At 33.1% G+C, this 72,089-nt stretch overlaps 5 protein-coding genes across 5 annotated transcripts in view; 1 reads left to right on the top strand and 4 right to left on the bottom strand.

The window, feature by feature from the left end:
* Window positions 1-9,223: 9,223 nt before the first annotated feature.
* Window positions 9,224-13,731, bottom strand: LOC116012669 (shikimate O-hydroxycinnamoyltransferase-like). Its single transcript, XM_031252301.1, has 2 exons — window positions 13,153-13,731; window positions 9,224-10,384 (listed from the first exon to the last, which is right to left on the bottom strand). Exons 1-2 carry the CDS (start codon window positions 13,573-13,575, stop codon window positions 9,518-9,520), a joined length of 1,290 nt encoding a protein of 429 aa, XP_031108161.1. The 5' UTR covers window positions 13,576-13,731; the 3' UTR covers window positions 9,224-9,517.
* A 26,820-nt stretch (window positions 13,732-40,551) lies between these two features.
* Window positions 40,552-41,496, bottom strand: LOC116014169. Its single transcript, XM_031254170.1, has 2 exons — window positions 41,328-41,496; window positions 40,552-40,867 (listed from the first exon to the last, which is right to left on the bottom strand). Exons 1-2 carry the CDS (start codon window positions 41,461-41,463, stop codon window positions 40,635-40,637), a joined length of 369 nt encoding a protein of 122 aa, XP_031110030.1. The 5' UTR covers window positions 41,464-41,496; the 3' UTR covers window positions 40,552-40,634.
* Window positions 41,497-46,516: 5,020 nt separating this feature from the next.
* On the top strand, window positions 46,517-49,332 carry LOC116012395 (psbP domain-containing protein 1, chloroplastic). The gene is made up of 4 exons (XM_031251926.1): window positions 46,517-46,653; window positions 47,104-47,216; window positions 47,867-48,292; window positions 48,944-49,332. Exons 1-4 carry the CDS (start codon window positions 46,521-46,523, stop codon window positions 49,163-49,165), a joined length of 894 nt encoding a protein of 297 aa, XP_031107786.1. The 5' UTR covers window positions 46,517-46,520; the 3' UTR covers window positions 49,166-49,332.
* Window positions 49,333-55,517: 6,185 nt separating this feature from the next.
* Window positions 55,518-59,408, bottom strand: LOC116013190 (protein MULTIPOLAR SPINDLE 1). The gene is made up of 10 exons (XM_031252838.1): window positions 59,235-59,408; window positions 59,099-59,156; window positions 58,774-58,917; window positions 58,615-58,677; window positions 58,200-58,285; window positions 57,982-58,036; window positions 57,475-57,596; window positions 56,635-56,816; window positions 55,877-55,947; window positions 55,518-55,710 (listed from the first exon to the last, which is right to left on the bottom strand). Exons 1-10 carry the CDS (start codon window positions 59,406-59,408, stop codon window positions 55,526-55,528), a joined length of 1,140 nt encoding a protein of 379 aa, XP_031108698.1. The 3' UTR covers window positions 55,518-55,525.
* An 8,461-nt stretch (window positions 59,409-67,869) lies between these two features.
* Window positions 67,870-72,089, bottom strand: part of LOC116013189 (cytochrome P450 85A1-like) — a 4,266-nt gene continuing 46 nt past the window's right edge. Inside the window, exons 1-9 of the mRNA XM_031252837.1 lie at window positions 71,956-72,089; window positions 71,516-71,842; window positions 71,072-71,194; window positions 70,242-70,487; window positions 69,514-69,600; window positions 69,039-69,117; window positions 68,701-68,810; window positions 68,235-68,359; window positions 67,870-67,957 (exon numbers count right to left, since the gene is read on the bottom strand). The exon at window positions 71,956-72,089 is cut by the window's right edge and continues 46 nt beyond it. Of these exons, the coding sequence (XP_031108697.1) occupies window positions 67,870-67,957; window positions 68,235-68,359; window positions 68,701-68,810; window positions 69,039-69,117; window positions 69,514-69,600; window positions 70,242-70,487; window positions 71,072-71,194; window positions 71,516-71,842; window positions 71,956-72,089 (1,319 nt within the window). The remainder of the gene's footprint in view (window positions 67,958-68,234; window positions 68,360-68,700; window positions 68,811-69,038; window positions 69,118-69,513; window positions 69,601-70,241; window positions 70,488-71,071; window positions 71,195-71,515; window positions 71,843-71,955) is intronic.

The following is a 72,089-nucleotide window of genomic DNA, read 5'->3' as shown; positions in this document are numbered from 1 at the left end:
ACAAACAAACATAGCATAAAGCCAAAACTATCAGACTGCGAAATCACAAAGAGCCCTAAATGAAGTTCCCGCTGTGATTCCTTCAAACTTACTTCAAAATATGCATTTCTATTTTCTAAGTAACTAGTACTTCTCAAAAAACATAGATTTGCAGAAAGCCTAAACAAGAAAATCATTTATACATCCTCAAAATAAAAAGAAGAAAATCATTTAATTCTGACATGAACTCTTCAAACATCAATTAGACCTGCAATAACTTATGACAGTACAAAACCTAAGAGGGTAAAAGTAGCCATTTAACAAAAATCCCATAAATAATAAAACAGATAGTTCAGTCTCAAGTTACATGCTCTTATATGAAACCCAAATCCCAGTCTGCCAATCAACACAACCACCACTGCAACGACAAATTAAATCGAAAGACCAATTGACTAAACAAATACACCACAACAGATATTAAAAGATGGACTCAACTGCAATGCATCGGGACTAAATTCAGTACATTGTTGAAGTATAGATGTGGATATATTATATATACTGACACAGAGAATTCAGAAAAGAATAATCGAGTATAAAGGCCTGCTAGGCAAGAGAGTAGTAATGATCAAAGCGGTCCCGATCGACGAAGACGATAGCATAGAGAGCATAGATGACGCCCGGGATGTAGCCCAGGAGAGTCAACACCAAGCATATGAAGAACTCCACCTGAAAGATGGCCACAAAATTTAAATAATCATCGGAGAAGGGTACACAAATTTGGGGATTAAGATACATACTATCATGTGAATATAAAGAATTTAAAATCAAATCTTACGGTGCAGCAACCGTGACGGAGGCAGACGCCGAGTGGAGGAAGAAAGATTGCGAGTAGGATTTCGCAGAGAAGTTCACACCTGCTTCCCATTCTCGTTGATTGGATCTGGGTTATTCCGTGTGAGAGTAGGAAATCAGAGGTATGTAGTGATGTAGCGTTGAAGAGATAAAATATTTAGTTATCTTAAAAAAAAAACAGATAAATTATTTAGTCTTTATATGGATATATTCTTAGTCCATCTTTATATTGTGGATGCTGATTCAATATACAATTTTTGACTTCATAAGATACAAAATTAATGTTTATAATGCACAAAATTATATAGCTGAGGATACGCCAAAGACCTTGTGGTCTAGTGGCACCCGGTGTATGTCATATATTATATATATCTCTTACTTATATAAATAAATACATTTAAGTATATATATAAATATAATAATAAAATTAACAAGGCCAACTCGGCCGAGTTAGACGCTAGGCAGGCTCCTAGGCGGACGCTTAGAGAGCAATTCGCATCGGTCTAGAAGCGCCTAGGCGCGGATTTTTGCAACACTGCATAATACACATACTCTATATGTTGCTTATTTTAAAATATTGTTTTTATGTATATGTGTATTATGTTAAGTGTTTATGTGTCATCAATAATATAATTATGTACATTATGAACATGAATTTTGAAAATTATGATTTATTACATAGTAAGGTAAATCAAATTAAAAAGATTTATTTCAATAACCTTAACATTAAGAATAGTATTACTATATTTTTAGTTATCTATACTATTATTACTGAGTAATATATCTAAAAACATAATAAATGTGAATGAAGGTTATATCCTTCATTTATGTCTATTTTTTCTGTTAAGCTTTTTTTGTACATTATGCTATAAAATTTGTACTACATAATACTTTGGACAAATATACCCCTATCGTTATAACTTCCGTTATCATTTCCACTATTGTTACTATGCACATGCATCCACCATATATTTTCTTATCTTCTTCAATAATAATAATAATATATACACATTAAATATTAGAGTTATATGTTAATTATTTTTTAAAATATAAATATCTAATTTATAAAAATATTTTACACTATTATTATTATTGTTACTAGTATTTTCACCCGTGCGATGCACGAAATGGATTTGTAATAATGTATTAAGAATATTTGGATCGATATATAATTATATAAATTATAACATCAAATATTATATAGTACAATTGAAAATACGTTTTGGATCGATTATATTTTCTGATGCTATCATTGTTTGAAGTCCAGCAAATAATTGCTTAATTAATAGCTAATGTGTAGATGTACGCATGCAGTGCTAGAATTTTAGAGATTTTATATATCATTGTTTAGGATTTTTATAAATTGGGCAAATATGCTCGTTCTATAGTAACTCAGTTATAGAAATCAGTTGCTATTCTAACTCATATATATGGAAGATATATTGTTGTGTAGATATATAACAATTTTTCCATCTTAAAAAAAAACATAACATCACCGGTTGTATTTACACATTATTGAAAATCTCTTTGTAGACAATATTGGTAGTAGCAACACAATCTTGTTCATTCTCGTCTAGAACTAATTAACACTTTCAGGATATCAGGATGGGTGACTCGGGAGAAAGCCATGTACAATTGGCCGTGATTAAAACTGTTTTTTTCAGCAATAACCCAACGTGAGTTAGTGTTCGGACCTAGCTTTTGTTGATAATCATGGCATATGCAAGCATCAATGTGAATTATTTATGTTGGAACTTGAAGGCCAATCTCGTATCAGAAAGAGTGAGAGACATCCAAGGGATAATAACTTTGGTTCCTTCATGTGTCTCATTAACTATTCTTGTTTCAAAAATGTGATCTGTCAATCTTGTGATGAAGAGTCGCATACCGTTATAAAGACCAAGAGAATGGTATATCTTCCGCAATAACATAACAGGTGCACCGACTTTTAATTAATGTCAATGAATAATTAAAAAAATTATACAATCTAAAACTATTTAAGAATTTAAGAGTGTGTAATTCTAATATATTTTCACCCTCCCGTTCAGCCTTACACAAAGAATTACAACTTAAATATGTTCGTCCTTATGCAATATTCATGTCGCACATGTACTAATTAATTTAATCAACGACATCTAACTGGAGTAATAGGATATTCAGTTTAGTGATTGTTGGTGGACCGTAGAGCGTTGATATTCTCTGGACAAATAACTGTTGAAAAAAATCGCATAAAATGGCATTTTAGTGGCGGGAAGTTAAAGTTGAAGATATTGTTTTTATTAATAGTATACATTGCATTGCAGGGAAATATATGTATTGTATTATTACGATTAGTAATTTTAATCTGGAATTGTATTAGGAATAGGAACGTAGGGAAAAATATATTTTATTAGGAATTGTATTACCATATTTTAATGTACAATTGTATTACGAATAGGAATTCTATTACCATATTTAACAGTATTACGCAAACCTTAGTAGTGTATGAGTGTTTTGGGCGGGAAGTTAGAGTTGAGGATATTGTTTTTATTAATAGTATAGATTAATAGTATAGATTGCATTGCAGGAAATATATATACTGCATTATTACGATTAGTAATTTTAATATAGAATTGTATTACGAATAGAAACGTAGCAAATAATATATTTTATTAAGAATTATATTACCATATTTTAATGTATAATTGTATTACAAATAAGAATTGTATTACCATATTTTACAATATTACGCAATCCTTAATAGTATAGGAGTGTTTTGGCCAGGAAGTTAAAGTTGAGGATATTGTTTTTATTAATAGTATAGATATATATGTACTACATTATTACGATTAGTAATTTTAATCTAGAATTGTATTACAAATAGGAACGTAGCAAATAATATATTTTATTAAGAATTCTATTACCATAATTTAATGTGCAATTGTATTACGAATAGGAATTGTATTACCATATTTTACAATATTACGCAATCTTTAATAGTATAGGAGTGTTTTAGGCGTGAAGTTAAAGTTGAGGATATTATTTTTATTAATAGTATAGATTTATTATTTTATTAATTATCCATATTTATATTTATTAATAATGTAATGCCATTATCCGTATTCATTAAAGAGTTAATGCCCAAAATGGTCCTCCGACTATGGCATTTTCTTAATTTAGTGCCTTGACTTTTAATTGCACCCAAAGTGGTCCCCACACTATTCAATTTTAAGCCAATTTGGTCTCCGTTAGTTTTGGCGTGAATACGCCGTTAAGTAGAAGGGCAAAACAGACAATTTATATTGTTTGTGGTTTTAACCTTTGACCGTAAGTATATATGTATATTTTCATATCGTTTGCGTCTCTTTCCCCTTGTTCGTAGAAACCAACGCCCTCTGTCTCTCGTTTTCATCTCTCGACTACAAGAGACCGGCGACCATGGTGCTGCTACGGTGAAGTTCTCGTTCCGGTGGCTTGAAGCATGGGACCTAGAGGAAAGGAGAAGGAGAAAGCTGTATCAACTACAAGGTTTTATAATATTTATCTGTATATGTATATGCCAACTCGTTGATTTTCACAATTGTTTAATTGGCATGTAATATATATATATATGTCTGGTTATCTGCATATGTTAACCCTTTGAATATTCCTGTTCTGGTAGCTTGAAAACTACCAACGCGGTTGATGTTCTGGATTCTGCGGTTCTCACTCGTCTCATTGATATCTTGAAGACATCATCCCCGGATGTGCAGAGAAAAGTTGCTTCCATCCTCGAGTTTGTTTCAGTTGTTGAACCGTGCACTGAAAAGATAATCTCTATTGACATAGAATCCGGTTTAGATGTTGTTTTTAAGTAGGAATCCTTGAAAGGTATGAGATACTTGTGCATGACTTTCGATCATCAGAGAATGCTTTCATCATTTCTGTTTCTCAATTTTTCGTGACCTGAAAAACTTCTTGAGAATAGAAGTTTTTTGATAGAACTATTAGCTTAATGCATATGAAGTTTATCTCGTCTTCTGCTTTTATTAGCAGAGGCAGATTTTGATGGCCAGAAACCGGAACTACATGCCCTCGAAATTGAAGAAGCTGGTTATGCTATATCTGCAGCATCTCGCCTTCTAACGAAACTACTGGACTTTGAGCATTTTCGGCGTACAATAGACGCATACCACTTCACTAAACTGCTGTGAGGGGTCCTCAAGTCCGACATCCCTCTTTACCACAAAGATTGGGTCGCTGCATGCCTTGTCAAACTCAGCTCTCTATTCGGCCCGACTTCGAGAACCCGATCAACATAGAGCTGAGGTGACTCTCTACGAGACGATCCCGAGGCTGGTAGAACAGATGAAAACCTCGTTTTCACCCAAGGTACAGGAGGCTGCAGTCGTGGAACTGAACAGGATTATATCCAAAGGAGTGGTGGACTCCACCCGGGTCGTCTCTGCCGAAGAGGGAATCTTCCCGCTGGTGAAGCTCATAGAGAACGGGACCGAGCGGGCTGTGGACGCGGGGCTAGCAATTCTGTATAATCTAAGCATGGACAGCGAAAACCACGCGGCTATCATAGCAGCAGGAGCAGTCCCGGTTTTGAGGAGGATCGTGCTCTCACAAAGGTCTCATTGGACCCGGGCCCTTCGTTTGCTTAGGAATTTACCCAACTGAAAAGCACCAAAAAAAAAAACATGAATGAAATGCAAATATAGTACAGGATATATGTCTGTGTTCAGAAGAGAAACCATTTCAGATTCTTTACACCAAAGATAGTGCTTTACAGGCTGGAGGTTTTACTTGTGTTCTGCTCCAAACTGTGAATGGAAATGACACATTGACAGGTAAAAAGATGATGATTAATAAATTGGTCTTGTGAAGATTATGAAATAAATTGATACAGCTTTCTCCTTCTCCTTTCCTTCAGATCAAAGGATGTGGGGTTCCCTAAGAATTTACAAATAAAATCTTAGGCTCTTTTGCCTTCACTGTCATAATGAAGAAACGGTACTCTTTTTGATGCTCTGTGTTTTATTTGTTGACTGCCTATTCGCTGGGATCGCCAAGTGTGCAAGCAAGGTGTCGATCCGCAAGGACTCCGTCAAGAAGCAAGCGAAGAAGCTTTAAACTACATACCAACACTTGAATTACCCTTTTTACCCCTCATTGTAACACCCATTTGACTCTAAATCTAACGGATGACCTTTTTGGCTTGAAATTGAATAGTCTGGGGACCACTTTGGGTGCAATTAAAAGTCAAGGCACTAAATTAAGAAAAGACCATAGTCGGGGGACCATTTTGGGCATTAACTCTATTAATTGGTGATTGGTGATATATAATTTGTGATATATCTATTATGGTAATATTGTGTTGTTAATATTGATTGGTGATCGGTGATATATCTAATATAATATTGTGTTGTTAATATTAATTGGTGTTTGGATTACATTATTAATAAATATGGATTAATAATTTGCAGTATTAATAAAATTAATAAAATAATAATAAATAAATATTAACAATATTACCATATTAGATATATCACAAATTATATATCACCAATCACCAATTAATATTATTAATAAATATGGATAATGGCATTACATTATTAATAAATATAAATATGGATAATTAATACAATTAATAAAATAATAAATAAATAAATAAATAATATCCCTTATGTTGTTACTAAAATGTCCTCCAGTTTTGGGGGGGAAACTTTTGTTTGGCACTTCTATTATTATATATATAATATAATATAGATATATAGATTTGCTATATTGAAATTTAAATAAATTTTAAAATTTTAATATAAAATACTAATATTGGGCACATATTTTTTGCGCATCGCAAATAAGAAAAACTAGTGAAATATATAAAAATCAATGAGAATAGGGCTATAAAAAGATTAAGGCCTAATCAGTCTATCAGTCAATTTTGGGTTATTTGACCACTATTAGTTGTTTGACTTAGTTAAAAAATCAATATAGGTGTTTAGTTAATAAGATTTTTGTAACTCCAAAATACTAAAATTTAAAAGGCTACTCAAATCAACATTTTCAATTAGCTTTTTGAGAAAAAAAATTATACCAAACAGCTATCAACTAACAACTAATTTACCAAACACATTTCTACAATTAACTAATGTTATCAACTAAGCATACCTTCTAACCCAATCAGCTAATAGTCATTTACCAAACAATGCCTAAAAGTAATATGAAATGTGTTGGTGTAATTGTTTGTAAATGATATGTTGCACATTATTATTTTTAATTATAAAATTTTTACATATTTATGTACTAATATATATATATATATATATATATATATATATATAAAGTCAATGAGAATATGGTTATAAAAGAAATAGAAATGAGTTTGTATAAATTTTTTGTATATGTTGCACTGATTTAAAAAAAAAATTATAAAATCTGACATATCTATTTGTAGTGTTTGATTTTAATTTTTAAATTTTAAATAAGAGTTTTGTTTTATGGTTTTTTAATCATTAAAATCATGCACCAACTCATTATAAATTAATTTGAAACCATAAAATACGGTTGCATGTTTGTAGGTTAATTTGCAACAAAAAATAATTCCGTAAATTGCACGGATAAAAACTACTTATAAATTTAATTTGCAACTACATGACTTTTTTTTTAATGTTATACCAACTTTTTTCATCCACTTTTCTAAGTTGACGGTTGTACTTGAAAATCAAATCAGTCAATTTTTTCAGTTACCTAGTAATATTCCACTAACATATGATTAAAATAATTAGTCAGCCCACTCAAAATCATGTTTTAATAGAGTTACACGTAAAAGTAAACCCATTAGAACTTCCCATAGACTTTTTAGGTGAGTTTTTAGAATAGTAAAAATTTAGTGTTGGATTTTTAATAGATGTGGGAATTGATTTTTAGTGATATTTTTCTCCTGTAAAAATAGAATTTTGACAGAAATGACGGGCACTGCCACTATGAGGAAATAGCTCGCGCACAAGCGGGCGCGTAAATACATAGTTTTTTTTTTTTAAATCTATTTTATATTTTCTTTTTTTCTTTTCTTTTTTTCCTCCACTCTCGTTTTATCTTTCCTAATAACACCTACAAAAATTCCTAAAAAACACACCAAAATCTACACTATTGAAGAAGGTATGAGTATCCTAATTAATAATTTTTAGGTGGTAATTCATATTATGGATCAGGATTTGATTTTCTCCATCTTCATACAATTTTTCCATCTTGATACAATTTTCTTACTTTATATTTTATTAAAATACATTGATTTCACTATTTTATATTTTAATATATAAACAAACCTATTTAAATTTAAAACTATTTAAATATTATATAAAGATGTCTTTTTTAGTCTTTTTATATTTATCAGCTTATCAAAAAGCTAATTTTACCAAACACTTTTAAACATAACAGCTCTTCAGATTTCAGCTTCGAGCTTATAGCTTTTCAGTTTTCAGCTATTTTTTTAATTTTTAGCTACCTTTTCAGCTAGGTTTGCCAAACATAGGCTATTTAGGAGCTTATAGCTTATTTTAAGCTACTAATAAACTATAAGCTCTGTTTGGTAATGTTTTCAAAATAAGCTAGTAGCTTAAAATAAGAACTTATTTTGAAACGCTACTTGGGGTAGCTTTTCAAAAATAAGCTAGTAGCTTTTTAACTTTTTTTTCATCTTTATCCTTATTATTTTAAATAAATGACATCCTTTACCCCTCTCAATTAAAAACCCTTTTGACATTTTCTTTTCTTTATGTTTGGTTGTAATTTTAGTTTGACATTTGTGTTTGAACATTGATTTTTGTATGAACTAATCTTATGAATTATAAACATTTTTTTTTTACTTTATATATTTTCAAATATATGTTCTTACTTTATATTTTATTTAAATATATTGATTTCATTATTTTATATTTTAATATATAAACAAACCTATTTAAATTTAAAATTATTTAAATTGTATTAAGATATCCTTTTTAGTCTTTTTACATTTATCAGCTTATCAAAAAGCTAATTTTACTAAACACTTTTAAGCATAACAGCTAGCTTAACAGTTCTTCAGATTTTAGCTTCGAGCTTATAGCTTTTCAGTTTCAGTTACTTTTGAACTTTCAGCTACCTTTTCAGCTAGGTTTGCCAAACATAGCCTAAGACTAGACTAAATATGCGTAATACATGTATCATTTTTAGAAGGTTCATTTTTTGTATTGAATGTTCATTATTTGATATTATTAGTAGTATACCAAATAATGAATATTCATCAATATACGAAAAAGTAGCTTTTATTATATTAAAAATAAATATTTACCACTGGTCTACATTGCAGTGCGAATCATGGTTTATACTTTATAAATATAATTTGCCCTGTTTGGCTGTTTCTAGTGTAACTAGGCAAGATGTGTTAGCAAATCAAACCTTTTTTAATAGCTTTATTTCCCCCTAAATATTAAAGCCCTAACATATAAATCTCCTTTACTAGCTTTGATTCATAAATAGGCTCTAGGAGATTTGGCAATAAAATCATCATGCATATTCATATGCAAATATTATACAAGAAAGTGGAGATAGATATGTGGTGGCACTCAGAGAGTCAGAGCTACTTCTTTATTTCATCCTCAAAACTACGGAGGAAGGTAACAACGTAACTCCAAACTTAGATCATAATAACTAGATTTGTAGATCCCTCCTAGAATCTCTCTCAAAACTTGTACAATAACTCCTGGAAGAGCGGCATATGATCAGCATCCAAGCACACAGCCAGTGTCAAGCTCCGGTCTTTGTTTGGGCTAGGCAATATGTACACTGTGCCCTCATACAAAATGAGGGCAGGCCCCATGTGGACAGGTGTCCCCCACCCGAAATCCGAGTTGTGGACCGGCAGCCTAGTCCAGCTGTTGATGTTAAGGTTGGGACTGGCAAAGTAGTTCGAGCCCCGGACGAGTTTCGACAGGTCCAGCTGGCATTCGAGGTAGTCAAGGGCAGACCTTAAGTACTCGTCGTCCATTCTCACGAGAGCGCCGTGGATTCTCTTGGCAGACCTGGCTAGCGGCTCGGTTTGGAGCTCGCCTGACTCAGCGACTGGGGTGGTAGTGAAGATCACATTGCCTAGGAACCCCGGGGGCAGGGGCGGGCACAGCCTGGACCGGCCATCGGTCGCAATATATAGTTTGGTGGTTTGATCATCAGAAAGCCCCCGGGCTTTGCACACGCAACGCCATATGTGTGCTGCAAGGATCTCGTAGGTGCTCCCCTCGTGGCCCGACTTGGTTTTGAGAAGGGCGAGCTGTTGAGGGGTGATTTTAAGCATGGCTGTGGTGGAATTATTAGCCCCCTGCAGCTTGGATAGTAGAGTGGGAGGGGGATCATACTCGATGTGTTTAAATGCGGGGCGAGGAGGGTCTCCAGCCCGGAGAATGGTCCGATCAATGAAAGGTGGGATAGCGACGGAGAGGCCTCGAGCTAGGTCTGCCCATGTATTGATGAAGTGAAGGGCCGAGAGACCATCTGCTAGAGTGTGGAAAATCCCGGTTCCAAGAGACACTCCACCACACTTGAAACGTGTAACCTAATCAGGACAAACCAAGCAAATTCAAATGCACCAAACATCAGTAACAAGTGGGGGAAAAGCTGGAAGAAAGATGCATTATGCATACATCTGTATAATAATACTCAGAATAGAAAGTAGGCAGGCTTTTGAAAAGTTCAAATGACAAAACACAAGGGTGTTTGGTAAAAGGCTGATCAGTCATTTTAATGTTTTGATAAGTTCAATCAATCAAAAAAAGTATTTACGGAGTAGTTAATTAGCTTTTTGGAACAATGCAATGCTCCAAAATGCTAAAATTTCAAACGTTGATTTGAGCCGCGTTTTCGATAAATGTTTCGAGGAAAAGATCGAATTAAGAAGTATTTTTTCCAAAAACACTCATAATAATTTAACAAAAAAAAGAAAAAAAAGAGGTTGTGCAAAGGGGTTCAAAAGTCCTCTTTGCCAGTCTCGTTACTCTCATTGTCTCTTCAGGGTGGCAATCGGGTGCTTGAGCCCGTCAACTGGGCTCATAAGCCAATTACCTAGTACTATAAAGGTAAAACGACGGGCTTAGGAAGCCCGCGAGGAATTATATATAGCAACGGGCTTAGGAAGTTTGTGACATGTAATTAGCAATGGGCTTCATAAGCCCGTGACATTTTTTATTATTAAAAATCATTATTATTATTATTATTAATGTCATGTTAAAATAGCACTATATTCATACAATTAAATGTCATTTTTCATGTAATTTGTTATTAACTAAAAGCTAACTACAACCAACTAATACTATTAACTGGTCAAATAAACTAATCGCTATCAGCTAAGTCAATCAGCTATCAACTAACCACGGTTTGCAAATAGCCTAGGTCATGGACCACAAGAGTGAAAATAGCAAAGGTGCAAAGCTACACAACCAACAACACCTAGAGCATGGACCACAAGAGTGAAAATAGCAAAGATGCAAAGCTACCCAACCACATATTGGGCTAGTGGCCAAACAGTTGACAAAAGTGTAATTGTGAAATGTGGAACTATTAAAATGCACACCCCTTGCAGATTAAAATATTTACTACTCCGTATTTATGCTTTGAATGCACAGCACTTAGCTTGCAGATCTGGAAAAGCAGGCAGGCTATTAATTTTATCTTTGGGACCTCGAAGCTCAAATTGGGTTGTGGGGCTTGGTGCAATTATGAAGTGAAGTGACAATTTAGTTAATGTGACAAAGAAAGTCAAATCAAGGAAGAAAAGTTCAATTTTTATTCTTATTTTTTGTTTTAGGAATTGGACCAAGTGTAGGGTTGCTATTAAATTTCCAGCCCAGAAGAAATTAGTGAAGGTAAAATCAAAATGGGCAAATGGACCACAGTCTATCTTTACACTGTAGATTATGTTCTAAAAATAACTTTCAGATTCTGTACTTTTATACTTGACACATTTTGTATCTGTAGTTGTGAGTTTCTATACTTGTAACTATCATATTATATATCAGTAATTATTAAGTTATTTGTTTACCTGTGCAAAAACCGTTAATTATAAGGGAAAATATTAACTAAAGGAACAGAATTTTTGTATCAAGATTCACAATGCAATATGAATCCGTGTCCATTGCATAACAATTGATCAAAATCCTTATCAATTCCATAACCTTTCTTATCCTCTGACACCACCAAACTCTCAATTTCACTGAAAAATAGGCAAAATTGTCTACCTTTTACTTTTCTGTCTTCTTCATTTTAACCTTATCTCAAGTACTAGTAATCCAAATTATATTTCTGTCTTTTAAAATTGAAAGTCAGTCAAACCGGAATTTCTTTGAATAAAATCTTTACTCCATTCCCCACTTGAACACAAAACTAATTACAATAACAGACCTGCAAAGTAGTGACCATTCAATTCAATTAAGCTTGGAATTGAAGCTCCAAATCACAACTACAAGAACATCTAAACTACCAAACATTCTTGCTTAAAATGTACAGTGTATCTGCCTATGGTCCAACCAAGATTTCAAGACAAGAGTTACAAAGAAATCTCTCTAAACACACTGTCCTATAACTCATTCATAGTTTCTCTTAACACCTTGAACCTGACTAAAAAGATCAGACAGAAGGGGAAATAACAGTATATTGAATTGGATTAAATTAAAAGCTAAAAGTGGGAAGAAAGAGTATCTCTCTTCCAACCAAAAAGGGTAACCCTAGCCAAAATGATCTATACAAACTTATAACCACAAGAAATGCGTTTGGATCCTAACGTTCTTGGTTTGAAGTTTTAAACTAGTTAGCTATGGGCAATCTAGATTGGTTTACCTCTTGTGGTCCTTTGTTGGCTAGCTCTTGGTTTGAGTTGATCTGGGCAACTTATACTGATTTATCTCTTGTGGTCCTTTGTTAGCTAGAATCACAAGACCACGTTCTTAGTTTGAACTGGTCAGCTATAGACAATCTAGACTGGTTTATCTCTTGTGGTCCTTTGCCGGCTAGCTCTTGGTTTGAGTCGGTCAGCTATGGGTAACCAGGCTAGTTTATCTATTGTGGTCCTTTGCAGGCTAGCTCATGGTTTGAATCGGTCAGTTATGGACAACTTAGACTGATTTACCTTTGTCAAAGAGGATCACAAGACAGGACTTATCCGTCACACAACTTAGATAGTGACTGCGGTTTCTCTTTTATCACCCAAAATAATTCAAGACAAAACTGAAGTCCTTTGGAACACTTAAGCCATTCATAGTTTTAAGAATACTATTGAACACCAAAGCATACAGGAAACAAAATATTAGTGGATTCAAGGTGGATTAATACCTGAAAAAAGGCTAGTGGGAAGGAAGAAATATCCCCAGAAGTGTGAACAGAGGGGAGGAGCTTCCTGAGCTCCAAACTAGGAGTAAAGTCCCCAAAATCATCAATTATTGCGTCACTCTCGGCCTCCACGAACAAAGCCCCTTCTCCATTACACTCAATCTCAAGCCTCCCATCTCCATCTCTACCCATCCTGCCCGCCATTGGATAGAACGAAACCAGAACTCTGCTCAGGGACTCCTTCATCGCCTTGGGATCAAAGAAATTTGAAGACCCATTGGGCCTGTAAAAGTAAACCGTCAACAAATGGACCCTCCCCACTATCAAATCCACATTTGAGCTCCACAGCTTCTTGCTCGGTGTAGGCTTGGCTGGCTTCACCATTGTGCTTTCCTTTATGCTTATCCTCAGCTTCTCACTTGCCATATTTATGAACCTTGGGTTAAAACAGCAAAGAAAATATGGGAATTCTTGCAAGGTCTACAAAAACTAGATAGGCGTGGGAAAGAAATTAAAGAAGGGAACCTCTCAATTTGATTTCATTACTTGGGGATAAAGCTCTGAATACGGTATACATGTGGGAGGTAGATGAACGTACATATTTATAGGATAATTCATTTCCGGAAGATCTAATAAACAACATTAGTGCCAAAGAACTTGTGATCTAGTGGCACTCGCTGTCCCGATTTATACTCCCACATGGATGATGTGAGTGCTTTCGAACCTCAGTGGGGCAACTGTTGACTCTTTGTGCTTCATTAGGTTGAGAAAGTAGTTATGAACAGATATTACATTGAAACAGAGTCAGTAGTACTCAAAAAAATAATGATAATAAACAACATTAGTTATTCAAATCAAACTAATAAATATTAAAAGAAGTGTTTGGTTCGCATGTGGAAATTGGAAAGAGAATCGAACACTTGATAATGATATATCGATTTTGGTGAAAATATTTTACATATTTGGTAGTAGGGTAGAATTGGAATGATTATTAATATTGATGTTTGGTTATTATGATCCTTTAATGGGAATAAACATTTTTAAAATAGGTTATTATGATCCTTTAATGGGAATAAACATTTTTAAAATACAAAAAAAAAAAAATCTAATGGGAATAAACATTTTTAAAATACAAAAAAAAAAAAATCGAAATTGGAAAGAGAATCGAACACTTGATAATGATATATCGATTTTGGTGAAAACATTTTACATATTTGGTAGTAGGGTAGAATTGGAATGATTATTAATATTGATGTTTGGTTATTATGATCCTTTAATGGGAATAAACATTTTTAAAATACAAAAAAAAAAAAATCAAAACAATTGACCATAATATAATGACATCTAAACACCAATATGAACTAAAAAAATCAAAACAAAAATCTAAAAGCACTAATCTAAACTTAAAAATCATTTTACCAATAAGATGGAATGATACTTTTTAAAATTAGGGAGTCGGGTTTTTAATTGAAGATATAATCAAATCTTATAGTTGTGTTTTAAAAAGTTGTCAAACCAAATACTAACTATCATCTTAATTCTCATTTCTAGTGTGTAAACCCATGAATCAAATGCACGTAAGTTTTATTTGGTGTGCACGAATAATAATTGTGGTTTCATTTGTCACAAATAAAAAAGAAGAAAAAAAAGAGGAGAACTTTGTTCTACACTCCCTTGTTATTTTTTATTTTCTATTTTAATAATAACTGAAGATAAAGATCACATCACCCACAGTTTTCGTGTTGTCCCTTTTATTAGAATAGGAATAAAATTTCTATGGTTCCAAAAAGTAAAATATCAATTATTATAAATAAAAAAAGAATAGTAACAAGTTTATGTCAAATATATATTGTCATCATCGTTGTTTTCTATAAGGAATTATGGTTGTTATAATTATTGAACAGTATTATAAATAGGTTATGATATATGCCGTACATATTTATAGAATAATACATTTCCAGAAGATCTAATAAACAACATTAGTCATTCAAATCATACTAATAAATATTAAAAGAAGAACACTAAAGTCATTAGGTCGGAAAGGTGTGCATTTTCGGGTAGTAATTATAGTTTCATTTGTTACTAAAAAAATTAAAAGAGTTCTTTAGAGTTTAGCGTAGTTAATTTGTTGCCTGACTTAAAGGTCATAATTGGAGGGGTAGTGTGGAGTTTTGAATTTCACTAAAAATATTTATAGGTAAAGTTTGGAATCCCTTGTGTGCATATGAAGATTAGGTGGACTGATTCCGCAACAATTTACCTTTACAATAGATTTAAAGGCACTATCCTGTGTTCTCAAAAAAAATAAAAAGACAATATCCTGTAAACTTAGAATTAGTTCAACAAAGTTGAAATGACCTACTTTATTATTTTGTTTTTTAAGTTTCTATTTTGATAATAAGTGAAGATAAATCACATCACCCACAGTTTTTTGTTGTCCCTTTTATTAGAATGGGAAGAACATTTCTATGCATGGTTCCAAAAAGTAAAATATTAAATATATATATATATATATATATGTGTGTGTGTGTGTGTGTGTGTGTGTGTGTATAATAGTAACAAATTTATGTCAAATATATTTTGTAGTCTGATTTCATTATTGTTGTTTTCTATAAGGAATCAGTTTGATATAATTATTGAACAAATATTATAAATAAGTTAGAATATACGAAAAAAAAAAGTAACAATTTTATAAATAATATAGTAAAACTATTATTTAATTTATAAAAATATTATCATCTTTTTTGTTTATAGTAATTAACATTCTTATTAGATATTGTAAATTTTTCAACAAATTAAATACCACTATTACATCAGAATAAATTATTTCTGTTATAAATTATTATATTATAAATATTTATTTATTATAATTTATACGTCCATCTCTTTGTTTTCTTAACTCCTAAGAGTATATCTTGGAGTGCCATTGTAAGTTACTTGAGTTAATTTCATTATTGATCCTACATTTATAAGTAACAGTTTACTTTTTGTCATTTTTTATCTGAACATCCTTATTTGGTCCTAGTATTATTGTGACATAACAACTTTTGGTTTTCTATCAACAAAACAGTTTAAATTTCATTAAATATATGATATTTCTATCTTCAATTATGAGTTTTTTTTTTTTTTAAAAAAAAACATAAACATAAAAATATAGCGGGTCAACCCGCTTTGTATAAAATTATTAAAACGTCCTTGTATTGTAGGATATTTCAATAATTTTGTTGACCTGGGACCAAAAATGGTCATGCCACAATACCAAAAGGGGATATTTTGATTTAAAAAAAAAAAAACTAAAAATTGATTGACACATATAAATGTGGACAAAAAAAAAAGAAATTAACTTTAAGTTACTCTTTTCACCTTTTCTCACCATTTTTACTCTCTTCCTTAATTGCTCTCTTTTATTTCATATTTTATAACTCGTTATCAACACGTACTTTACATTTTGAATTCATTATTTTTCTTGTGTATGTTTTACATATCTATTATGCTCATTATTTATGTTAATATAATGGCTAGTACTAATACGTAATATGTTATATGTTTTTGTGTGTTTACAACACTCATATGTTATTACAATCACGTATATCATTAGCATTGACAAATTATTCATAGCTGATTTTTCGTATACCAATTTTAAATTATGTGTAACTTTTTAAATATATATATTTAAATGTTCATTCAAATATTTTTATGCATATAATATTAAATTGTCATTCTAAATATTCTTCATGTTTTTTTTTTTACTGCTATATGCAATTTAATTACTTCTTCTCAAATTATTTATATGATATAATGTTTAATTGATGTTATATGTTATGGCTTCAATTAATGTTTTTTTTTTTTTTTTTTTTAAGAGGCTTCAATTAATGTTAATTGATGTTATATGATATAATTCCATATTGTTATAAATAGGCACATATTAATTATTAAATTTAAGTTAAAAAAAAAAACACGCACCCTTTTGCCACAAATTATATCGTGGACCGTGGTTCACAATGCATTGTGGACGGCGCATCAAAACGACGTCGTTTTGATTAATGAAAACAGACGGATGAATTCGCGCCACTCACTTTTAGTTCATATACACTGCAGTTACATTTCAACACAACTTCAATTACATTTCAACACAACTTCAATTACATTTCAACACAACTGCATTTACATTTCAACACAACTACAGTTACATTTTGATATAACTATAGTTTCATTCGATAATATAAAAACACAAATGTGAAATTGTTATTCAGTATCAGTTCATATACACTGCAGTTACATTTCAACACAATTACAGTTACATTTCGATATAACTACAGTTTCATTCGATAATATAAAACACAAATGTGAAATTGTTATTCAGTATCAATTCATATACACTGCAGTTACATTTTAATACAACTACAGTTACATTTTGATATAACTACAGTTTCATTCGATAATATCAAAACAAATGTAAGGCAGTATCTTTTAAGATGAATTGTAGTGTCAATTACGGGTTCCGTCTCCCACTTACTGAAACGATGTTGTTTTGGGACCACGGTCCACAATGCATTGTAGACCGCGGTCCACGATATAAGGACGGCTCTTTTGCACGATATGATTATGGATTCAAACTCATCACTATAAATCATATTGAGTTAACAAGATTAGAAAAAACACAATGATCAAATGCCATTCGAAAGTCCTAAAATATGCATTTGATTAGTGTGAGCGAATCACTACAAGCCATCTAATCAATAACTTTCAAATTTGGTTCGTAGCCTGACTTAAATGACATGACTGGAGGCAGCGATGCGAGATTCGTATCCCACTAGAAACATATATGAGAAAAAGGTCTAAGGATGATAAAGTATAGATTGGATCCCTTGTGCGCACATAAAGATTAAGATCTGACCGGTGGGCTGACGTCTGATTGTGGGAGCCACGGTTTACGTACGCAATAACTCTAGGAGCGGAGTCCTGTAAATAATATTGGAAAAGAGATCAATGTTCGAAATTCATCAACGGCAATGTAGAGATTATACTCAATGGACTGTGGGGATTATACTCAAAAGACTAAAATGAACAAAATTCTTTATGCACATAATATTTGATCATGTCTGTTAAATCATTAAATTACTATAATTTACATTTGCCTAAATGCTATGCTCTATCACATTTTTTAGATTAAAGATTCAACTTTTTGAGAAGAATAACTTCTGAATGGCATGAATCATAATTCATATTGCAATTTGGGTTGCGGCGGCCAGCATAATTAAATAAAAAAATTACCTCTCAAATCCTTGGGCATATATTTTATAATTGAGCTTAAACGCTGACGAGAATTGATGTATGTAGTATTCTATTTATTTACGAGAGTTGATGTATATATGTATTTTATTTATTTGTTTTGTTTAATACTTTAATTGCAACCCTCCATATGTCAACTCAAGCACCGAAAACATTCATTTCCGTCGTGTTGTACTGGGCTTCTAGAACCTTGCTTTTATGAGTATTTTTGTACAGTTAAGCTCTAAATGCTTTAAAGTTACGTTGTATCACTCCCATTGTTATTTAAAGCGTCATCTCAATAAATTACACCTGAAAAAATTTCAGTGATTTATAAAAGTTGTAACTTGACAAGTAAAGATCCAATAATAACAATTTGAAAAGTATTAGTTAAAGAATTGCAATCTAACCGTTCTAATTGTTAGATTGTATTGCTCGTTAGCCCGTTAACTTCTTAGCTGGTGTATTGCAATAGAATGAGAACACTAAAAGTAAGAGAGTATAGAGATAAAGAATATGCAAAAGAATAGCTCTGCCGTCATCCTTTATTCCACAATATATATAGTATCAATATTACAGATTAATGCCACAATCATGGTGGCTGTTACAAATCATGAGAACCATTACAAAATTAACATAGCAGTTAACAAATCATATAATAATGTCCATTTAATATATTTTTATAACACCCCCCTTGATATTATTCAACCATATTCATGCCTCATTAAAAACTCACTAGATCAGAAAATCTTGTGGGAAAATCCTAGGTGAGAAAAGAGTACATGATATATGGGTAATGAATGTGTTGCTTCGGTTGCCTCATTAAAAACCTTACACTGAGAAAATCATGTGGGAAAAAAACTCAATTAAGAAAAAAAGAGTACAACCGTAACCTTCTGGGTTTAATCTAAGAGTTGTTGGTCTTTTGGACCAATAATTTATGTGCACCAAGATGTTGTTGCTCCCCCTAAAGACAACAACCTTCCTAACCTACACATACCAATTTTATTTACATACTTTTCAAAAGCATGTAGGTAAGGACTTAGTGAATAAATCTGCTAGATTTTCACTAGATTGAATCATTTGGACTTGTATTTCACCACTCTTCTGGAGCTCATGTGGATACAAGAATTTTGGTGCAATATGTTTAGTGAGATTACCTTTAACATACCCATTACTCATTTGTGTAACACATGCTGCGTTGTCCTCATACAGGACAATGGGGGTCTTTCTAATACTCATTATTTCACATGAATATTGAATATTATGTATTAATGATCTCAACCATACACATTCTTTTGAGGTCTCGTATAAAGCAATGATTTCAAAGTGGTTTGATGAGGTAGCTACAAGTATTTGTTTAAATGATTTCCATGAGATAACAGTACCTTCACAAAGAAATACATATCCGATCTGGGATCTAGCTTTATGAGGATCAGACTTATACCCAACATCCGAATATCCTACTAATGTGGTGTCTTAGTCTCTTTTAAACAGAAGCCCAAGATCTTTTGTTCCTTGCAAATATCTAAGGATATGTTTTATGCCATTCCAATGCCTTCTGGTTGGAGCAGCACTAAATCGAGCCAGCATATTTACTGAAAATGCAATATCCGGTCTAGTGCAGTTGGCAAGATATAAAAGTGCTCCTATGGCACTTAAGTAAGGGACTTCTGGTCCTAGAATATCCTCATTATCCTCTTTAGGTCTGTATGGATCTTTATCAACTTCAAGTGATCGGAATACCATTGGAGTACTAAGTGGATGAGATTTATCCATGTAGAATCTTTCCAATAACTTGCTTGTGTATTTGGATTGATGTATGCATATTCCTTCATGGATGTGCTCTATCTGTCGGCTGAGACAGAACTTGGTTTTCCCCAAGTCTTTCATTTCGAATTCTTTCTTTAAACATGTAATATTAATTAAGAATAAATGGTATGTTACTAATAAGGAAAATGTAATACTTTCAAATCAAAATGTGACATTTATGGGTTGAAAAGTTACGAGAAAAAGTGTAATATTAATCATAGATAATTTGATGGATAGTTACTTATGAGAGAAGATGTAATATTTATAAGGAAAAAAGTGATATTTTTTATGAAAAATGAAATACTTTAAAATCAAAATGTAATATTATGGGTTAAAGAGTTATTTATGATGGATGGAAAGTTTAATATTTATACAAATTTAATCCACCTCACGGATGAAAATATGTGAGATGATCTCATAGAAAATTTTGCCAATTTTTATTTTATATATATACTGATTTCCATTAATCCCTAAACAATGTCTGGTTTAGTTAAGAGTTAATTCCATTTTTTGTCCTAGATTTATAGGTGACATTCCATTTTTAGTCCACTTTTATCAAAACATTCACATTTAGTCATAGTATTATTGTGGCATGACCATTTTTGGTCCTTTGTCAACAAAATTGTTGAAATGTCGTTAAATACAAAGGCATTTCGGTCTTCAATTACAGTTTTTTTTTTTAAAAAATAAACATAAAAATATAGCGGGGTCAACTTACTTTGTATAAAAATGATTGAAAACCATTGTATTTAACGACATTTCAATAATTTTTTTGACGGGGGACCAAAAATGGTTATGCCACAATAATACTAGGACCAAATGTGAATGTTTTGATAAAAGATGACTAAAAATGGAATGCCACCTATAAATCTAAGACCAAAAATGAAATTAACTCTTTAGTTAATTAAAACCTCCCTAAATATATTCATTCCAAACTCCAAAATGTACAAATACTTTAATTTTTAGTTTATACACGCACTCATTTTCTAGTTATTCCAGTTAAAACATATAAAAGCTTATGTTACATTTAGAAATTTATATAAGAAATGAATGGGTAAGTCTCATGTGAGTGATTCTTATTAGTCATTAACATTGCTCAAAATTTTATTAAACTGATAATTAAAAGGGTCAAATAGACTATTAAACTACACAAAAAAATATAATAAAGTCATCCAACTTAAAAATGAATTAACTAAATTCATCCAATCAAACTAAAATGACCGGTTATACTTGTTAACACTACAAGAATGAAGACATTTAGTGACAAATCTTTTGTGACTAAATCCGGTAGTTTTGGTGACAAATTCTGTTGTCACTAAATATGAAATTTCTTGTAGTGTAATTACCGGTCACCCTTGCATACATAACATTTTCTCTTGTTTGTAATTTTTATTTTTCATTAAATAAACTTAGGTAAAATGACATTTTTGGTCCTTGAGTTATGCCAATATTGACGACTCAATCCCTCAGTTATATGATTGTATATATTCATTTGGGAAAATGACACTTTTTTCCCCTATGTTATGTGCTTATAGCACTTTTCCCCCATGTGTTATTAAAGTGGCAGTTTTTCCCCCTGAAATGTTAAATTGACATTGTTACCCTTAAGAATAATTATTTCATTTATTTTTCTTCTCCAACAAATTATTACTTATATGTATGGATGATCACGATTCGGTTCGAACCTAACCAAACACTGTAGCAATCATATCGAAATAGTATGGACGGTTCTGGTTACGATTCAGAACCGAAAAAGTAAAATTAAATAATTGTTGAACCGTGAACCGAAACTTAACCACAGTCATATATAGTAAAAATGATCAAACACTTATTTTGATAAATCGTTACGGTTCGATTCCAATTTTGATTTTGAACCGCCAATCAAAACTTATTTATTTATTTATTTATTTTTATAATTTTATTTCTAATTTAAAAATAGTCTAAATTCAACAATTATTTTATTTTATTTTTTCGGTTCTGAATCTTAACCGTAACTGTCTATACTATTTAAGTTCAATTGCTACAGTGTTCGATTAGATTCATATTGAACTGTGATCTTCCGTACATATTAGTAATAATTGGTTGGAGAATAAAAATAAATGAAATATTTATTTTTAAGGGCAAAAATGCCAATTTAATATTACAAGGGAGAAAACTACCACTTTTAAAATAACTGAGGGGGGAAAACTGCCACTTTAATAACACGGGGAAAAAGTGCTATAAGCACATAACATAGGGGGAAAAAGTGCCATTTTTTCTATTCATTTTTAACCACTTAGTTATGAGTGAAGTGGCGCATTTGATCATCGACATTAGGGATCCGTCTCAACCTAATGAAACACTCAAAAACCATCTATTATTAGAGGGGTAAAGTAGGAATTTCATAGGTTTTTCCCTTCTTATACTGAATCCAATTTTGTAGCATTATTTTTCATCCCTTCCTTCTATTTTAAGGTTTTTCAACCCCAAAAGCATTTAATTAACTCTCATATGACTTCTTAGGAACACTTGATCACCGTTTTCAGGAAGACTTTTTAGGTTTTTCATCCCTTCTTAGGAAGACTTTTTCAACCCGAGGCTCAATACAAACAAAGGAACACTTGATCACCGTTTTCAGGCATGTGAAACACACTATCATAAAAGTTTCTGATTTCCCTTACTAAGCAATAAATTGGTGATCAAACCAAAACTGTTGAGATACAGGAAGATGTAAAACTTCTTAGATTGATTTTATTAGAAATTCACTAGGGAAGTAACTTGAGATTTTGATCATGTATTTCCTTGTGCACTGAGTATCAAGTTCCCTATACAAGACCATGTTCCTAACTTGAGATTTTGATCATGTATTTCCTTGTGCACTGAGTATCAAAAAACTTTTAGATAGTGTGTTTCACATGTCTGAAAACAATGATCATGTATTTCCTTGTGCACTGAGTATCAAGTTCCCTATACGAGACCATGTTCCTAACCAATTATACGAGAGTTACTGAAATTCTTTTGGAGTTGAAGAACCTTGAAATAAGAGGATGGGAAGTGAAAAAAAATGTCATGAAATTGGTTTCATAATAAGAAAGAGAATAACCTATGAAATAACTACTTTACTCCTACTATAATAGAGGGTTATTGAATTTTCTGATAACTTGAGATAACTAGTCACTTCACTCAAAACTAATGACTTAAAAATGAATACAATTATAAATGAAAGATTGAGTCAAAACTGGGTATAACTCAATTACGATAAATACAATTTTCCCATAAACTTGTTATCTATCATCTTCTTTCTTTGTCAAAAAAATAAATATGTAAACATAATTTTCCATGGAATAGTTGAAAATTGGAGAACGATCAAAATAAAAGCCAATGACATTGCGACAAGGTTCTCCAAATCAGAGATGAGACACGTTACATAATAATGAGTGTGCTATTTGTATCATCCTTAGATGTTGGGTGTAAATAATCTAATTTTTAAAAAAGTAAAAAATTTCAACTTCAAAGTGGTCTAAATCACAAGTAGAGTGTAAATTTGCACTACCCTAGTCAAATGTAATTTAATTACACAAAAAATTAAGTATTGAAATTAAAGTTTTCAAATAAAAATATTGAAATTAGAAATATTATTTTAATAAATTTAAATTAAATAATTATTTAAAAATTAAAACATTTTAAAAAAATAATTCCAATACCTTTTTCTTTTCAATTCTAATTTCAATATCTAATCTTTTGTGTAATTAAATTTCTTAGTCAACATTGATATTTGTGGATGAAACTATTGATAATTTGGGAGGCAGAGATTGGACTCATATGACTACTCTCTATATATATGCATGTGTTATGTATATGTATCACACAATTTATAAGCCATGGATGGTTTGATAGAAGAATTTTTTAGTTAGAATGACAAAATTAAAGTCATTTTTTAGTTACGATGATCAAAATCAAAGCCAATGACATTATGAGGTATTTTACGTTGTTATTTGTATGAAATATATTTTATCATATATCTAAATTCATTTGTATTATTTATATATATTCTGTCAAACATTATTAATGAATTGGTATATATATATATATATATATATATATATATATATATATATATATATATATATCATTACTAAAAGTGATTATTCATTTGTCTGTTTAGGATGAAGATGCAATCGAACTTCATGATGACAATAGAAATAAATATGATGATCATATGAACCCAAATCTCGAGCTGAGGTTGCATGCGAATTTTCTACTGAAATGGTAAAACTTTAACTAGCCTATTATAATTTATATATTATAAATATCAAATAATATTTTCTACTTGCATGGTAAATTTATTATTAATAAAAATAAATTTTTATTAGGCGTTCATGTCTCGCGAAGATTTAATTGAATGGGTTCAAAGAAGAGGTCGAGTTCTCGGATATGTTATTGTGATCAAAAGATCCCAGAAAAAAATTCTTACAATTATATTTCAGTGTAACTATGGTGGTACTTACGAGCCCAAAAAAAATCTCATAAAAAAACACGAGCACAAGAAAAATTAGTTCTCCATTCCAATTGGAGGGGAAATACATGCGTGTTGATGTTTGTTGGATGGTAAGGGTAATATTTGGAGTACATAATCATGAGTCTGCACTGCACCTTGAAGGTCACCCTTATGTAAGGCGATTGTAACAAATGACGTTCAATTGGTGGAACATTTGTCTGAAATGCATATGAAACTACGAGATATTTTAAGGTCTGTAAGGAGGCAAAATTCGAATAATGTTTCCATTACCAAAACCATATACAATGCACGTCAAAAATTTCGGATGATTGAGAAAGTAGGTAAAACTCAAATGCAAGTTGTTATGTCTTTTTACATGACAACGGTTATTTGCACGACACTTCTCTAGAGATTTAGGATGAACAAAGAACAAATCTTCCAACTCATTTGTTGCATTATTAGTATGGCTCTTATGCACATAACCATTGTCATATAAAAAAGACATAACAACTTGCATTCGAGTTTTACCTACTTTCTCCATCATCTGAAATTTTTGGTGTGCATTGTATATGATTTTTGTAATGGAAACATTATTTGGATTTTGCCTCTTCACAAACGTTAAAATATCTCGCGATTTCACATGCATTCCTGACAAACGTTCCACCAATTCAACTTCATTTGCTTGACAATCGCATTGCATAAGGGTGACTTTCAAGGTGCAGCACAGACTCATGATTATGTACTCCACATATTACCCTTGCCCTCCAACTACCATCAACACACATGTATTTTTCGCCTCCAATTGGAATGGACAACCAATTTTTCTGTTTTTTTATGAGATTTTTTGGCTCGTAAGTACCATCATAGTTACACTGAAATATAATTGTAGGAATTTTTTCCAAGACCTTTTGATCACAATAATATATCTGAGAACTCGACCTCTTCTTTGAACCCGTTCAATTAAATCTTTACGAGATATGAACGCCTAATAAAAAATTATTTTTATTAATAATAACATTAGCATGCAAGTAGAAAATGTTAATTGATATTTATAATATATAAATTATAATAGGTCATTTATACTTTTACCATTTCAGTTGAAAATTTGCATCACAATTTCTTTGCCGAATTTCCTCCTTCTTACTCCGATCATCATCGGGGCGAATCCAACCGGAATGAAGAAGCCTTGCAACATGCACCCTTTTTCACGATATAATTATGGATTGAAACTCATCACTATAAATCTTATTGAGTTAACAAGATTAGAAAAAGCACAATGATCAAATATCATTTGAAGGAGTCTTGAAATATGCATTTGATTAGTGTGAGCGAATAACTACATGCCATCCAATTAATAACTTTCGAATTTGGTTTATCTAACTTAAAAGACATGACCGGAGGCGGTGGTGTGAGTTTGAATCCCAACCCTAATATATAATATATATAATATATTATTAGGGAAAATATTACACGAATCTCATTGGAAACATGTATATGAAAAAAATGTTCAAAAATGATAAAGGTATGGATTGGATCCCTTGTGCGCACATAAAAAGACTAGGATCTTACTGGTGGACTCATTGTGCGACTGGCAATTTATCTCTACCATGACTCTAAACGAAGTCCTATAGTCAATATTTAAGTAAAGAGATCAAGATTCGAAGCTCATCAATTACAGTGTGAGATTATACTTAAAGGGCTAAATTAAAGTGAACAGATTCTTTATGCGCTTAATATTTAATCAAATTTGTTGAATCACTCAATTACTATGATTTATATTCTCTTAAATATTATGCTTCCTTGAATTCTTGGAGTTAAAATTCAACGTTTTGTGAAGAATAACTTCTGAATGTCATGAATCATATTGCAATTTGGGTTGCGGCGGCTAGCATAATTAAATCAATAATCACCTCTGAAATCCTTATATATATATATTCTATAATTGAACTTAAAGGCTGACAAGAGTTGATGTATGCAGTATTCTATTTATTTACGAGTTGAAGTATGCAGTATTCTGTTTTTTTATTTATTTGGTTTAATAAATACTTTAATTTGCAAAACTCCATATGTCAATTCAAGCACCGAAAACATTTATTATTTCCGTCATGTTGTATTCAGCTTCTAGAAACTTGCTTTTATGACTATTTTTGTACAGTTAAGCTTCTAAATGCTTTAAAGTTACGTTGTATCACTCCCATTCGTCTTCTGAAAAATTAAAATTGCCTACATAACTTTAGTTAATCACATGGGTGAAGTTTGAGAAGAAAGATGAGTGATCGAATCTCATTAATGGTAATATGAGAGCAGCCTCTCAAAATGAAGGGTACTCCTTGTACGTAGTAAGCAAATATTTAGTATATGTGTTCAAATGAGTTACCATAATCTACATCCTCCGAGATGCTTTGTTGAGTCGGGTGTGGGCCCTTTAGGTTCGATATTCAACCTTTTGGAGGAAATAAATTACAATTGAAATAATTAGAGTGACTTATAAAAGTTTTAACTTGAGACGTAAAGATCGAATAATAGCAATTTGAAAAGCATTAGTTAAAGAATTGCAATCTAACCACTCCAATTTCGCCGTTATTATTTTAACTATTTTAATTTGCCATTTTAATCAAACATTAAAATTTACCAAAAAAAAATTTATCGGTGAGTCTACTGTGTCTCACGGATCTTTATCCAAAAGATAGTTAGGTCGAGATAAAAATTTAATATTAATCAATAATAAATTGTTTGGTACTTATAAGATAAAATGTAATATTTTAAAATCAAAATATAATAATTAGGGTATGAATAGTTACTTATGAGAAAAAAGTGTAATGTTAATCATGGATAAATTGATTGATAGTTACTTATGAGAGAAAGTGTAATTCTTATTATGAATTAAAATGTGATACTTTTGATTAAAAAAAATGTAATACTTTTAAATCAAAATGTAATATTATTATGAGTTAAAAACTCAAAAATTATTTATGACAAAATTTGTAATAGTTATGATGGGTGTAATATTTATAAAAAGTTTACACGTCTCACATATGAGGGTCCGTGAAATGGTCTCATAAAAATTTTTACAAATTTTTATTTTATATATACACTGATTTCCATTAATCCCTGAACAATGCCTAATTTAGTTAATTAAAACGTTCAGAAATATATTCATCACAAACTCCAAAATTTACAAATACTTTAAATTTTAGTCTATGTTGAGAAAATAATAGCAACGTCAACAGACAATGACAACCTTTATAGAAAAGAGAACAAACAAGTGTAAAAACGAGTCTGTGTCGTGTTATAATAACACTGCCTTAAAAGAGTTATTTACCCGGTGACAGGTGCAGTTAAAATAAATCGATACGCTTTCGACAAGTAACACAGATGTTCTACGACCAACTTTGCGCCCGTTAGACATAGACAAACCTGACTTAGTGCTTAGATAGAGATTCTGACAGAGAAGGCACAAAAACTTCTCCAAATGAAGGAATGAAGATATACACACTTTGTAGTTGTGTAAGAGAGAAGGGAAGCTCAAATTTTTGTGTGTTGCTTTACTAAATGAAGCCTTATTTATATAATGCTAGAGCTCAACAAACCTTCAAAATTCCAGTCCTCCCATGTGGGGTGCAATCGGGTGCCACTAGACCACAAGGTCTTTAGCTAATATTAAGTTAGTAGTGTCCAAGTTAGAATGGATTTTAGTTGGGGGATCATTTTAGGGGAAAATGTGTGTGTGTGTGTGTGAGAGAGAGAGAGAGAGAGAGAGAGAGAGAGAAGCGAGATAGAATCTCAGCCCTAGACAAAAAAAAATCGCCACCTACGAATTTTAACAATGTGCACTGGAAGGCAAAAAAGGCGCACCGAATGCACAAAAATGTGAAACAATTATTGAAAAATTAAATTTAATATAGGATATTCTACACAAATCATAAACGACCATAAATAATAAACAAACAAACAATATTCAACTCAAATTATTAATTAGTGATCAATATTAATTGATGTTTTAAAAAAAGTTCGCCATCTACAAATTATAAAAAATGTCCTGGAAGGTACAACGATGTGATTTGGAAGAAGGAATAATGTGCACTGGAATAAGGAACAATGTGTACTGAAAAAAGGAACAATGTGCACTAGAAGAGGAACAATGTGCACTGAAATGCAAAAATAAATAAACTTACTTATTACACAAAATTACAATAATGCCAAACTCACTTACTCAAAGCATATATATGTATAATGATCAAATATGATGGATCATAGTTAAGTACGAATAGTATTGATCAAATATGATGGATCATAGTTAAGTATGAATAGTAGTCTATTAAATTTCACAAAATAGAGTTAATTCTATTTTTGGTACTTTATTTATATGTGACAATCCATTCTTAGTCCATTTTTATTAGAACATCCTCATTTGGTCCTAGTATTATTATGGTGTGACCAATTTTAGTCCTCCAGCAGCAAAATCGTTGAAATATCGTTAAATACAAAGACATTTCAATATTTTTTATACAAAGTATGTTGAACCGCTATATTTTTTATGTTTATTTTTTTGAAAGCATTCATATAATTGAAGACTGAAATGTCATTGTATTTAACAATATTTAAATTGATTTGTTGATAAAGGATCAAAAATGGTCATGCCATAATAATACTAGAACCAAAAAATTAAAGCATGTGTTCCATCTCAACTAAAAGTCTAAGCTGATAGTTGGACTGCACATATTATAATTTATGCTCACACAAAAGTAGATGGTTTAATAAAAATGGACTAAAAGTGGATTGTCACCTATAAATCTAAGACCAGAAATAGAATTGACTCTCACAAAATAACCATATTTGAAATTATAACAAAAATTCAACCATATACTTAAAATAAAAATTACATATCTAAATTATTATTTTTATTTAAATACTGAGATTTGAACCCATAATCTCCCATATAGAAATGCAATTTGGTACCACTAGACCACAAGGTCTTGGCACATATCTAAATTAATTATTCAGCAAAATTTTAATTTTAATTTTTAAATAAACAAACACCCGAACAAAGTTTGGAATAGACGCAAGTTTTCTTCATTCCCGCCGTGGAATTTGGAGAGATAAATGCGGTGAGCGGCAGCCCGGATGATTAAACGGTGTTTAGCGTCACTTGTTTGAAAAAATAAAAAATAAATGTTGCATGGCCTAAAGTGAAATAAAGAATTAAAACACACAAAATTTCAATTAGTTTAATATCATAAACAATTAAAATGGTAACAAGTGTAAGTAACTTCAACTTCTTGAAGAGGGCCATGTTCAATTATTTCATAATAATTACTCTAATTGACTTGGTAACAAGCTCAAACAAAAGTCAAACATGTATGTTTAAAAGATTTCAGCCAATATTTAAACCAATGTTTTTTTTTTTTGAAAACAATTTAAACCAATGTTTTATTATCTATTTTACTTAACAATTGGTATGTGATGTACATTAATTGTCTAGTTGAGTTCAGCCAATTATTTCATATTCCGTGTTCAGGGTTCCTTTCTTATTTTTACTATTATATACCTCTATAGTGGATGGTAGCTAGGATAGTAAGTTGCGGCTGCCTATTTGGTCTGTAATAAAATAATATTAAAGTATTTTGGCTAAGGAATGGAGCCAAAGATACAAATTTGTTTTGGAAATTAATTTTGTGGGGATTGTTAGAAATTTTTGTTAAAAAATGGCATTATCATAACAGAAATCACATTAAAAAAATTTGTTTAATAGTCTTCCATGAAATCACATTATCATCACATAAAAAAAAAAAGGCATAACCAATATGATCGAACATTATTATTTAATTTATTTGCGTTATTATTTATTTGAGTGAGTTATTGTATGTTATTGAATATAATCTTATGAAAAAATTATTTTCAAAAAAAATAATAAGCACAAAAACGAAAGGAGAAAGAGAGTCAGGTTAGCTTGAGTCATGTGATCAATACTCACATTATCTTTAAAACCTTATTTGCTACCTCCAAAGGTGCTAGGAGAGTTGTTGCTTAGGTTTCTCAAGATAAAACTTACTATGACTCAATGTTTGAGCACTCAAACAAGTGAGTCCGACGAACTAGAACACGTGATGAACACAGGAAGGTTTTTGGAAGAAGTTAAGCAGATCGAGTTTTGAGAGCTGAAAAATGTAGGATTTGTTATGTATAAATCTGTTGCTTAACCATTCTTATATAGGAGATGAGGAATTAATAGCAATTAACATATCATTAAACACTAGTTTAATACCCAAACTGTAACATTCATAAATGACAACCATTACTCTGAAAATTAATTCTAAAATTTTACGAATTAATTCTGTAACATCATAATTAAAATCCAAAACTGTACTCTGAAGAGTGGTTTAATATGTTTTTAAAATGTTCTTGTATATATACTGGTGCAAATCCTGTTATTTTTCCAATGTGGGACAAAAGTTATTTTAAGCTTTTTTACATTCATTTTACAACTCAAATGAGTATACTTTGAAAATCAATTTCTCATTCACCCATTATTCGTTTTGAGCGTACAATATATTAATCTATTTGTTTTAATACGAAGAACCCGAATATACTTTGACACGACTCAAATCAAGAGTGAACCCCACATATATTTGTACCACAAAATAGCTACTTCCATTTTTGCTATTTTTCTAACATTGTATTGTTTTTATTTAGAATGAGATTGATAATACTGTACAATTTTATAAGGTAAAAAAAAAAAAAAAAAGACAATAGAGATAAAGATAGAAATCGAGAACTCTTATCATCCTTATCAAAATCTATACAAGACATAAATAATTATAGTAAACCAAGAAATTCTAAATAATAAAAATACTTACAATAATATCAAAAGAGTTTTTGTAATAATCTTACTAACGGCAGTGTGGGAGCAACCTCTCGAAGTGAGGGGCTTCTTGTGCGCAGTGAACAAAGGTCTAGCCTCTGTGTTCAGTTGAATTACCATGATTTACATCCTCCCAGATGCTTTGTCCGGTTGGAGTGTGGAGAGCCCTTGGGGTTGAGGATTCAACCTTTTAAGTTTTAAGAGAAGAAGAGTTTTTGTAATATTCTTATTTAGGTATTTACACCACTTCTTTCCTCTTCCATATGTGAGTCCCAATTCACATATTTTAACAAGAAAAAATTTAAGAAGATAATACAGTATTTATTTAAAAAAAAAACAAATTGTGATATTTTACAAAATTGAACGAAAAGAGTAATACTTTTGTGAAATATTATATTATACCAAGCATGTAACATCAATTATGAAAGACAATTTATTAGACCGGATAAGATGCAGTTGAGTCTATCCATACGTACGCGGCCAAGTAGCTAACTGTCATTTTCGTTTTTAAATGCTGTCTAGCAATCAGCCCAATGTTTATTGATTTAAAATACTCCGATCCGTAGTAAAATAAAATGGACGGTTCATTTGTCTTATTTAAGAAAAGTCTTCAAAAAACAACTTGCTTATGCGTTGACTGACGTATTGTTGTTACTGTGAATGTGGCCATGTGGGGAGAAATGGACAACACTTTAAGACTTTTCTTAATCCTTAATCATATATCTGATGCATGCATATGCAGACAAAGTGTTACTTTGAGCCTATTGTTGGATATTGTACTCTATCTAGTCAACATAACATTTTCTTTAGTATAATACATTATTTTTATCAGCTCAAACTAAATTAAGGGTGCGTTTGGAAAGCAGGAAAATGAATTCTGAAAAATGTTTTCTGGAAAATGAGTTCATTTTCCGTGTTTGGTGTACTCCGGAAAACTGTCTTTGGGTGTTTGGTTCATTTTTCGGAAAATGAGTGGAAAATGAGTAGAAATATATAATTATATATTTTTATTATTTTATTTAAAATATAAAAATATATAAACTAATAATATTTATTTTAAATAAATAAATTAATTAATTAAAAATATTTTTTTTTTTTAAAAAGGACGTCAGCTGCCCGGTTTCCGGCGAAAACCAGAGCCGGCGGACTGGTTTCCAGCGGAAACCAGTCCGCCGACTGAGGAGGGACGGCTTCCATCCCTCCTCGCTATGGAGCCTTGTTCCCATTTCCGGAAAACGACTTCCGGACATTTTGTCCGGAAGTTGTTTTCCGGAATTTTGCATTGATTTTTCGTGGTCAACGGAAAATGTTTTCCGTTGACCACGTTTTCCTACGGTTGTCAAACACACGAAGCCCGAAAAATGATTTTCGGAAATCATTTTCCGGACTTCCAAACACACCCTAATTTTAAACCTTAATGTCTCGATCTGCTCACATTAAACTAATAATCTTTTAATCTCAAAGCCTCTGCCTAGGAATCATTAGAGGAGATAAAAGCATAACATTATCTATAGGCTAACATAGATCAATGTGCCTATAGTATAGCAGCATCAATTTAAGTTACCTTTAATTTTCCATTTTATTTTTTAAATTTAAAAGTTTATTTTTTACAAGTAAAATTAATGTATAGAAAACTATTTTAAAAAATTCTAATTGAGATATTTTAAATAATTCATATAATAATAATTTTTTCTAATTTTTAAAATTAATCTATATGGATAAAAAGTCATTACAGTGAATTTATAAAGTCACACTTGCATGTTCATAAAATCACTACTACATATTAATAAATTTGTCACTATACGCTCATCATAAAGTCAGTATTGTATGTTTGTAAAGTTACTACTATAAAAACACGTTTGATTCATAGAATAAGTTTAAAATGGAATGAAATTCCCAGTAATAAACATATTCCGCTATTTGAGTACTATTGACTCCATTACAAAGTAGTATTTGTTTATACATACTTTCTCACAATGGGGTTCGAACCTAAGACCTTTATTTGAGAAATCACAGCTATGTCGCTCGACCACAAGGGCTTTGGCCTATTCCACTATTTGTTTGTTAGATTTTTTTATTTTCCTAACCATTGCAACACTTCTCAATTTTTCCATATGTTATTGCCTTATTGGCTAACAATTAATTATTACTATAAGTATTATACTATGATAATACCTCTTCATCGTTTATAGTATTGTAGTTATACTAGAACTTTATATATCTTGTATATATTATACTGAAAGATTATTAATAAAAGACTTGACGATTATCTCTGTATTTTTGGTCTCTTTCTACTTTATTGTATATTTTGATTGTTCACTGCAAATCACCACGCAGCAGAGCCGAAGCCGATGCCTTTTAGATGAACAAGCCGGGCCACAACCAAGGCTGTACAACCGTGACAATGTCTGACTGTGAGAACAGATTTGATAACTCATTGTGCATTAGTAACTCTCTGGTTGTGCATTCAAGCACATCCCCACATAGCCCCACATCTTAATATGGACATCCCAATGTCTTATGATGCATCGCGCTAAGTGCAATAATACACATCTCACTAGCCTACGATGTACAACTCACAACACTGAATTGCGCGCTAGAAAAGAACGGGACACGGTAACAATGCTAAAAGAATTGAAAATTCATAAGTAAAAGCACAACTAATAAAGATATATGGTAACAAATAACTAAAATGCCCCCAACTTAAAAAAACTGCCAAATAATTAATATACCAAAATAAAATAACAACCATCAGATCTCACAAAATTGACAACCACAATTAGACATATTCACACCTAAAGGCATGTTCTTATATATATATATATATATATATATATATATATATATATATATATATATATATATATATATATATATATATATAGCGGCACGCTCTAATGAGAACAAGCGCCTAGGAGAGAAATAAGAACCATTTACAGCTGTCCACGTGTCCAGACCAACGAATCGATGTAATTTTAAAAAACGATGCGGTGACATTTTCGTAAATAACTCGAACTATGGTGCAAGTAAATGCTTTATAAGTGTAAGTAGCTGATGCACCTTTGCAAGTAAAATCACTTACAAGTGCACATATTTTCACTTACCGTGCAAGTAATTTACCTTGTTAAAATTCGTGCACCTATATGCACAACTAATTATAATGTTAGGTGCAAATAGTTATAACGTTAGGTGTACTTAGTATTGATGCTCAGTGTAAATTTTATTTGCACATGTAATACATTTTACTTGCACTTAGGTGCACTATATGAAACTGCTACTTCCACTTGTAATACATTTTACTTGCATTTTGATGCTCAATTATTTACAAAAATGCCACTGCATTTTTTAAATCTGTGTTTCTCATCTATTAAATCTGGACACGTGGACGGATATCATGCGTTCCGTGTTCTCTTCTGGGCACACTGTTCTCATTTGAACGCGATCATGTATATAGGTCTTTAAACTTAAATTTAATTCCATTTTTTGTCCTTGAGGCATGACAATTTTTATGGTCATCTGTCAACAAACATGTTTAAATGGCGTTAAATACGAGGACATTTTGATCTCTTTATATACAAAGTGGGTTAGCCCGCTATATTTTCACTTTATATTTTCGAAAAATTGTTAATTATAGCTAGAGTCCCCTGTCTTATTTAATTGCATTCCGCGCCTCCGCAGTAGAGCCTCCATAACATGAGCCTCTACAATAGTAGAATGACATATAAATCTAGGATCAAAAAAAGAAATTAACACTTACAATTGAATAGACTGAAATGATCGTATATTTAGTGTCATTTAAATAGGTTTGTTGCTAGTGAATAAAAAATAATCACGCTACAACAATATTAAGACTAACAGAGAATATTATGAAAAAAATGATTCAAAGTGAAATGTCACCCATAAATTTAAGAAAAAAAATTGGAAATAACTCTTGAACTTACATAATATTGTGTTCAAATTATTGAAATTAAAACATGATAATTATGGAGATATTGGGTCTGGGTGATTGGACTGAGGAAGTGGAGGTCCAAAATTAATTGGATCTAGTGATGATTGAAACTTATGAGCTAGAAATAGACAATTTTGTCTTCTAAAATTCATTGATTGAAAAAAAAAAAAAAAAACTGTTGTAAACTTAAATTTATGTTCGTATAAATCTTAGCTTGTATAATGTTATGCAATAATTATGCAGATAGGAAAAAGAGAAGAAGATCAAATTGAACCCTAGAACTCATAATCGCATTCTTATTAGAAAAGAAGTTATTATCACCATAAAACGTTACAACATAGGAAAATAACCGATCACTATCCCTAACCCTATAAAGTAGGATAATGGCCACTAAAATAGATATTTTTACAATAAAATCATCATTTGTTAGACATGTGCTTGTTCCCGGTAATATTTGATGGTTTACTTTGATAGATGGATCAATAATAGTAATAACAATAATTCAATAGTCCTAGACTTATTAATCAAATTAATAGTCTGTAGATCGGACCTAATTGCCAAAAGGCAAATTATTTTGTGGACGAAGGTAAACATGGATCCAAAATACACAATTTACATACGTAATGTTTATAGTTTACATACTAAATGTTCACAAATTACATACTAAATGTTCAGAATTTGAATTGTGAACATTCAGTATGTAAATTGTGACGAATTCACCATGTAAAGTGGACTCGAGTCCATAGTATAACTATTGAAATATAATAATACCCAAGTTCTCATACGATAAAAAGTGATAATTATTCTAATTAAGTTTCTAATTTTACACCCGAATAAGGTTCAAATTAGCCACTGAACGTAACCTAAAAGTGCAATTAGGTCATTGAACAAAAAAAAAGTATAATTAGACTACTGAACACTCCAAATGTATGCGATTTCACCTGATAGCAGATTACCATCCATTTCATCAGGTTACTTGCTTACGTGGATGGTGAATTGATATTTTAAAATAATTTTTAATAATAAACTATTAAAATAAAAAATAAAAATCTAAAAAATCTATAAAAAAAAAAAAACACGCACACACCATGATAAAGCAAAAGTTATTTTGTGAAAGAAGTTGATTTTTCGTAAATAATAATAATAATAATAATAATAATAATTATTATTATTATTATTATTAATTAAATTTGATTCATCCACAGATTTCCTATCAAAGTGGCAAGAGTATTATTAAAGGGGTGGCCATAGGTGTGTTTTTTTTAATTAATTATTTTAATTTTTTATTTTAATAATTTATCATTAAAAATTATTTTAAAATGTCAACTCACCGTCCACGTAAGCAAGTAACCTGATGAAAAGCATGGTAACATGCTATTAGATGAAATTGCATACATTTGGATTGTTCAGTGGCCTAATTGTACTTTTTTTTTTGTTCAGTGGCCTAATTTTAGGCAACATGCCTTCAATCCCGCCTGTGGTTATACAACCAACCGTTGACATTCCACAAGCTGTTGAAACTCAAACTTAGGGAGAAACAGTTCAGGACTTACAGCAACCTCCTGAACTAGATTTCAAATTGATGGTTGATCCAATTCATGATTTACAGCAAGTTCCTGAACCGATATAGACTGAACCAATTCAAGAACTGCCCTCAATACCCGAAGAGGTAGTGGCGCCACAACCTTCTTAAGGTGCTGGTGTTCCAACATTAAGACGGTCTACTCGGCTGAGGCGTTCAGCAGTACCTAGCCATTATGTATCGTGTCTACAAGAATCTGACATTGGAGCCGAAAATGATCCTAACACGTTTTCACAAGCCACGAATTGTGCACAGTCTGATTTGTGGTTAGAAGCCATGAAAGATTGGACTATAATTGGAACCAAATATTGATTATTTAGTATGCCCAACTAATGGTGGGGAAGTATATGTTCATTACTTAGTTGGTCAAATCAATTATAAGTGCTATATCATTAATTAGTGGAAGTGATCATTTAGAAAAAGGTCATTAAAATACTTCACTAAAGATAATGGATTTAATTGTCTTTCATACATCCTAAATTGGATTGTATGTCAAATAATAAGTCCAAAAGGTTCCACAAGATTCGGGTCATTCTGGCTTTAGTTGCACACTTTAATTTTGAGTTGTAACAAATGGATGTGAAAACTGCTTTTCTAAAATGGTGATCTAGAAGAGGATGTTTATATGAAACAACTTGAAGGTTTTTCTTCTAGGGGTGGTGAAAATTTAGTGTGTAGGCTTAGGAAATTCATATATGGCTTAAAACAAGCTTCCCGCCAATGGTATATTAAGTTTGACGGAGTCATTTCTTCATTTGGCTTTGTTGAAAGTATCTTAGTTCAATGTATATACCAGAAGGTCACTGGGAGTAAAATATGTTTCCTTGTGTTATATGTGGATGACATCCTACTTACTGCTAATGATGTGGGGATGCTTCGCGACGTGAAACAATTCCTTTCCAAAATTTTGATATGAAAGATTTGGGTGATGCGTCTTTTGTCGTTGGCATAAAGATTCATAGGGATAGGTCCCGGGACATTCTAGGTCTACTGCAGGAAACCTATATTAACAAAGTTCACCGAGTATTGCTCCCATAGCAAAAGGGGATAAGTTTGGGTTTTGGACAGACGGATATCCTAGATGTTGCTGGATATTCTAATGCGGACTTCGTTGGTTATGTTGATACTCGGAGGTCAACTTTTGGGTACGTTTTTTGAGGCCACTTCGTAACTTGTATGACTCAAGAATTTCATCTCCGGGCTTAGAATCGTAGATTATGTATCTAAGCCATTAAAAGTCTACTATAACAACTCTGATGTTGTCTTCCTAGTTTAAAAAAATGACAAAAATGGGAGTCGAATTAAGCATATCAACATTAAGTTCTTAACCCTTAGAGAGCGTGTTAAACGCAAATAAGTTGTCATTTAACACATTATCACAAAGTTGTTAGCAGATCCTTTGACTAAAGGCATGCCTCTATTTAAATTCAAGGATCTTGTTCAAAAGATGAGACTTTCGTCCACTTTATAATTTTGTATATACATTCAGTTCAATTTAATGAAATTCTTTTGCAGTTCAGACACTTCAGATATTTTCTTTTTTAGTGTGTACACTTTATTTCAGTTTTATCTAATTAAGAAAATACTTCAGTGGACTTGAAATGAACATATGGTTTGTTTCATTAAGTTGATTACCTAAGTACTCTAAGGCAATTTGCATTTGATCATAATGGATACTACTTGCACTAAGGAGGACATGTCATTATGGTTGGTGTAATCTTGTTCTTGGAGTTTCATGTTTGCACCAAGTGCGAGAATGTAACATTTTCCCTTTTGTTATTATTATTATTATTATTAGGATTATTATTAATAATAATAAACTAAGGGTGTCTTTGGTTCGCACATAGGAATCGGAATCGGTATGGGTATCAAATACTTGGTAAGAGTAATGGGTTTTGGTGAAACTATTTTGCATGTTTGATAGTAGGGGGAATGGGAATGGTTATTAATAGTTGGGGAAGAAAGGATGAAGGGAAATGAAGCCCTTATTTCATTAGGGCATGGGTTTTCGAATTAATGGGGTATTCCAAACCCATAGTAGTATTCTAAAAACCTATGAACCAAACAAGAACAATCACTTTGATACTCATACCTTATACCAAAACCCACCAACCAAACACACCCTAAGTATTTTATGTGGTGCAAACTATCTAGGCTGACTAAGTACTAGTCTTTGGTCAGCATTAGGTAGTTGGTTACCTACATTGATGGGATGTAGGACTATAGATAGACTCCAAGTCCTCTCACTACTCAGTTCACGCAATACACCATCTAAATTACTGAGTCAAGTGGGAGAAACAACTTTGGTTTTTACGGTGACTCCATAAGCAGCCCGATGAGCCTCTTCTCAACAGACATCGGTCATAGCAACCAAGGTTTTAAACTCTGGAGGTTAGTAGATCCATTATTTATTACCACATATTAACTATCCTATGTGGTTTACATGCTTACATCTTTTCCATGAGCTGCTGAAGATCAAGAAAAAACTCCCTGGCGCAAAAGGTATTCCCCTTAAGAACATGTTCATTTGCTGGGCAAAACTCCCACACACATGAATTAATTTTTTGTTTTTATAAGTCGCCACCTAGGTACCAACTAGACCGCTTAAGAGCTAGGCACTAGTCTAGCGCCCGACTAGCGCCTAGCGCTTACTGCAACCATGTTGTTGTTGTTATTATTATTATTATTATTATCATCATCATCATCATCGGAAAGTCAACTTCTTTCACAAAACAACTTTTGCTTTATGACTTTGGATGAAGATTTCAGTTGTTTTGTGAAAGAAGTTAACTTTCTGTAAATAATAATAATAATAATAATAATAATTAAATTTGATTCATCCGCAAGTTTCATATCAAGGTGACAAAGGTATTATTAAGGGGGAGGGGAGAGGGGGTAAGGGAGTGGCCGCCGATGTGTTTTTATTTAATTATTTTTTAATTTTTAATTTTAATAATTTATTATTAAAATTTATTGTAAAATGTCAACTCACAGTCCACGTAAGCAAGTAACCTGATGAAATTGATGGTAACCTGCTATCAGGTGAAATTGCATACATTTGGAGTGTTCAATGGCCTAATTGCACTTTCAGATTATGTTCAATGACCAATTTAAACCTTATTCCTTCATTTTGTATATACCAAAGTTTAATTACAACGCAACTACGGTATCATTTCGATATAATTACAGTTTGACACTCAAATATATGTGAAACCGTGATTCAGTTTTATTTTATATATACTATAGTTTCATTACAACACAACTACAATATTATTTTGATATAACTACAGTTTCATTGGACAATATACACTCAAATATGTAAAATTGTTATTCAGTTTCATTTTATATGCACTGTAGTTTCATTTCAATACAACTATAGTTTTATTTCAATTAAACTACAGTTTCATTAGATAATATAAAAATAAATGTGAGGTAATGTCATTTTAAGATGTGTGCGGACAAAAGAAACCCATTGTTTATAAAATGTAAATACATTTCAGAATAAAGATAGTACAATTCGTGTATGCTTCCATCACTCAATATACCAGAAGTATAAAGCAAGTAATGCTATGGTAATGCTTGCTAATATGTGAAAGAGATTTGGAAATGATGTGCAATTACGTCCGCCGTCGGATTTATCAGCAGGCTTCCGGAGAAGGTCAGATCCGCCGTATGCTCCTCTTCTGCCATGATCCACTGTTTCTACCTTATTTTGATTATTAAAGTCCCCGAAACCTTGTAATCCTTCCATTCTCCAACTTGTATCTGCAAGTACAATATAGTCACAGAGACAATGACCAAATTTTAGGGATAAACTTGTGTGAGAACGTGTCGTGAATCTTTGTCTGTAAGTAGGATCGGGTCGAGATGCAAATGTAATATTTATACTAAAAAATGTAATACTAATCCGGAATAATGTATGAGAAAAAAATGTAATACTTAATTTTACATTTTGATTTTAAAGTATTATATTTTTTCTCAAAACTATTACACTCAAGTAACAAATATTTTATTTCTGATTAATATTATATTTTTTAGCATAAGTATTATATTTCCATTTTGACCCAACTCGTCTCACAAATAAAAATTCATGAGACTGTCTCACTGGAGAGTTACTCAATTGCAAGGATTAATTTGCTCTGACTAATAATTGAGAGTGTCTAAACGTATATTAAGAGATTTCTAAACTGAGAAATATAATATAAATTAGTAATTGAAAACTTACTCCTTGTTTGCTTCCCTTCCTGCAAGATTTCAAGATTTGTATGTTTTAGGTTGAAGGAGGATTCACCGCATGTAGAGTATGCGAAGAAACTCAAGCTTACAATAAAGCATAGGCAAGAAACCCATGGTGTTTTCATGCCTTGGTTATGAGAATTTAGTCTTATATGGTAGTAGACTAGTTTGGGGTATTTATAAGAATAATTATTATGATGTTTTAATGTGCTTATCAATAAAGATATGGGTAGCTAGTGTTAATTTTTCAAGATGCCAAGTGTGAAAAAGAAGATCAAATATGGCCGAAAGTTGTGTTTCAAACTTTAATTCCAGTATAGGGATAATACAATTACATAAGTAACCAATCTCGAACGAACATATAGATACATAGGAGATGCATGATGAGGACTTATAGAGTTATAGAGTTATAGCAGCTGGATCATGTTTTTTTCTAATACATATAATTATTTAAATATTGTGCGTTATATAATTAAATAAATATTCAATAAAGAAAATTAGTCAAATTATATAGAGATACAATTGTTATGACAAATTATACCATGGATCATGGTCTATCTTACATTGTAGATCCTAATTAAAAAATAACTTTCAAATTATGTGACACATTTTATACATGCAGTTAATAGTTTTTGTACATGTAAACAAATTGAAGACTTATAACATGGTAATTACGTACAAACACATAACATATAATTACATACACATATATTGTTAACTGCAAATGCATAATATGTTAATTACAAAACTACATAAATGTTCATAATTTATCTTTTAAAAATTCACAATTTATATACTACGAGCACACAATTAACATACACAGTCTATGTGTTTTGACTTAAAAACAAAATTTATATTTTAGAAGTTTACAATTTTAATACTAAAAAAGCACAGTTTAACACCAGGGTCTACTTTACGAGATAGACTCTGGTCCATAGTATACCAACTCGCTAATAGACAAACCGGCATGATATAACTGATAACAAGAGCTCTTTAGGAATCTAATTCTTATTTGTGATCAGTCCATTAATAAATATTCCTATCGCCTACAGGCTACAGTGTAGAGAATCTCTTTTTGTTGTCCGTTTTTCTTTCTCTTTTCTTATTCTTTTTGTTTTTTTCTTTCTCTTCCTACAAGAAATGAAAGAGAAGAAATTCTTGCAAGTAAAAAATATTCTCACTCCTTTCACCGCAAGAATACCCCGGCCTGCAATTAGATGAGCCTTTCGTGATGCACAAGAAACGATGCAAATAAAAAGGAAACATATTTAGAACGAAAAATACTTTATGCAGTCACCTAAAACTTTACTCTCAACTTAACCTAAAACTTTGCTTCAACTTATATTTTTACTTGTGTTTAAATTTGATTGGAAGAAGAAAAAAATTAATGGATAATATTATGACCCCTATTAAATTGAGCAATCAAAGCATGTTAAATCATAGGGAATAAAATGAAAGTAAAAAATTGTGAGTAAATATAGAATTACTCTATTAGAATTTCCTCATCACTAATTTTTAATTTCTTTTTTTTCCTTTTTTTTTTTGGAATTTTTTCGCACTTTTTTTTGTTGTTGTTGACATGAAAGAGAGAAAGAACTATAGAGGAGAAAAAAAAAAATTTATAAGTTTCTACTGACTTAATGCGTTCCATCGACACCAACTGACTCATTGAAATTGGCCACTAATGCATCTGTTCATAATTACTTTCTCAACCTACTGAAGCACTGAGGTTCGAACCCACTCTCATCATCCATGTGAGAGTGTAAACCGGGACACCGGATGCCACTAGACTAACTACAAGTTCATTTTTAAAATGCCAAATACTCATTTTAACAATTGTAATGCAATTCAACTACATTATAATGATGAATCTCAAATAGGTTCATTAATAAAATAACACTGCATGTTCTTTTACATAATATTGGTAGTTCATTTTTTGAATAGTGGATGTTCATATTTACAATAACAATGCAACTACATCATAATATTGATGAACCTAAAATATGTTCATTAAAAGAATACTACCAGATGTTCATTTTATAATGCAGAAGGTTCATTTTATCAATATTGCAAATCCATCAATAAACAACTAAGATTCAAAAAAAATATTAATGTCAATATCATTCAAAAAAAATATGAAATGAGATTTGTAATAATATATTTTCCAACATTGATTTTATTTCAAAAAAATATATATATGAAGAGTATTATGTACATAAATTATAATATGTAAATTGATGTCATCTTAATGAATCTATAGTATTTTTATAATGAACATACAGTATTATAATATTGAACTACAATTAATGATGGTACTTTTTAATGAACCTAACGTATTATAAATAATGAATAATACTCCATAGTGCAAGATGGATCATAGTCCTTAATATAATTTATCGTTTATCTCCTTGTAACTTTTTGTTGGCTAAGGTCACAAAACAAATTTCATACAAAGAATAGTGATTTTTAGTGAAGTGTTTAATAAACAGTAAACACCTTCCATTATATTATATCTAAAAACTTAATAAGTTTCAATCAAAGTTATATCCTTGATTTATGTCCATCTTTTTATATGCTAATAAATGTATACATTTTACTTTAAATGTTGTACACTTCAATGTTATTAACAAAATTGTTCCTAATACATTCTTGTTATACAAAACTACCCTTACACCGTTATAATACCGTTACTTTTTAACTCCATCATTATTACCATACACATATATCTATCATATCTTTTTCCTATTCTTTAATTATCAATTTATTAAAATCATTGTATAATTAATTTAGTGGTTGATTATATTTTAATTAAATTTCTATAAATGGTAAATCATATATGTGTGTATAAAATACATATATTATTTGTGTATGTATAATTAAAATTATCAATTTTAATTAATTTTTTAATATTGAGCATAAATTTTCGCACATCGCGCGTTCAAAATATTATTATAAATAAATAAAAGGTAAAGTCCTAAACTAGAACAAGCCAAATTTATTATTTATTAAATGAGTAAGTTGAACGCAGCGATTATTGTACAGGGACAGCAAATCATAGTTATCCAAGTCATGGGAAGATAAGAATCCAAGCCGTGTCATGCATGCAGGCCCCATCTTGGAAATTTGTTTTCAATAACCACAAAGGAGGTATATTTAATGTATCTGTAAAGGGATTTAGATAATATTACACATTGCATGTTTCATTCTATTTGTCACACTTTTGATTGTGAAAAGCAGGGATTTGGGTGGGGGGGGGGGGGGGGGGGTGGGTTTCTTCTTTTTAGTATGTATATAGTATAACTAGTCTTTTTTATGTACCATGTGTAAAAACAAATGTCCAATAATAATAACTAATATTTAGGTATATTGAAATATTTTTTTTTATGGGAAAAGGGTCAAATATGCCCCCACACATTTCATAAGAAGTCAATTAGGCACATGAATTTCTAAATTAAAATGTGCAATTAAACCATTAAACATGTCAAAATGAGACAATCAAGCCCACAAACCGGTAATTGACTTGTTATTACCGATCATTTGGATTTTTTAGCAATCGGCGACCAACACGTTTTAAAAGTTCATGGGCCTAACTGACTTCTTATGAAATGTTCGGGGGCCTATTTGACCATTTTCCCTTTTTTATTAATAGTATATATATAGTTTTTTTTTTTAAAATATTAATTGTAAAATTTATATTATATTAAAAGTATAGTTGGTCATTTGGATAATAATTATTGTAAAATTATTTTTTTAAAAAGAAACAATACAATGTTATTAACTAGAAATAATATGAGAAAGGCTCACTCACCCAGATAAGCAAAAGAACTTGGGGCTCTTGCTAACATATGAGGAACCTAGTTCGTTGATCAACTAATATGACAAAGTAACATGTTCCCAATTGAAAAAATAATGCTCTTACAATGATTTCTAACTAAGTTGGGTTGATGACGTTTTTTGTGTAGAAATCAAGGGAGAGACAAATGTGTAGAAGTAAAAATGTAGACATTTTTATGTAAAGTACTAATGGGATTACCATTTTTTTGGTAACTTTTCCAAGAAAAGGTAATCCCCTCACCATTTTATAGTAAAAAAGTACAAAGTTGAAAAGAAGACAATGGTATTGCGTCTTTCTCATTCTCAATTTCTTAAACTTGAGAAGAAGGCGATGATATTGCCTTCTTATATGAATTTCTAAAGTTGAGAAGAGGCAATATCCATCAACCTCAAAAAATTATTCTTTTGGTGGGAAAATTAGAACACATACTTTTTGTAGTATATCCCTATAGATGGCGCCAATAATATAATGGTTTTATTAGACTATACTCACCAAAACTAGCTTATAAGTTGGATAATTGACGCAAGAAAATAAATAAAAGATGTCAAATTGTTAAAAAACCTAATGTAATTAATATAATAAATATAGTGATATCGGGCTAAAGTACATGCCTAATAGGGGGCTATGTCAAGGTGCTAAAATCGCTACCACCATGACCCAACATGGGACTACATCAGTGCGCTAAATTAAAGCGGTTATCACCACGTAAGCAAGGCCATGCAATGCGACCCTATCTTGGAAAGGGCATGCCATGTAGCCTTTTATGTGGTGAGGTCGCGTCACCTTGACCCTTCATTGGCATGGCCTCTCACGTGGTCCTATGTAGGTCATGTGTGGCTGCCCTGACCCTCATGTTTCATCCATGTCCTATTTACCCCAAAAGAATTTCATTCTTAAGCCTTCAACTCTAGATCTTATTGTGTTTTATACCCCATGCATCCTTTTAATATTGAATCCCATCTCTCCCGCCTTTGTAGTCTAACCCCCTAAATTTCAGCTCATGTCTTACTCTGTCCCGCATCCATTGTCTATGAACGAACCCAATTAACTCCACTTCCCATGTTCAATTAACTTTGGATCCATGCCCAAATCATCATAATCATTATCATCATGAGAATGAATTTGATGTAAAGAAAATAATGGTGAATTGCATATACGATAATATGATTACAAGGCTCACTTTTAAATTACTCCGTATATGAAGATTTGGGCTGTAGCCCAACCCAACAGAAAACCAGAAAGGTCCTAAAAGCTCCAAATAGAAAAAGCCCAAGCCCACTAGAAATCGGGATGACGTATACCGGGAAGCGAGCGAGTGGCTCTGCCATTTTCACTCTCCACAGCGCCATGGCAGTTCTTCCCTCAGCTTCATACACCATGGCTGCCTCCGGCACTTCGTTTCTCTACTCGCCGCCTACGCTTAGAGCTCTGTCTTTTTCCGCTCCTCGTCGCCGCTTTCAATTCCGCGTCTTCCCTGAAGGTACCCCGAGATACTCTACGGTGCTCTTTTGGTTTCCATTTCGTTTCAGTATTAATACTTCTGTGGAATAATTAGAAAGTAGAAACTCTCCTTAATTGAACAAGTTAGTAAAAATGTATGTATATAATCACAAGATTAGCTCGCATCTTATTGATTCAGAACAAAATGTTGCGGTTAATGTTGATGAACTGTTCATAATCATCCCAGTTTCATGATGCTGAACATTGTAGGAATTAACATTTCTGTTTTTGGAATCATTTTTTTTCAGGCACTAATTTTCTTTGGTTCTTAATGCATATAATATAGAGTAATGTTTAGACTTTTAGTTTAGATGAGATAAGCACACTGCAATTTGGTATAGAGCCAACCCATTCCAAAGGTCATGGCTTCTATTAATATGATTCTTGGTCTTGAAATAATGAAATATATATTTGTTCTTTGCAATTGTAGTGGAGTCATTAGGTAAAGATGTACGAGATGGGAGGAAAATATTGAAGCATTATTATTCTCGCAATTCCAGGACATATCTTTGTTGTGATCAAGGAGAAACATCTGTTGTGAAGGTTGGTTTTGCTTCTTTGTCTATAGCTAAACAGTTTCGACCTCATTATTGCATAGTGTTTAATCTTATCAAGCTTGCGGCTGGTTCTAGTACTTATTATTGTAATATTGATTATACATCATATTTTTAGTTTATAAATTTGATCACAGGAGTCACTCAGACAATATTTTGTATAAGTTGACGATGATATAATTGAGTACCTATAGTTTACCAGAAATGACTTTTCTTCCTCATTTCATTTCTTTAGTCCAATAGTATTCATAGCCTTGATTGTGAGCTTTACCAATATTTAGTTGATCTGGAAGGATTTTTTGGTCCAATCCTTGCTTGAGTGGTCTTTCTTTTTTAAGGTGGATTGAATTCTTGGAGTGCAGCTACATTTTAAACTAATTAATTATGTTATTTCGGCATGTGCTTCACTTTCTTCCCTTCTCTTCCTTTGGCTCATCCCTGAATAGACTCATCAGTATTATTGATTTTCATACTCTTTGCTGCTTTTAGCACTGTTGTAAATATCTCTGCTAATATACTACTTTGTGAAAGTCATCAGCATTTCTGTTTTTGTTTTTAATCTTCATTTACATGAAGAATCTCGTATGTAAAAGTCAATATACATGTATTCTCACTAGGAATTTTCTCATATATAACCAGAGTAAAGATTTTGCAGTTCCAAGGAGAAAGGCAATTGCGTTGATCTTTTCAAGTTTCATGCTATCACATTCACATGATACCTCTCTTGCTCAATCTATTGGGTTTAGGGAGTACATTGATACCTTTGATGGCTACTCATTCAAGTATCCTCAGAATTGGATTCAAGTACGTGGTGCTGGTGCTGACATATTCTTCAGGGACCCTTATGTTCTCGATGAGAATCTGTCGGTGGAGATATCCTCTCCTTCATCCTCCAATTACCAAAGTGTAGAAGATTTGGGTCCACCGCAAGAAGCCGGAAAGAAAGTTCTCAGGCAGTATTTGACAGAGTTTATGTCCACTAGACTTGGTGTCAGGCGTGAATCAAGCATTCTTTCCACATCTTCGAGAGTGGCTGATGATGGGAGGATGTACTATGAAGTTGAGGTAAGATCTCTGTAGCTCTAGAAAGTGAAGTAGGAGCCTAACATGGACTAATTAAAGATTTTTTTGATATGGTTAGGATAAGTAGCAGTCTTAAACACAGCTCAGTCTTGAGGTTTATGAAAATTGTTAAGTGAATAAGTTTTGAAGTTATTTGAAGTTTTGGTATTTGGTGAAAGAAGCATGTCATCTGTGTTAATAGGAAGAATTGATATAACTTGGCAGTTTGTGTTTGGCGAGGGCCGGTGATGGGCCAAGTCATTCTATAGCTGTGTGGACCACAAATAAAAAGTACATTAACTGTGTACATAAAGTACATTATATGAGTACTGAAAGTACATTATTTTGTATATTATCAAATAATGTACATTTAGTACACAAATAATGTAATATATCTTGTATTCATAGTCCATACAGTTGTATGAACCATGGTCCAAGAAAAATTTGCCAGCAATTGGTGTCAGAGGGGAAATTGTTAGGCAGAGGCCGGTAAATGGCCAAATCAGTGGATTGTTGAGCTGAGGCTAGTGAAGAGCCAAGTCCAGCATCCTTCCTGCCTAAGGAAATGAAGTTACACATCCGCTTTGAGTTATAACTTTTGGCATAGTGGTAAGCGCTTGATCCTAACAATTTGTTTTACAATGTGGGAAGCAGGTGAATATAAAGTCGTATGCAAACAACAATGAATTGGCTGTGATGCCAGAAGATCGGGTGGCTCGGCTGGAATGGGATCGGCGATACCTCTCAGTACTTGGAGTGGAAAATAACAGGTTATATGAATTAAGATTACAAACGCCGGAAAATGGATTCTCTGAGGAGGAGAGCGACATTCGCCAAGTAATGAACTCTTTCAGAGTGAATAAGGTGGGAGTTTGAATTGAGATAATTTTATTTTTTTTGGTGTATTTTGAAGATTTCAATTATTTTTTGGAACTGTAATTTCATCAGTTTCCTTTTACTTTGTTGTAAAAAAGTGTATTCCTATGATGCATATCGAGAGCAGTTGTCTATCATTAATGGGTTTTACCCCATTTTATGCCTTCCTCTCTAAGTTTAATAGAGCAGTGTTGTAAAAATTGTGCCCAGGCGCTAATGCTATGTGTTGCTTAATTAGAGTAGTGATGTAAAAATTGTGCCCAGGTGCTAATGCTATGTGCTGCCCAATTGTGGCGGTTTTTCATTTAGGTGCTATTTAGTTGGCCGACTCGGCACCGAATCAACTTAGTCAACCGAGTTAACTTGAACACTTAGTGGCTGACACTGATAAACTATTATTTTCATGTGGGTTTCGATTAAGTGTCTAAATTAAGATTTTGTGGGTTAGAGTAAAAGGTGGGAATAAAAAATTGGAGTGCATATAGTATTTTCTATTATTATGTGAACCATAACAAACAGTACATTTTTAATATACTAAAAATATATTATTTATGTATTAAATATATATTATTTGATAGTATAATTTACACAGTTGTGTGAACCATGGTCCATACCATTGCAATTTGTGTGGCGTTATTCTCATTGGATTTTGAAGCAAACACTTTGCTGTGACCCATTGTTTTCCTGGACGGTGCTACTGCCTACGGCTACCCCTTTGAAGGTCCCAAAGGTCAAAAGATATCACAATAACTTCCAAATTCAAGGACTTAATGTATACACACGAGTCAACATATTCTAGACACGCATCAACCTATTTTGAATCTCGATATGGAATATTTTCAAAATATCACATCATTTGATATTTCAATTAATCACATCACAACATTTTATTAAATTTTCAAAAAAAAAAAAAAGAGTTATAATTTCATTAATTTGAGTACTAAGGTGGACCGCAACCCGCGGACCAATCTTAAATTATCTCGCGATGAAATGAGTTAGCATCTACGGAGTATAATTTTTTGTCGATGAAAATGCGAGCTTCAATGGGCTTGGCCTGTGCGGGTAGGGGGGCTATGCGGGCTTTCCATTATATACACTAAACATCAATATTAATATGAATTAATATAAAGTTTAAATAATAATATTTGTTGTGCTTCATTGTTTTGGATTTAAAAATTTTAGGTTGAGCTTGAACATGATTTTAATGTATTTATTGTTAGTGTTTTTATTTTCAAATTTTTTAAAAATATTTATTCATGAAATCATATAATACAAAGAACTGAATGGGTATTAAAGGATTAAATATGTTCAAATTAATTAATGGAGACCAAATTTCTAAAAGTGTTGTTTTAATTTTCCTGAAATAAATATTACTCCACAAGTAATGGTGTGTTTGGTTCGCATATGGGAACCGAAATTGGTATGGATATCAAATACTTGGTAAGGGTAATCAATTTTGGTAAAAATATTTTGCATATTTGATAATAATGTGAAATGAGAATGATTATTAATAGTTGAGGAAAGAAAATGAAACCCTTATTTTTTTTGTGGAAGGGAGGAGCCCAGGGCTCCGGGGGTTAATGGACCCTACTAGTCCCTGCTTGCCTCCTGTCACTTTGATACTTAAACATTATACCAGATCCCGTCAACCAAACATATCCGGGGAAAGAAAAGAATTTAATATTTATTCAACAGCCTTCAATCGCAACATACAAATCCAACAAACACGCTCTATGGGCAAATATTAATCCCTTTAATTTGTAATCTATGTTCTAAGACTATAGCAGCAAAAAAGCAGAGAAAACGGAGAAAACCAGAAGATAATAGACATGAAATATAGAGATGTGTGGTGATGATGAGGATTTGGTTTTGGGACGAGCAGCAGATCCACCGGACGAGACTGGGATGGTGCGTCCCTTCCTCTTCACCTCCAAGCTTAGCTTCTCAGCTGCTTTGGTCGTTTGAGAGACATCTGATGTTGATAAAACCAAAAAGGATAGAGAGAGTAATAAGAGGAGAGCTATGAAAGCAGCAGCACCTATTGGCTTCACTTCAATCATGGCGGCTAGCTTAGCTTCCCAGGGTAGGAACTAGGAAGGAATTGAATGAAGTGTGATAGGCAGGCAAGGCCAAGGACGCAATATATATATTATATAATAATAATAGTGAGGGATGGAAATGGGTGTGAGAGAGAGAGAATATATGTTATATCCATCACTCATCTATTAGGGAAAAGACTCAAATAGACCCCTAAATTTTACATCAAAAGTTAATTAGACTCCTAAACTTTTAAAAATGTCAATTAAACCCTCAAACATGTCAAATTGAGTCAAATACATCAAATTAACCGGTAACCAACAGGTTACCGGTAGAAATTAACCGAAAAAGGCACCAGTGCAGAAAGTCACCAGAAAACTGCTCGCCTTCTCCTGGGGAAGGCAACCAGAAGCCTTCCCCTGGAGACGGCGACCAACCTTTTGGTCGCCTTCGCCGGAGATGGCGATCGGCGACGTTTCGGTCGTCGCCGGAAGTTGTCGTCGGAGGCCCGAAATTTTCGTATGTCGCCTGATGACCTGTAATAACAGGTTATTTACCTGTTTGGGGACTTTATTGACTCAATTTGACATGTTTGAGGGTTTTAATTGACCTTTTTAAAAGTTTAGAGGTATAATTGATATTTGGTGTAAAATTTAGAGGTCTATTTAACCCTTTTCCCCCTCTATTATAAGTTATAACCTTCTTCTTTTTTAATTTCCATCAATCTCAACTAGCGGTGAATGACCAGAGTTATGTTGTTCAAAGTCCAAGTTCGTCCCATATGTCACTTTTCACTTTATTAATTGTACACCATGAGATAATTAGGGAAAGGAAAGACTTGCAAATTCATGAGAACCAATAATCTGAAAATAAAATAAGATTTTAAATTTTAATATTTGGTTTGCAAGAATAGAATCGAAAGAGAGTTAGTATAAAGATCAAATTAAAATACACAAATTTATTATTATTATTATTATTGGATATAAACTTCTATCTATAGAACATATTTAATAGGGAAAATTATAATTTATACCCCTCCATAATATGTCCATTATCAATGTCACCACTGAATTTTTAGTAGTGTAAATGATGCCCCTCAGTTTTTAAAACGGTACATATATTACCCCTCCCGTACGTATGGGAGGGGCAATATGTACCGTTTTGAAAATTGAGGGGCAACATTTACACTTTAGAAGGGCAATATATATATCATTTTGAAAATTGAATGACAACATTTACACCACTAATAATTCAGGGGTGACATTGATAATTGACATATTATGGAGGGGTTTTAATTACAATTTTTTCTATTTAAGATATAGCTTCCAAAATTTACTTAATCGTGTAATTTGAGATAATATTCAAACACTCTGCCGACGTTCTGTGTGAAGAAACCAAAGAAGAAGAAGATAGGCGATGAGAGGGAGAGGTGAATAGACAAATGAAATATCACTTTTATGTCTCTGTTACAATGTAGTATCTGGAACAGTTTTATGTTAGAAAATTAAAGTTTCAATGGATTTTTCTTCTTCCCAATGTAAAGTAAAAGGCACACGTTCTTTTAAGGGGGGGTAAACTAGCCTAACCTCCAACCTCTCGACTATAAGTAGAGCACTCTTACCACCTGGGTTGTCCACAAATAAAAGGCACACGTGGTTAGGGGAGTGGATGTCAAATCAAATGACTACCAAGCCACGTAATAAAACCACAAGGCACATGGAACCAATCTACATCCAGCTCTGCAATTCTAGCTCAACCAAAACACTAATAAATAAGGAAAAAAAATCTAGAGATACCCATACGGAGTATTATAGTTGTCATGTAACATGTATTAAGTGAGTGAATGAAAAAGAAAAGAATCCTTTCAAAAAAAAAAAAAAAGATAAAAAGAACTATGAACCAACATAATTCATAAAGCTGTTTTCATTATAGAGGAAATGACTCGTTATTTTGTGCTTTAGAAAATAAATGAAACAATCAATAAGCATATTCCATGTAAATTTTATTTTATTTAAAAAAAATCAAATAGACCCCTAAACTTTATTCAAAAAGTCAAGCTCTTAAACATATTATTTTTGAGTATTGAAGCCCAAAAATCAGTTGATAACATGTGATTGCAAGTCATTAAGGGTTATGGTGAACTCTAGCAACCTCTGACCAATTTTTAGTGACCGGTGACTGTCAGTCGTGTCAACTAGAGAAGGCATACCAAACCAGTTTGCCTTCTCCTTCGCCGGAAAAGGTAGACCAACTGGCCAGCCTTTTCCTTTGCCGGAGAAGGCGACCAAGTTGGTCGCCTTCTCGGCCAGCGAAGGGGAAGGCAAACCAGTTTGGTCTGGCTTCTCCAATTGACGTGGTCGGCGACTATTTGACGGTCATCAGTCATTGGAAATTGGTTAGAGGTTGCTAGAATTCGCCGGAACCCTTAATGACCTACAATCACATGCCACCAACCTATTTTTGAGCTTCAATGCTACAAAATAACATGTTTAAAGGTTTAATTGTAACTTTTGAAAGTTTAAGACCTAATTGACTTTTTGAATAAAGTTCAATGACCTATTTGACCTTTTTCAAATTTTTATGCATTAGGTAACCCAACTTATGTCAAACTAATTCTAAACTCTTAGATCTTATACCCAAGAGTTGTTGGAAGAGGTAAATCGTAAATTACCCTGTTAATCCCCGAGTTCCCACCCCCTGCATTTTGCACACAAGAGTCTTTATCTCCTTTGATTGGTCAATGTCTCCAATGACCTCCCCCCCCCCCACCCCCCGTTTCTAGTGGGATTCAAGTCGCCACACTATCGCTAGAGCAATACTTTAAAGTGATTGGTCAAATAAATTGACCTAACCCCCACAGAGATGTTCCATTTAATTTGATGCCATGAAAGTGATGTAAAATTTTCTTATACAATATTATATATATATATGAGTCATTTCCATTTTTGGTCCTACTGTTATTAGGGCATTGCCAATTTTAGTCCACTTCATTAATTTTTGCCACATTGCGGCTAGTCTTATTTAGTCATTACCACTTTTAGTCCACCGTTAAAATTTTTGTCAAATAACTGTCCAAAACAGGGGTATTTTAGTCTTTTCATGCTTTGATCATCTTCTTAACCCTTTGCAGTAGTTTTCCTTACACATTTCCATCCAATGAAGAGATCCGGCAAAAGCCATGACTTTGTAATGTGGCTCACATGACTTTGGCTAGATCTCTTTATTAAATAAAAATGTGTAAGGAAAACCACTGCAAGGGGTCAAGGAGATGACCAAAGTATGAAAAGACCAAAAATACCCCTGTTTAGGATGGCCATTTGACGAAAATTTTAACGGTGAACTAAAAGTGGTAAGGACTAAATAAGACTGGCCTCAATTTGGCAAAAATTAATAAAGTGGACTAAAATTAGCAATGCCCCAATAACAATAGGACCAAAAATGGAAATGACTCTATATATATATATATATATATATATATATATATATATATATATATATATAAATATAATATAATAATATATTTTATATATAATATATTATATAATATAATAATATTATATTTGACTAGATTTATTAAGTAGTTTGATCAAACTAAATGACCAGTAGTTGATAAATCTCTTTTGGTTAATGTTAATAGCTTAGTATATTTTTTGAAATTTTTTTTTTTTTGGTAAATTCACGAGGTCTTTTTCCGTCCGTTTAACGGTCTAGGTACACCCACGTTCACCAAATTTTACCCCAACGCTGACTAAATGCAATTGTTATGCTATGAACTAAAGTCCACCTTGCATTGTAAACTCATTCAAAAGAATATTCCCATAATAATTGTTACTTCTTCATAATCAGCACAGCCACCATTCCCGAACCAAACAGTCGACATGGAATACGAGCAAAGATCTAAAATCCCAACCATGTTGATGTTCTTGTGAAACACTCCTCACAACTAAAACTAGCTTACTCAAAGAGAGGCTTCGGCCGACCAGTCTAAAGTAAAAATATTGTACCAAATACTCCGTAGCATTTAGCAATGACCGGAGTTGGCATAACGTGAAGTTGATTCCACTCTATTATTCCCCACCTCCTGTCTTTTCCATTTCACGTTAGAACCGTGAGACTAAACTTGTGGTAGTGCAGCGACAGAAGCCACAACAGATTCCACTTTTTGACCAATTACATACAAATTTTCTCCACTTCCCACTCAACAACGCACATGTACATACGTAGAAAAAGAAATTGCAGAGAGGAAGCAAAGGGAAAGCATTAAAGTCCTGCTCTGAATTTACTTGCATTTGCTTCAGCAAAGATGTGGTCACTGGTCATCAATCAGCTAAAGAGATTTGCAAGAATTTGTGGGTTCAGCTTCTGAAGAAATGAAAACTGACCAACCTGTTTAGCCACAAGCCCCACCACACGATCCATGTACACCACATAAAGCCCACTCCTGCATTCCAACACTTCTAATGCCTTCCGTGCATGCACAACTGACACTACCCATTCTTCCAAAACCCCTATAAACATCATAATTCAACCCAAAAGGGAATTATGCAAAATCTAACTTTAATTTTTAGACATTTAAGAATACAAGATGCTTAACATCAACAAAGTTTTTTTTTTTTTTTTTGGAGGGAATAAGAGGAATTTCAATTAAATAATCAAGGAAAAAGAGAAGCATACTTGTGTCAAACTCTTCACTGATTGACCAGCTTAGTAGGTAATCTGACACCAGAAACTCAATAAGCTGGATCCTGTAATCCGTGTGAAGGGTATGCCAAAGTATCCCAACAGCAGAAACATGAGAATTTGATTCTTCACTCTCATTTACATGTCATTCTTACTACAGAGTAGTATTTGATGAGTGTGAAATCATTTCTTTTTTTAAAACATTTATTCCTATTTTATTTAACATTTTAAAAATTTTTATAGCAAGGATTACGTACTACTGACCAAAACAGGACAAATACAATAGGATAGTTGGGTATCTAGTAATGAATTAGTATATTTTAAAAAATCAAAATGCATAAAAAGAGACCAATATCAGAAATAAAACAGAAAAGTGAACATTTTCACAAATTTATATGGATGGTAGCTGGTTGAAGAGCTAAGGCCAAGGTGTGGCCGTAGAGAAATACACAAAACTGGTCCAAAATCTGAGGTGAGATGGCAAGGAAAAAAGTTGATAAAGAGAGAGTGTTGTAAATCTTATCTTAACAAAACAAGGCTGATAGGTTAGATGCCAGAAGAAACATGAAGTCACTTGAGGATTTTGAACAAGTTGAGATTAACAATAGAAAGTCAGTTCAAAACAGAAAATTAGTGAGAAGATATGTCCATTGCAGAATGTTAAGAAGAAGATAGTTTGAATCAAGGATTTAAGGAAGAGTGATTGTGCTAATTATAAGCACCCACAATGATAACTCAAATGTGGCACTTACATCAGGTAGATAGAGTGGTTCGCATTTGGAAAGGCACCATCAAATGGATCCATAAAGAGCAAACCTTCTGCAACTAAAGAAATTCTCTGAGAAACAGAAAGGATTATACGCTGCCCAGTGTAGGAGTTGCTTCCAAGTTTCCGCATTAAATGCTGAATGTAGAACCTTACATCAGTGTCGCTCTGATCTTCTGAAACATTATCCAAAAGAAAGAATACATAGAAGCTATTCAAGTTCTATATTAAAGCCATTAACCATTTCTGAGATTAGAAAGAGTAGTAAAAGTTTCTGCAAAGTCAATAATTACTTAATGAAGTCAGATATTGCATTCATGTGATCCTTATATACAGAGTATTTTAGTACAGAGTTCACTTCACTATTCTAGACTAGAATGCTCTACTCAGAGGCTCTAATCATAATTCAGAAACTATGCAGAATATAAAGTTCTCAGCTATGAAAAGTTGCAAATTAAACATTCTAATGAAGGTTGAAGAACACCAAAAAGTTAATTTTTTCAATATAGGGAAATTTAATATTATTGGTCAAACAGGGAGAAGTACAGAAGACTTGTTTTTTAAAGAAATTGTGTGCACTTCACAGTTATTGATCCAAACTAATCCTCATATTAAAGGAAATTCATACAACCATACTGTTCCTAACTCAAATGTTAAGAGCCAACATACAGATTCTACTATACAAATATTTCTCTTTCTATTTCATTAACAAAACACATCAAAACCAAAGGAAAGCATGGGTAAATTGATAGAGTAATTCATCTATTTCATAAAACAGTTAAGAAACCATGCCTGTTATGCAATTAACTTGAACAAAATGCAAAACCATATATTTACCATCTCCTTGTGTTGCATTGCACATCCTTCTCAATAGGCGCATAATTAAGCTGCTTAGAACACTTTCAACTGTGTAATTATCGCCCACTCCTGATGTGGTCTTTAGTGTATCTTCAACAAAATAAATAAAAGCATACAAGTTGAAAAGCTACTCTTGGGGAAAAAGGAATGGACTATAAGAAAGAATCCCAACATAATTTATATAAAAATGAAAAAGCTTTTGGTGAAATCTTCATTTCTTCATCAGTCAGTCCTCAGCAGTAGCATTTCCTTAAACACGGATTTCACCCAATGAACTAGGAACTAAATATCACTTCATTTCTTATACTGACATTAGTTTTCATGGTAATACATGAGATGTATGACTAAATAACAATATCACTTAGTTTTCATTTTACATAATACAATTAAAAATCAGTTCAAATAGTGTCTAGAGTATTTCAATGTTCCTAAGATAATTATTTGTAGTATAAATAACACAATGGATGAGTGTTACCAAGAATAAAGTCCACAGCTTGGTGAGAACAGCTTTTAAATTTAGCCTCATCCAACTGCAACAGATATTGACAGAAATGAAAAAATAAAGTACAAAAACAGCAAGCAATGTAAAAAAAAAAAAAAAAAAAAAAAAAAAAAAAGAAAAAAAAAAAAAAAAAAAAAAAAAAAAAAATCAGTTGTTGCAAAAAAGCAGGTAAGTTGAGGCAAGTAACACACTCTGGCTGTAGAAACAGAGTCACATATCTCCACTAGAAAATCAACTGAAGCCCTTAGTTTCTCCACTTCATTTTCATTATTATACTCTGCAATTACAAAAAACAAGTCTGAAGGTCAATATCGAGGTGGAAACAGAAAACCAGTTATTATGGTAAGTTTAATTCAGCACCAATTTACAACTTCAACTTCATTTGTGAAACTAGTGTCAAATAATCCACAACAATTTACTCTGAGAAAAGTGTCCTTCAAAATCACATGAAGCAGAAAGAGAGTTTTTACTAAGAATCATTTATACTGCAATCAAGAGTCAAGACTAGCTTCGTGAGCAACATATTTGCAAATCATTTACATAAGTCAAACAATTCTACAAACATGCAAACTACATGTATTATAGTAGATCCACTTGAACTTTCACCTGACAAGCATTCTCTTCCTTTTGAGGCATCAGGTATTCTTCTTTTTCTATCATTTATTCGAACTGAAAAGATCAAAAGTACTCAAACTTTCAGCAAACAAATATAAAGGAAAAACTACAAGTGTGTGAGAAAAATGAAAAGTTATTTGAAAATAAAACCTTGTCTGAGAAATCGACGGTATAGGACATCACTGAATCTCTGATCACAATCATCTCCAGATATAGGACGGAACTGGCCCAAATTATCAAAGAAGTAGCATTTGCACAATGCACCTTGCGGAAATATGTCCTGCTGCATACTGTCTATCTACCCAAAAAAACACCACTAATTATCTTATAAATTACGGAGTAGAGTAGTTCATTGATCCAAGTAGATAATGATCGTTTCAATTGGCATGTAAACACGATATTATGGAATGTAGATCAAATACACTTTTTATAATGCATTGAAGTGACAAAATCTGAAATATAGAGAGAGACAAGCCTTCGGCGATTTTGAGGTCTTCTTTAAGTCTGGTAATTTCTAGCTTGCGCTCTTTCGCCTGAAAAGGTTCCAGAGAAATTTACAATTTTTTTGTTCACGATTTCGCGGAGATTTAAGAGGGGATGGTGAAAGGAACCTTTCGTTTCCATTTAAGAACGTCAGATAGAGGAGCAGATGACGGTGGCGGCGGGGACGGGGGCGGGGGCAGGTTATTGTTTTGGAGCTTTGATCGGAGAAGCGCCACAGCAATGGCCATTTTCAACGACTCATCCTCACTCCAATTTCTCGATGATTTCTCGCCTGTCTCCATCACCCTCTCTCTAGAGTTCGAAATTGGGCGGGAGAGTTTTGCATAGCATGAATATGAAATTAAACTATTTATTTACGAATTCATACCTCTGAGGCTCTGAAGAATAGACGAATAGTGAATCGCTATGGTATGTTTAATTCGGGTTCTTTTCAAATATAGCAAATTCCACTAATGGCAAACAGGCCCGCGGGGCGGGCTAGGGTTGCATGAATCCTAGCCTGCGGGCCTGATCCGCTAAACCCGTAAAATGTTGATTGTAGTTTAGGGGTTATTGAATTTCAATCCAATGAATTCCTTAACTACGTTGTTTAGTTGGAGGGAATTGTAATTTTGTAGAATTACAATTTCTTTTAAATGAAGAATTGCAATTCGGTGGAAAGGATGAACAATTTTATTAGTATAAAGACAATGTTGCCCATCGTACTATACCCTTTGTCTTTTTTTTTTAAAAAAAAAGAATTATTCTTATTATTATTATTATTATTTTGAAAGAATTATTATTATTATTATTATTATTATTATTATTATTATTATTATTATTATTCTTTTAAAAGAATTATCATTATTATTATTATTATTACTACTACTGCAACATAAAGGCATTTTAGTCATTCTATCGCTTCTTACATTTCAATTCTCTGTACTCCTATTTCTGTATACTAAACACTGTAATTTGAATTCCTACTTTATTCCAACAATTACAATTCTTTTCCCCCCTAATTCCCTCTTCCCAATCAAACGCCCTGGTCGGTAAATCATTTTCAACAATTTTTTTTTTTATGTTTGGATATTTTAAGAAAAAAAATCAAAAAGAAAATATTCAGATGAATAGAAAAAAATTTCAATTTGATAGAACCACCATCACCACTTATTATTATTATTATTATTATTATTATTATTATTATTATTACTAGTTTTTTCACGTGCATTGCGCGAATATGATTATACACAATATTTATTTTTAAATAAGTACTTCAAAGTATATCAATACAATATTATATATGAGATGTTCATGCATATGTAATTGAATTGAATGTGTAATTTGTTTATTTAAATTGGTAATTCAAAGTATATGAATGCAAGATAATATATTAAAGGTTGATTATAATTGTCACTAAAATAAATGTTTGAAATTATATCAACATATTCATAGTATATGTTTAACAATTATGCCAACTCTGATTGAGATGAGATCGAACCTAAAACTTTTCTTATAGAAAAATTAATGGGTAAGTTAAAAGTTAACAGAATATACCGTTACTAAAGTTTATACTAACGAAATGTGGGTTATTTAAAGGAAGAAAATAATATAATAGAGGGTAAATAAGGAAAATCATAAAAAATTACTAAAATCAAAATAATATGAACCATTTGTTTAAGTAAATAATTACTACCAACATTTTTTTCTTCACGTTAGAGCCCTAACTTTATTGGCTCTTATTAAGACGGTAGATGTAGATGTAAACGTAGATTATTATTATTAGAGCATCCATATCAATGGATTATTTGGGGTTTTTGAAACATTACAAAGTGAGTTGGAGGAGAGAAGGCAAGAGAGAGAGAAGGATTGGGTCCATCTGCAAGCATAGGTGTTATTGGAACAGTAATTGGAAGAGAGAGAAGGCAATGAAACAGTCATTGCTGCTCGCGTGGGCTGCAACAATGGCGCGCCTGACAGATTTATTTTTTTAATTTTTTTTAAAAATCATATTTGTTTTATTTTTTTTCCTCCTCTTATGTTTTCTCTTTCCTAATCACACTTACAAAAACTGCTCAAAAATCATAAAAAGACCTCACTATTAAGGATGCTCTTATTATTATTATTGAAAGAAATATGAACCACATAGAAAAGAAAGATACTTTTTTTTAACTTTCAACCAAATAGAAAAAAAAATAGTTTTATACCATTTAGCCAAACATCAAAAATTATTTTTTGAAAGTTATTCCCCTTACAAAGGGAATAATCATTCCTAGGGTACCTTTGGTATTACCTATTCTTAAGTCCTAAGGAATATATTTTATTGTAATGCGAAAATCCCCTTTACACATAAAATCCGGTTCATCTAAGAACAACTCGCCAAGTGAGAACTTGTAGTATAATCTGGGCATTTTATTTGGCAAGATCTGATGGCTAGGATTTATTAGTTATATATTAACCTTTTTTGTCCTGAGTATTATACTATTATTTAATGCGATAGGGGTAGTTTGGTAGTTTGTCATGTTGTTTTCTTCTAGACAGTTTTCTCAGAGCATGCACACCAATGAACTTTTTATGGTTTTTGAGAGTAAAATGGTCACATGGAGGAGAGAAAAAATTGAAGTTCATCTGCAATTAAAGGTCTTTGGAACAATGTTTTGCGCAAAAAGAGAAAAGTCAGCATGAGAAGCTATGCGCGTTTCGCGCACAGCAAAGCCCAGTAGTGCACGTACTCGCTGGCGCGTAAACAACTCACTTTTTTTTTAATGTCAACTTAGTTTTTGTTTTTATTTTTTCCCCCTTTTTTCTTATTCTCTTTCCTAATTACTTACAAAAAACTTCTCAAAAACCACAAAAAAACTTCACTATTATGAATGCTCTTATAGAATATACTAGTCGTCTTTTCTGTGCGCGATACGCAAAAACGTATGCCCAGTATTTATATTTTAAAAAATAACTTACAAATTCTTACTAATTAAAATCTAAATAAAAAAATTATTTATTATATTAATCCAATATATAATTTCTACAAATGTTATTATCATTAAAGAATATAAGAAAAGGTATGGTAGATGCATATGCATGGTATAGTTAATGGAAAAGATAACGGAAGTTATTATAACGGTAATGGTATTTTTATCCAAAAAATTGTGACGGTAATAATGCATTACCGGTATATTATTTGAGTATTTGACTGTTTGAATACAGTATTGAGCGTAGTGTTCAGTGTACAAGGTGAGTTGAGTGTAGTCTCGTCTAGTAAGAAGTGTCGTGTCCCTACAAGTGTTTTTGTGAGCCTTTTATTTTGTTCAGCTCAGTAATGGAGCATTAAGGCTGCTGAACGTTGGTCATCAATGCTGTCAATGCTGAGGAGCTGAACGTTGGTCATCAATGCTGAGGGTCAATGCTGAGGAGCTGAACGTTGGTCATCAATGCTGAAGAGTTGGACCGTTGCGCATTGATGCTGAGGAGTGAGGTGTTGAACAATTGGTTGAACGTCCGTTGCCTTGCCTCTGGTCCTGCCAGTGGTTTCGGGTCGGGTGCTGCTAGCCTGATTACTCTGTCACCAGTCCCCCCACTCCCTAGCCAACGAGAGTGGTTGAGGTGGTTTGGGAGTAATGACCAGCCTAAAAATTGTTTTTGTTTGTATTTTTTTATTTTATTTTTTTTTGTTGCATCCTCACCTCGGCACCGTGACGGGGTCACGTAGCTGTGACTTCGGCACGGGGCTGAGGTCACGTGACCACAGCGCCAGGCCGGGGTCACGGTACGTGACCGTACCTCGGCGCTGGGCCGAGGTCACGCCGTTGATGATTTTTTTTTTTTTTGCATCTTCACCTCGGCACCGTGCCGGGGTCACGTAGCTGTGACTTCGGCACGGGGCCGAGGTCACGTCACGGCGTGACCTCTGCGCCAGGCCGGGGTCACGGTACGTGACCGTACCTCGGCGCTGGGCCGAGGTCACGATGCCGAGGTCACGCCGTTGATTTTTTTTTTCAGGACTCTTGTGTGAGTTCACTTCGACCATCCGTAGGTTCGGTCAAAGGTCAGCTCTCCCGTCAGGTAGCTAGCGAGATCGGATCTCGTGCCGGCCCTAAGGGACTAGAGTGTGGTGTTTTGCTCAGGGCTCTTGCGTGAGTTCACTTCGACCATCCGTAGGTTCGGTCAAAGGTCAACTCTCCCGTCAGGTAGCTAGCGAGATCAGATCTCGTGCTGGCCTTAAGGGTTTAGAGCTTAGATTTTTTATTATTATTTTGTTTTTTAACAAAATTGATCAGGGCAGACCATGACCAACTACTGAGTCCTTTTGTTTATGGAGGTGAACGCACAAGTGAATAAGGCAGATGTACAAGTGCAGGAGGCAGATGAGGTGACGCTGCTTGAGGAGCAGCGCCACTTGAAAAGGGCGGATGCACTAGATGAGGTGACGCCCGCTTGATGAGGTGACGCTGCTTGAGGATCAGCGCCACTTGATGAGGTGACACCCGTTTGAGGAGCAGCGCCACTAGATGAGGTGACGCCCGCTTGATGAGGTGACGCTGCTTGAGGATCAGCGCCACTTGATGAGGTGACTCTGTTGCTTGGAAGTCCACGGCTTGGATGGGAGCTGCATTCACTCGGTAACGCCACTGCTTGTAAGTCCACTACTTGGATGGGAGCAACGTTCATTGGGCAACGCCACTGCCTACAAGACTGAAGTGTCGAACTTTGGGTCTTGAAAGTCCACGCCTTGGATGGGAGCAGCGTTCACTCGGTAACGCTGCTTGTAAGTCCACTCCTTGGATGGGAGCAGCGTTCACTAGGTAACGCCACTGCTGACAAGAGGTGAACGCACAAGTGAAGGAGGTGGACACACTTGAGGAGGAAGCGCCATTGCTTGGAAGTCCACGGCCTGGATGGGAGCAGCGTTCATTGGGCAACGCCACTGCTTACAAGACTAAAGTGTTGAACTTTGGGTCTTGAACGTGGTTCCGGGTCGGGTATCCGATTATCCTGTCACCAGTCCCCCCACTCCCTAGCCAACGAGAGTGGTTGAGGTGGTTTGGGAGTAACAACGTGTCTAAAATTGTGTGTGTGTGTGTGTGTGTGTTTTGTTTTTTGACGCCCTGAGCGCGAGATTGGCCGAGGACTGACCTCGGCCAAAATGGAGAGTTTTTGACGGACCATCAGCGAATTACATGTTTTTTGCGTTGCGCGGACTTTTCCTCTAGCTCACTGTTTCTTGCTTCCATGTCCATGTCGCACCTCCTCTTCTTGGTGTTGGAAGCTGAAGGCTCATGAGCTTCTTCCTTTCGCCACACATTGTCGGGTAGGCTTTTTTTATGCTAGTACTGTCCCGGATACTCAACGAATTGGGTAAAATATCCTCTCTGCACCAGTTCCTCTATTTGTCCTTTTAAAGTATGACACTCGTCAGTATCATGTCCAACCTGCCGGTGGAACCGACAATACTTAGTTTGGTCCTCGCCCGTAGAAACTGCCATACACTCTGAGGGAAAATGCACCATTCCCATTTCCTCAGCGTGACTTAGAATCACGCTAATCGGGTGAGTAAGCGGTGTTAAGTGCCGCGGTGAGGTGAGACGAGGTCGCTCATCTCTTCCCTTCGTTGAGTGTGGTTGGTTTGGTCGTGGTGCCTAGCTGGGTGGACCAGCTTTATCAGGTCGCCCACTCTTTCGTCCTTCCTCCTCATCTTTTTTTCTCCTGTCAGCCTCCTCTGCGTCTGCGTACCGGTTGGCCGTTCTCATGAGTTCCTCATAAGAGCGTGGGTGGTGGCGTTCAGTTGTTTGTGGAAATCGCATGACCTCAATGCTTGGATGAAGATGAGAATTGCTGCCTTCGAGTCGAAGTCATATACGCTGTTGACTTCTTTTTTCCATTTGCTTAAGAAGTCTCGCAGGCTTTCCCCCTTATCCTGCTTTACCCCACTGAGATGTGAGAATGGTTTTTTATGTTGTATACTTCCTGAGAAATAGGACAAGAAACTCTTGGATAGCTCTACAAAAGTTTGAATTGATCCGTCTAGGATTGTGTTAAACCAATCTTGCGCCGTACTGTCCAAAGTGGACAAGAACGCTCTGCACATGATGGCATTGCTTGCCCCAATCATTACCATGGTTGCCTTGTATCGTGTCATATGGGTACGCGGATCCGAAGTGCCAGTGTAGGCCTTGATGGTGGGTAGTCGAAAGTCTTTTGGAAGAGGAACTTCCATTATGTCAGGAGAGAATGGAGCAGCCATTCTTACCTCCGGTTCTGGTGAGTGTTCTCTCGCTTCTACTTTCTTTTCCAAATCATCTATCTGCCTTTGGAGTCTTTCCACCAGGCCTTCTTATGGTGTTTTGTGTCTAGTGGAGTGACGCGGAGCCAATCCACCAGATTCGCCCATCCTTTCTCCAGATGGTCGTTTGGTTACTGCCTTGTCTACTTGGGGACGGGTACCTCTATTGGAGGATCCTTGCACCCCCAGCCGATCTCGAATAGATCTAGAAGCCGCCGGTCGTTCTCGAACAGATCTGGAAACTGGTTGAGGTCCACCTTCCTGTCGTTGAGTTCTGTTTTGCCTCAGAGATTGCACTTCTTCCTCCAGAGGGGGTGGTGGCGGTAAGATCTGGCCTTGCATTCCTGCGACTAGTTGGGCCATTGTCGCCGCCGCCTGTTGGATGACCTGTGCTGCTGCCTGAAGGTCCACCACCTGGGCGGGAGCAGCAGTTGCTAGGAGGGGAGTGCGGCCACCACCATGGTTGCTGTTGAGTTGGCTAGTGCGGCCACCACCATGGTTGTTGTTGACCTGGCTACGGAGGTCACCTTCTCTGCGGTTATTGTTGTTGAGTTGGCTGCGAAGGTCACCTCCGCGGTTACTGTTGAGCTGCTCATGAAGATCACCCGAGGGGTGACCCTTGTTCACCTGACTAGGTGTATGCGAGTTGCTGGATCCGGATGCCATTGATAGTGATGAGATGAACTGAGTGGTTTTTTGATTTTGTGATTTTAGCCTGAGATCTGATCTCGGCTCTCAATGAAAGCACCAATGACGGTAATAATGTGTTACCGGTATGTGTTTGAGTATTATTTGAATGTTGTCAAGTATTTGGATACAATAATGAGCGTAGTGCTCAGTGTACAAATGAGTTGAGTGTTATTTTTGTCTAAGTTCAAGTGTCGTGTCCCTACAAGTGTTTTTGTGAGCCTTTTATTTTGTTCAGCTCAGTAATGGAGCATTAAGGCTGCTGAACGTTGGTCATCAATGCTGAGGGTCAATGCTGAGGAGCTGAACGTCTGAGGAGCTGAACGTTGGTCATCAATGCTGAGGAGTTGGACCGTTGCGCATTGATGCTGAGGAGTGAGGTGTTGAACGGTTGGTTGAATGTCCGTTGCCTTGCCTCTGGGTCCTGCCAGTGGTTCCGGGTCGGGTGCTGCTAGCCTGATTACTCTGTCAAATTGTATAGTACAACTCTAAAAACACAATTTACAAAATGATTAGCACTAAAAATATGGACATAAATGAGTGATATAACTTTGATTGAGACTTATTATGTTGTTAGATTTTCGTGATTTTAGGAATTTTTTTGATTGTTTCCCTTTGTTCTTATTTTGGGGATTTTTTTTTTGGCACCAGTAGTTACTACTCAGCATAGCTTCATGTTTATTATCTTTGTTTTTATTTTTTTTTTTTATTTTTTTAATAATTCGTTGGAGTATGTTTTTTATTAGGTTTGTTGATGAATTTGTAAGTTTAGGAGGGGATGCATCGTAGGCCGTTGAGTTGGGCATTAGGGCATTAGGTGTGGTGCAACGTAGGATTGTGGGTTATGCATTGGTTGCTTAGTGTTGTGCATTGTAGGACTTTGAGATGTGTGTTGACTATATATCCACCGTGTTGTCAATTTTGTGGGGTTTAGGAGTTAGGGTTTAAGGTGTGCACTTACAAAATGTTGTACACTCTCAGTCTCAGAGTAAAAGTTGTACATTGCTAATAATAAAAGTGTGCATTTATATGGAACTAGTGGTGCATTACTTTATTGTGAGGTGGTGTAGCCGTGTAGGAATGGTTATACGTTAATCTCATCAAACTTAACTACACTTATTTTGTTGGCAATCTCTAACTATTCCCCCAAGTACTGCAAGGGTTTTTATTTATTTATTTATTTATTTTTAATTCAAACTCACTTAGAGCTATTTTTGAAAAAGTGTTTAAATGTCTATTCAAGCTCGCTAGACTTTTAGCTTACCCGAGACCAACATACTTACTTAGCAGGCACAGTTAATGTTGTTTTTTTCTAGGTCTGTATAAAGCTCCTTTTTTGAAAAATACTACTCCCAACTTTTGCATCTTAATAGATGTAGATAGCTTTTCTTGTACCTAATTGATGACAACGTCTTATCCATACTTGCCACATAAAAGAATATAATTGATGAAGTAAAATTTGAGAGTCCCCACAATATATCCAGTTCCCCATTTTATGTTTCTTTCTTTTGCCTATAAAAAAGTGTTAATCTATGAATAGGAGTAAGAGTGACAATGTGGTGGGAAATAGAGTCTCCATCTCCGATCCGCCCCATATTTATGTTTAATCTGACTTCTTTAAAGTTAAAAATCACAGCTAAATTTAAATGAACCCCATAAACAATTTAAATAATTCATCAATTTAGAGAGATGTAATACAAATAGTTAAATAATTACTTCTATCTTTTTCTGATGTATAAAAATTATAAGATGTCATATGCTTCAATTAATTATAACAAGGCACGAGCCATCATTCATCAGTACTTGCTCACCCTGACATGCAATCCATTTACTGCTTCAACTCTAGGGAATTTCTTGATTTTGGCTTCTTGAATTTCTTCCCATCTACAAGTAATAATAAAAGATTAAATATGACAATACACAATAGTCATAAAACTAAAAGAAGAATTTGTTAATTTGAAAATTCGACTAACCAAGTGGCTATACCATCATTATACGAAGTATGAGTTTCTATCTTCAGTAAATGTCATTTTTACACATGATATTGTAACAATTTTCTCTATATATGTTTGTAAGTGCGTGAATGTATATACACATATATGTAATCATTTATATATCATTAACTTGAACTTGAAAGAAAATGTGGGAAATGTTCAATTACCTGTATTGAGTGACAAAGTGGTGAAGAAAAATAGATATCTTAACAATTCCCCATTCCTTTCCTGGGCAAAGCCGACATCCTCCCCCAAATGCTAAGTAGTAGTTATGGCTCTCCAAATTTTTATCCTGCACCATATCATTTTACATAAACTTTACAAACCCATCTCCTTAGATTTAATCTGGTTTCCGACGGAAACCAGATTTCCTGGTTTCCTAGTTTTCGTCATCCTGAGTCCTGACCGAAACTATTGATGCAAGTTTGTCTGGAGATGAAGAAAGTTGTGGTGGAAAATGACTTCCATTGACTTTAAAAAAATTGTCTTAGTTTTCTTTTGATCCGAGATTGACTTCCATTGACTTTAATATTTTTCCCATTCCAAAAAATGAGGAATTCGAAAAATGATTTTCAGAATTTATTTTCTGGGTTTCCAAACACAACCTAAGTTAAATTGAATTGGATAACCAACCTCTAACCACCTCCATGGATTAAAAGCATATGGCTCTGGGTAAACAATGGGATCATAGTTCAGCTCTCTTACGTAAACAAAGATTCTCCATGCTTTTGGAATCAATGATCCTGATATTTAAATGACAAAAGTTGATTTCAAAAAAAAAATGACAAAAGTCAAAAATTAAAAATTATATAAATTAACTTTAAATTAAAAACATACAAAAACTTATTTTAAAATGTATTCACTTAATTAATTTTAAAAAATATTCCGATAATAACAAAAATCGCGTAACAAGTAAAAATTAAAAATAAGTAAATTGGTAACATATTAATTAAGCGTACATATATACATACCATTGAGAACAAGATCTTGAGTTGTCTGCCTCAAAACCCCATTGACAACCGTTGAAAGCCTTAAAGTTTCAAGAATGACCTGAAAATTAATTTAACATTTTTATTATATAATAATGCTTAATAACACAAGGGATCATTGCCTCCACTAAAACTCAATCTTATGACCTTTCATACAAAAGAATCACTACATGTCATCTAAGCACAATGTGCTTGGTAGAGAAGAGTATAACTTATCAAACTTAAAGTAAACATTTACAAAACACAATTCGATCGGTAAACACTAACATTGAAATTTTTTAATTTTTAAACCATAGACACGACTAAATTGTAACTCTCCTGAAATAACTCGTATTTCAAGTTAATTGGTGTTGTTAGATATTTCATTAATTTTAAAAGAGACTTCTAATATAATATGAAATTAAATATACGAGATCTATATTTATATATCAATTGAATGTACTAAAAATAAACTTACAGCACGAGTAAAAGTCATGGATTTATAATCATCCCAAGTGATTGGATCATCTGGTGTCTTCCCTTCGCGAATTTTGAAATGCTCATCCTACACACAATAATAATAATAATATATGCCAAAACTCAAATACACATACACACATTCTCAGATAGTGACTGAAGATTTTTTTTATCACCTAAATAATAACAAAATGTCGTCCACAATAGTGCATCTCTAACTAGGTCAAAGTGTGATGTGATTATGTAATAATAACTCTCTATAAACAATACATTACAAATGGCGGGCATTATATTCATTATAGATTTTATATCTTTAACAATTGGTGATTCTTTTTCATTTTTTATTTTAGATTTGCTAAAATGGAGCCAAAACCTTCTAAGCCTAGCTACCACTTATCATGGATAGAGTATTTGTAATTGGTATTATATGTATTAGTATACAATTATATTTATTTGATATATCAAATGTATAAGAAAAAAAGTGCCAAATAAACCACTAAACTTATTCCTTTAGTGCAATTGAGTAACTGGACTTAAATCATTAAACAAGTAAAATATATGCAGTTGAAACATTTTTTTTTAAAAAAAAAATCAGTAAAATCACCATTTTCTCTACCGTACAAGTTACCATGACCTATTTGACACTTGTTTCAATTTATAATGGTATCATTTTAATCATAGTTTGAAAACGTGAGGTATAAGAAAGACAAAAATAAATGATTTACATACCCTGAGGTGTTGTAAAGCCTTGGGGTGATCGTGAAGATACTTGAGGCACATCATGGAAGTTTTAGAGAGAGTTTCATATCCAGAGTACAAAATGGTAATGATCTGATCATATATCTGCTCATCACTTAGCTCATATTTTGTCTCCACTTTCCCCAATAGTTGATCAACCAAGTCATTGTACATTTCCTTTGAAGCTCTCCTCCTATCCACCATTTCTCTCATCATTTTTATGGCATTTTTCCTTGCCTACCAATACAACAACAAATAAAATAAAATAAAATATGTGGTTGGTTTTTACCACCAATTTATATAATGAATTAAAAAAGAAAAAAAAATAGAGTTAATTTTGGATTTAGTCCTCGATTATCACTGTTTTTCAAATTTTAGTGATTGACTTTTAAATTTACCAAATTTAAGCTTAGAGTATTGAATTCTTTTTAATCTTAATCCATTATATTATAAATGTTTTCATGTGTGACACGTTAACATTGATGGTGAAATTAAGACCTCATAATAAGGCTAGGGCATTGATAATGTTCCCCTGGCTGAGAAATATAATAAGCACAATGCATGGTCATGACTTTTTAATTTTACCCACAATGTTAACAATTCGCACCAGAAAAAGTTAACAGTGAATTAAAATTTGAAAAGCTAGATTCAATATTTAGGACTAAATTTGATAAATTTAAAAGTTAAGGACTAAAGTTAAAAATGAGTAATAGTTAGAGAACTAAATATAAAATTAACTAAAGAAAAATGCAATAGTTGAGAGACCAGAACAAGAATGAAGTCTTTTACATTACAAGTTCTCTAGTATGGGATGGGAGTACCTTTAATGCTGCATGGTAAGCAGTACCAGGAATGTTAAGAGGTAAAGATATAGCTCCATCTGCCATCTTATCAAATTCTTGTTTGAATGCTATGCGAAGTGAACTTGGTTCACTGTCCACTACCTGATAATATGTTACAAAAAATGCCATCTGAAACATTAAACACAAAAAAAAAAAAAAGGATTAGTTAATCAGTTACATATATCAAATCACATATCTTCTTGACTTGGTCACCCCAACTAAATTGATCAGGCTGTTAATTACTTGATAACCACAACCAGAACAACAAACTTATTGGCCTCACTCCTTGGTTTGAGTCAGTCACATATGGGGTAACTTAGACTGATTTTATTTTCTTATGGTCTTTTGCTAGATAGGGTCACAAGATGAGGTTTACCCAGAACAGTCTCGGGTAGATCACACAAAAATAGCAAGAGTACTTACACCTAGGGTTTCCTGTTGAATATCAATAGTTGTTCTGCCATGAAAATCTTGGAGGTAAAGCTTCATGTATTTGTCAATCTTGGGCAGCAGATGGTGTCTGATCATGGGAGTCCCCACAAGAGAGAGCAAAGAGCCCCTAAACAGTTTGTGATTAGGGCCATGCATCATAGCAATATTGTACTTGCCCATAACATCCCTGTTGGACTTAGGGTACCCTGGGACAAGACCCTTTGCTTCATTCATCAAGATGTATCTGTTCACATCAGGATCGCTGGATACAACTGTGGGACCACCCAATATATGTGTTTTATACATATCTCCATACCTGTTCTTCATCACAGCAATGGTTCCATCCATTATTTTTGTTTAGTTTTCAAAACAAAAAATTTATATAAATGTGAAAGAGTAGAGAGAGAAAAGGAAGCAAATTAAACTTGCATTGATCTGCGTTGAGCCATGAAAGCTGGTCCTTGCTGTAGAAAATTGAGTGTTTCACCAACAAAGGGCAATCCAAAAGTACCAGGGGGCACCCCTTTCCTGCTGAACCTTATGTGGTTCCATTTTACTAAAATGA

This window comes from Ipomoea triloba, chromosome 3 (genome assembly GCF_003576645.1).
Source record: "Ipomoea triloba cultivar NCNSP0323 chromosome 3, ASM357664v1".
Lineage (NCBI taxonomy): Eukaryota > Viridiplantae > Streptophyta > Magnoliopsida > Solanales > Convolvulaceae > Ipomoea > Ipomoea triloba.
This window is presented reverse-complemented; position numbering and strand designations above follow the sequence as displayed.

Bases quoted from the DNA above. Each gene is read 5' to 3' on its own strand.
- LOC116012669 (XM_031252301.1), bottom strand. From the start codon at position 13,575: ATGGCAAGTGAGAAGCTGAGGATAAGCATAAAGGAAAGCACAATGGTG. The intron at 10,385-13,152 runs GTATTAATCCAC...TGTCCTGATTAG, and splicing joins TCCCACTAGCCTTTTTTCAG to GTTACACGTTTCAAGTGTGG.
- LOC116012395 (XM_031251926.1), top strand. From the start codon at position 46,521: ATGGCAGTTCTTCCCTCAGCTTCATACACCATGGCTGCCTCCGGCACT. The intron at 46,654-47,103 runs GTACCCCGAGAT...TTGCAATTGTAG, and splicing joins ATTCCGCGTCTTCCCTGAAG to TGGAGTCATTAGGTAAAGAT. The intron at 48,293-48,943 runs GTAAGATCTCTG...TGTGGGAAGCAG, and splicing joins GGATGTACTATGAAGTTGAG to GTGAATATAAAGTCGTATGC.
- LOC116013190 (XM_031252838.1), bottom strand. From the start codon at position 59,408: ATGGAGACAGGCGAGAAATCATCGAGAAATTGGAGTGAGGATGAGTCG. The intron at 58,678-58,773 runs GTTTTATTTTCA...TGATCTTTTCAG, and splicing joins CCGTCGATTTCTCAGACAAG to TTCGAATAAATGATAGAAAA. The intron at 55,711-55,876 runs GTATGCTTCTCT...TGATGTTTATAG, and splicing joins CAGTGAAGAGTTTGACACAA to GGGTTTTGGAAGAATGGGTA.
- LOC116014169 (XM_031254170.1), bottom strand. From the start codon at position 41,463: ATGAAAACACCATGGGTTTCTTGCCTATGCTTTATTGTAAGCTTGAGT. The intron at 40,868-41,327 runs GTAAGTTTTCAA...TTGTACTTGCAG, and splicing joins GGAAGGGAAGCAAACAAGGA to ATACAAGTTGGAGAATGGAA.